Source organism: Rhipicephalus microplus, chromosome 3 (assembly GCF_043290135.1).
Source record: "Rhipicephalus microplus isolate Deutch F79 chromosome 3, USDA_Rmic, whole genome shotgun sequence".
Taxonomy (NCBI): Eukaryota; Metazoa; Arthropoda; class Arachnida; order Ixodida; family Ixodidae; genus Rhipicephalus; species Rhipicephalus microplus.
The window spans coordinates 292,552,790-292,624,878 of NC_134702.1; the positions used below are offsets into that span (position 1 = coordinate 292,552,790).

The 72,089-nt window shown below is 51.3% G+C and overlaps 1 protein-coding gene across 1 annotated transcript; it reads left to right on the top strand.

Annotated features, from left to right (window-relative positions):
• The first annotated feature begins 14,010 nt into the window (after positions 1 to 14,010).
• LOC142803220 (uncharacterized) lies at positions 14,011 to 39,544 on the top strand. Its single transcript, XM_075888320.1, has 2 exons — positions 14,011 to 15,011; positions 39,541 to 39,544. Exons 1-2 carry the CDS (start codon positions 14,011 to 14,013, stop codon positions 39,542 to 39,544), a joined length of 1,005 nt encoding a protein of 334 aa, XP_075744435.1.
• The last annotated feature ends 32,545 nt before the right edge of the window (positions 39,545 to 72,089 follow it).

The following is a 72,089-nucleotide window of genomic DNA, read 5'->3' on the forward strand; positions in this document are numbered from 1 at the left end:
AAAAAAAACACCGCACCACCACCGGGTGGGCTCGAACCTCCAACCTTTCGGTTAAAAGCCAATCGTGCTAGCCAATTGCGCCACGGAGACAGTCCTGCTGCACTCTCACCACCATCAGAACGTATCTTCAAAGCTATCAGCACAAAGAAAAAAAGCGCCGCACCATCTCCGGGTGGGCTCGAACCTCCAACTTTTCGGTTAACAGCCGATCGCGCTAGCCAACTGCGCCACGGAGACAGTCGTGCTCCACTCTCACCACCATCAGAACATATCTTCAAGGCTATCAGCCCAAAGAAAAAAAAGCGCCGCACCGCCACCGGGTGGGCTCGAACCTCCAACTTTCCGGTTAACAGCCGATCACGCTAGCCAATTGCGCCACGGAGACAGTCCTGCTCCACTCTCACCACCATCAGAACATATCTTCAAAGCTATCAGCTCACAGAAAAAAAAGCGCCGCACAACAACCGTGTAGGCTCGAACCTCCAACTTTTCGGTTAACAGCCGATCGCGCTAGCCAATTGCGCCACGGAGACAGACCTGCTCCACTCTCACCACCATAAGAACATATCATCAAAGCTATCAGCCCGAAGAAAAAAAGCGCCGCACCACCACTGGGTGGGCTCGAACCTCCGACCTTTTGGTTAACAGCCGATCGCGCTAGCCAATTGCGCCACGGAGACAGTCCTGCTCCACTCTCACCACCATCAGAACATATCTTCAAAGCTACAGCCCAAAGAAAAAAAAGCGCCGCACCACCACCGTGTGGGCAAAAACCTCCAACTTTTCGGTTAACAGCCGATCACGCTAGCCAATTGCGCCACGAAGACAGTCCTGCTCCACTCTCACCACCATCAGAACATATATTCAAAGCTATTCCCGCAAAGAAAAAAGCAAAACACCACTCCCGGGAGGGCTCGAACCTCCAACTTTCCGGTTAACAGCCGATCACGCTAGCCAATTGCGCCACGGAGACAGTCTTGCTCTACTCTCACAATCATCAGAACATAACTTCAAAGCTATCAGCCCACAGAAAAAAAAGCGCCGGACCACCACCATGAGAGCTCGAACCTCCAACTTTTCGGTTAACAGACAATCGCGCTAGCCAATCGCGCCACGCAGACAGTCCTGCTCCACTCTCACTACCGTCAGAACATTTCTTCAGAGCTATCAGCCCAAAGAAAAAAAAGCGCTGCAAAACCACCGGGTGGGCTCGAACCTCCAACCTTACGGTTAACAGCCGATCGCGCTAGCCAATTGCCCCATGGAGACAGTCGTGCTCCACTCTCACCATCGTCAGAACATTTCTTCAGAGCTATAACCCCAAAGAAAAAAAAAGTGCAGCACCACCACCGGTTGGGCTCGAACCTCCAACCTTTCGGTTAACAGCCGATCGCGCTAGCCAATTGCGCAACGAAGACTGTCCTGCTCCATTCTCACCACCATCAGAACATATCTTCAAAGCTATTACCGCAAAGAAAAAAGCAACACACCACTCCTTGGAGGGCTCGAGACTCCAACCTTTCGGTTAACAGCCGATCGCGCTAGCCCATTGCGCCACGTAGGCAGTCTTGCTCCACTCTCACCATCATCTGAACATATCTTCAAAGATATCAGCGCAAAGAAAAATAAAGCGCTGCACCACAACCAGGTGGGCTCGAACCTCCAACCTTTCGGTTAACAGCCGATCGCGCTAGCCCATTGCGCCACGGAGACAGTCTTGCTCCACTCTCACCACCATCAGAACATAACTTCAAAGCTATCAGCGCAAAGAAAAAAGCAACACATCACTCCCGGGAGGGCTCGGAACTCCAACCTTTCGGTCAACAGCCTATCGCGCAAGCCCATTGCGCCACGGAGACAGTCTTGCTCCCTTCTCACCACCATCAGAACATAACTTCAAAGCTAACAGCCCAAAAAAAGCACCGCACCACCACCGGGTGGGCTCGAACCTCATACCTTTCGGTTAACAGCCGATCGCGCTAGCCAATTGCGCCACGGAGACAGTCGTGCTCCACTCTCACCACCATCAGAACATATCTTCAAAGCTATCATCGCAAAGAAAAAAGCAACACACCACTTCCGGGTGGGCTCGAACCTCCGACCTTTTCGTTAACAGCCGATCGCTCTAGCAAATTGCACCACGGAGACAGTCCTGCTCCACTCTCACCACCATCAGAACATATCTTCAAAGCTATCAGCCCACAGAAAAAAAAGCGCCGCACAACCACCGGGTAGGCTCGAACCTCCAACTTTTCGGTTAACAGCCGATCGCGCTAGCCAATTGCGCCACGGAGACAGTCCTGCTCCACTCTCACCACCATAAGAACATATCTTCAAAGCTATCAGCCCAAAAAAAGCGCCGCACCCCCACCGGGTGGGCTCGAACCTCCAACCTTTCGGTTAACAGCCGATCGCGCTAGCCAATTGCGCCACGGAGACAGTCCTGCTCCATTCTCACCACCGTCAGAACATTTCTTCAGAGCTATCAGCCCAAAGAAAAAAAAGCGCTGCACCACCACCGGGTGGGCTCAAACCTCCAACCTTTCAGTTAACAGCCGATCGCGCTAGCCAATTGCCCCACGGAGACAGTCGTGCTCCACTCTCACCATCGTCAGAACATTTCTTCAGAGCTATCACCCCAAAGAAAAAAAAGTGCCGCACCACCACCGGTTGGGCTCGAACCTCTGACCTTTCGGTTAACAGCCGATCGCGCTAGCCAATTGCGCCACGAAGACAGTCCTGCTCCACTCTCACCACCATCAGAACATATATTCAAAGCTATTCCCGCAAAGGAAAAAGCAAAACACCACTCCCGGGAGGGCTCGAACCTCCAACTTTCCGGTTAACAGCCGATCGCGCTAGCCCATTGCGCCACGGAGACAGTCTTGCTCATCTCTCACCACCATCAGACCATATCATCAAAGCTATCAGCCCAAAGAAAAAAAAGCACCGCACCACCACCGGGTGGGCTCGAACCTCCAACTTTTTGGTTAACAGCCGATCGCGCTGCCAATTGCGCCACAGAGACAGTCCTGCTCCACTCTCACCACAATTAGAACATATCTTCAAAGCTATCAGCCCAAAGAAAAAAAAGCGCCGCACCACCACCGGGTGGGCTCGAACCTCCAACCTTTTGGTTAACAGCCGATCACGCTAGCCAATTGCGCCACAGAGACAGTCGTGCTCCACTCTCACCACCATCAGAACATATCTTCAAAGCCATTACCGCAAAGAACAAAGCACCACACCTCTCCCGGGAGGGCTCAAAACTCCAACCTTTCGGTTAACAGCCGATCGCGCTAGCCCATTGCGCCACGGAGACAGTCTTGCTCCACTCTCACCACCATCAGAACATATCTTCAAAGCTATCATCGCAAAGAAAAAAGCAACACACCACTTGCGGGAGGGCTCAAAACTCCAACCTTTCGGTCAACAGCCGATCGCGCTAGCCCATTGTGCCACGGAGACAGTCTTGCTCATCTCTCACCACCATCAGACTATATCATCAAAGCTATAAGCCCAAAGAAAAAAAAAGCACCGCACCACCACCGGGTGGGCTTGAACCTCCAACTTTTCGGTTAACAGCCGTTGGCGCTGGCCAATTGCGCCACGGAGACAGTCCTGCTCCACTCTCACCACAATTAGAACATATCTTCAAAGCTATCAGCCCAAAGAAAAAAAAGCGCCGCACCACCACCGGGTGGGCTCGAACCTCCAACCTTTCGGTTAACAGCCGATCGCGCTAGCCAATTGCGCCACGGAGACGGTCCTGCTCCACTCTCACCACCATCAGAACATATCTTCAAAGGTATCAGCCCAAAGAAAAAAAAGCGCCGCAACACCACCGGGTGGGCTCGAACCTCCGACCTTTTCGTTAACAGCCGATCGCTCTAGCAAATTGCACCACGGAGACAGTCCTGCTCCACTCTCACCACCATCAGAACATATCTTCAAAGCTATCAGCCCACAGAAAAAAAAGCGCCGCACAACCACCGGGTAGGCTCGAACCTCCAACTTTTCGGTTAACAGCCGATCGCGCTAGCCAATTGCGCCACGGAGACAGTCCTGCTCCACTCTCACCACCATAAGAACATATCTTCAAAGCTATCAGCCCAAAAAAAGCGCCGCACCCCCACCGGGTGGGCTCGAACCTCCAACCTTTCGGTTAACAGCCGATCGCGCTAGCCAATTGCGCCACGGAGACAGTCCTGCTCCACTCTCACCACCATCAGAACATATCTTCAAAGCTATCAGCCCAAAGAAAAAAAAGCGCCGCACCATCGCCGGGTGGGCTCGAAACTCCAACCTTTCGGTTAACAGCCGATCGCGCTAGCCAATTGCGACACGGAGACAGTCCTGCTTCACTCTCACCACCATCAGAACATATCTTCAAAGCTATCAGCCCAAAGAAAAAAAAGCGTCATACCACCACCGGGTGGGCTCGAACCTCCGACCTTTTGGTTAACAGCCGATCGCGCTAGCCAATTGCGCCATGGAGACAGTCCTGCTCCACTCTCACCACCATCAGAACATATCTTCAAAGCTATCAGCCCAAAGAAAAAAAAGCACCGCACCACCACCGGGTGGGCTCGAACCTCCAACTTTTCGGTTAACAGCCGATCACGCTAGCCAATTGCGCCACGGAGACAGTCCTGCCCCACTCTCACCACCATCAGAACATATCTTCAAAGCTATCAGCCCACAGAAAAAAAAACGCCGCACAACCACCGGGTAGGCTCGAACCTCCGACTTTTCGGTTAACAGCCGATCGCGCTAGCCAATTGCGCCACGGAGACAGTCTTGCTCCACTCTCACCATCATCAGAACATTTCTTCAGAGCTATCACCCCAAAGAAAAAAGCAAAACACCACTCTCGGAAGGCCTCGAACATCCAACTTTCCGGTTAACAGCCGATCACGCTAGCCAATTGCGCCACGGAGACAGTCTTGCTCTACTCTCACAACCATCAGAACATAACTTCAAAGCTATCAGCCCACAGAAAAAAAGCGCCGAACCACCACCGGGAGAGCTCGAACCTCCAACTTTTCGGTTAACAGCCGATCGCGCTAGCCAATTGCGCCACGCAGACAGTCCTGCTCCACTCTCACCACCGTCAGAACATTTCTTCAGAGCTATCAGCCCAAAGAAAAAAAAGCGCTGCAAAACCACCGGGTGGGCTCGAGCCTCTAACCTTACGGTTAACAGCCGATCGCGCTAGCCAATTGCCCCACGGAGACAGTCGTCCTCCACTCTCACCATCGTCAGAACATTTCTTCAGAGCTATCACCCCAAAGAAAAAAAAGCGCCGCAACACCACCGGTTTGGCTCGAACCTCCAACCTTTCGGTTAACAGCCGACCGCGCTAGCCAATTGCGCCAAGAAGACAGTCGTGCTCCACTCTCACCATCGTCAGAACATTTCTTCAGAGCTATCACCCCAAAGAAAAAAAGCGCCGCACCACCACCGGTTGGGCTCGAACCTCTGACCTTTCGGTTAACAGCCGATCGCGCTAGCCAATTGCGCCACGAAGACAGTCCTGCTCCACTCTCACCACCATCAGAACATATCTTCAAAGCTATTACCGCAAAGAAAAAAGCAAAACACCACCACCGGGTGGGCTCGAACCTCCAACCTGTTGGTTAACAGCCGATCGCGCAAGCCAATTTCCCCATAGAGACAGTCCTGCTCCACTCTCACTACCATCAGAACATATCTTCAAAGGTATCAGCCCAAAGAAAAAAAAGCGCCGCACCACCACTGGGTGGGCTCGAACCTCCGACTTTTCGGTTAACAGCCGATCGCGCTAGCCAATTGCGCCACGGAGACAGTCCTGCTCCACTCTCACCACCATCAGAACATATCTTCAAAGCTATCAGCCCAAAGAAAAAAAACCACCGCACCACCACCGGGTGGGCTCGAACCTCCAACCTTTCGGTTAAAAGCCAATCGTGCTAGCCAATTGCGCCACGGAGACAGTCCTGCTGCACTCTCACCACCATCAGAACATATCTTCAAAGCTATCAGCACAAAGAAAAAAAGCGCCGCACCATCTCCGGGTGGGCTCGAACCTCCAACTTTTCGGTTAACAGCCGATCGCGCTAGCCAACTGCGCCACGGAGACAGTCGTGCTCCACTCTCACCACCATCAGAACATATCTTCAAAGCTATCAGCCCAAAGAAAAAAAAGCGCCGCACCGCCACCGGGTGGGCTCGAACCTCCAACTTTCCGGTTAACAGCCGATCACGCTAGCCAATTGCGCCACGGAGACAGTCCTGCTCCACTCTCACCACCATCAGAACATATCTTCAAAGCTATCAGCTCACAGAAAAAAAAGCGCCGCACAACAACCGTGTAGGCTCGAACCTCCAACTTTTCGGTTAACAGCCGATCGCGCTAGCCAATTGCGCCACGGAGACAGACCTGCTCCACTCTCACCACCATAAGAACATATCATCAAAGCTATCAGCCCGAAGAAGAAAAGCGCCGCACCACCACTGGGTGGGCTCGAACCTCCGACCTTTTGGTTAACAGCCGATCGCGCTAGCCAATTGCGCCACGGAGACAGTCTTGCTCCACTCTCACCACCATCAGAACATATCTTCAAAGCTACAGCCCAAAGAAAAAAAAGCGCCGCACCACCACCGTGTGGGCAAAAACCTCCAACTTTTCGGTTAACAGCCGATCACGCTAGCCAATTGCGCCACGAAGACAGTCCTGCTCCACTCTCACCACCATCAGAACATATATTCAAAGCTATTCCCGCAAAGAAAAAAGCAAAACACCACTCCCGGGAGGGCTCGAACCTCCAACTTTCCGGTTAACAGCCGATCACGCTAGCCAATTGCGCCACGGAGACAGTCTTGCTCTACTCTCACAATCATCAGAACATAACTTCAAAGCTATCAGCCCACAGAAAAAAAAGCGCCGGACCACCACCATGAGAGCTCGAACCTCCAACTTTTCGGTTAACAGACAATCGCGCTAGCCAATCGCGCCACGCAGACAGTCCTGCTCCACTCTCACTACCGTCAGAACATTTCTTCAGAGCTATCAGCCCAAAGAAAAAAAAGCGCTGCAAAACCACCGGGTGGGCTCGAACCTCCAACCTTACGGTTAACAGCCGATCGCGCTAGCCAATTGCCCCATGGAGACAGTCGTGCTCCACTCTCACCATCGTCAGAACATTTCTTCAGAGCTATCACCCCAAAGAAAGAAAAAGTGCCGCACCACCACCGGTTGGGCTCGAACCTCCAACCTTTCGGTTAACAGCCGATCGCGCTAGCCAATTGCGCAACGAAGACTGTCCTGCTCCATTCTCACCACCATCAGAACATATCTTCAAAGCTATTACCGCAAAGAAAAAAGCAACACACCACTCCTTGGAGGGCTCGAGACTCCAACCTTTCGGTTAACAGCCGATCGCGCTAGCCCATTGCGCCACGTAGGCAGTCTTGCTCCACTCTCACCATCATCTGAACATATCTTCAAAGATATCAGCGCAAAGAAAAATAAAGCGCTGCACCACAACCAGGTGGGCTCGAACCTCCAACCTTTCGGTTAACAGCCGATCGCGCTAGCCCATTGCGCCACGGAGACAGTCTTGCTCCACTCTCACCACCATCAGAACATATCTTCAAAGCTATCATCGCAAAGAAAAAAGCAACACACCACTTCCGGGAGGGCTAAAAACTCCAACCTTTCGGTCAACAGCCGATCGCGCTAGCCCATTGTGCCACGGAGACAGTCTTGCTCATCTCTCACCACCATCAGACTATATCATCAAAGCTATAAGCCCAAAGAAAAAAAAAGCACCGCACCACCACCGGGTGGGCTTGAACCTCCAACTTTTCGGTTAACAGCCGTTGGCGCTGGCCAATTGCGCCACGGAGACAGTCCTGCTCCACTCTCACCACAATTAGAACATATCTTCAAAGCTATCAGCCCAAAGAAAAAAAAGCGCCGCACCACCACCGGGTGGGCTCGAACCTCCAACCTTTCGGTTAACAGCCGATCGCGCTAGCCAATTGCGCCACGGAGACGGTCCTGCTCCACTCTCACCACCATCAGAACATATCTTCAAAGGTATCAGCCCAAAGAAAAAAAAGCGCCGCAACACCACCGGGTGGGCTCGAACCTCCGACCTTTTCGTTAACAGCCGATCGCTCTAGCAAATTGCACCACGGAGACAGTCCTGCTCCACTCTCACCACCATCAGAACATATCTTCAAAGCTATCAGCCCACAGAAAAAAAAGCGCCGCACAACCACCGGGTAGGCTCGAACCTCCAACTTTTCGGTTAACAGCCGATCGCGCTAGCCAATTGCGCCACGGAGACAGTCCTGCTCCACTCTCACCACCATAAGAACATATCTTCAAAGCTATCAGCCCAAAAAAAGCGCCGCACCCCCACCGGGTGGGCTCGAACCTCCAACCTTTCGGTTAACAGCCGATCGCGCTAGCCAATTGCGCCACGTAGACAGTCCTGCTCCACTCTCAACACCATCAGAACATATCTTCAAAGCTATCAGCCCAAAGAAAAAAAAGCGCCGCACCACCACCGGGTGGGCAAGCTCCTCCAACTTTCCGGCTAACAGCCGATCACGCTAGCCAATTGCGCCACGGAGACAGCCCTGCTCCATTCTCACCACCGTCAGAACATTTCTTCAGAGCTATCAGCCCAAAGAAAAAAAAGCGCTGCACCACCACCGGGTGGGCTCAAACCTCCAACCTTTCAGTTAACAGCCGATCGCGCTAGCCAATTGCCCCACGGAGACAGTCGTGCTCCACTCTCACCATCGTCAGAACATTTCTTCAGAGCTATCACCCCAAAGAAAAAAAAGTGCCGCACCACCACCGGTTGGGCTCGAACCTCTGACCTTTCGGTTAACAGCCGATCGCGCTAGCCAATTGCGCCACGAAGACAGTCCTGCTCCACTCTCACCACCATCAGAACATATATTCAAAGCTATTCCCGCAAAGAAAAAAGCAAAACACCACTCCCGGGAGGGCTCGAACCTCCAACTTTCCGGTTAACAGCCGATCACGCTAGCCAATTGCGCCACGGAGACAGTCTTACTCTACTCTCACAACCATCAGAACATAACTTCAAAGCTATCAGCCCACAGAAAAAAAAAGCGCCGCACCACCACCGGGAGAGCTCGAACCTCCAACTTTTCGGTTAACAGACGATCGCGCTAGCCAATTGCGCCACGCAGACAGTCCTGCTCCACTCTCACCACCGTCAGAACATTTCTTCAGAGCTATCAGCCCAAAGAAAAAAAAGCGCTGCAAAACCACCGGGTGGGCTCGAACCTCCAACCTTACGGTTAACTGCCGATCGCGCTAGCCAATTGCCCCACGGAGACAGTCGTGCTCCACTCTCACCATCGTCAGAACATTTCTTCAGAGCTATCTCCCCAAAGAAAAAAAAGTGCCGCACCACCACCGGTTGGGCTCGAACCTCCAACCTTTCGGTTAACAGCCGATCGCGCTAGCCCATTGCGCCACGGAGACAGTCTTCCTCCACTCTCACCACCATCAGAACATAACTTCAAAGCTATCAGCGCAAAGAAAAAAGCAACACACCACTCCCGGGAGGGCTCGAAACTCCAACATTTCGGTCAACAGCCGATCGCGCAAGCCCATTGCGCCACGGAGACAGTCTTGCTCCCTTCTCACCACCATCAGAACATATCTTCAAAGCTATCAGCGCAAAGAAAAAAGCAACACACCAGTCCCGGGAGGGCTCAAAACTCCAACCTTTCGATTAACAGCCGATCGCGCTAGCCAATTGCGCCAAGGAGACAGTCGTTCTCCACTCTCACCACCATCAGAACATATCTTCAAAGCTATCCGCGCAAAGAAAAAAGCAAAACGCCACTCCCGGGAGGGCTCGAACCTCCAACTTTTCGGTTAACAGCCGATCGCGCTGGCCAATTGCGCCACGGAGAAAGTCCTGCTCAACTCTCACCACAATTAGAACATATCTTCAAAGCTATCAGCCCAAAGAAAAAAAAGCGCCGCAGCACCACCGGGTGGGCTCGAACCTCCAACTTTTCGGTTAACAGCCTAACGCGCTAGCCAATTGCGCCACGGGGACCGTCCTGCTCCACTCTCACCACAGTCAGACCATTTCTTCAGAGCTATCACCCCAAAAAAAAAAGCGCCGCTCCACCACCGGGTGGGCTCGAACCTCCCACCTTTCGGTTAACAGCCTATCGCGCTAGCCAATTGCCCCACGGAGACAGTCGTGCTCCACTCTCACCACCGTCAGAACATTTCTTCAGAGCTATCACCCCAAAGAAAAAAAAAAGCGCCGCACCACCACCGGTTGGGCTCGAACCTCCAACCTTTCGGTTAACAGCCGATCGCGCTAGCCAATAGCGCCACGAAGCCAGTCCTGCTCCACTCTCACCACCATCAGAACATATCTTCAAAGCCATTACCGCAAAGAAAAAAGCAACACACTACTCCCGGGAGGGCTCAAAACTCCAACCTTTCGGTTAACAGCCGATCGCGCTAGCCCATTAAGCCACGGAGACAGTCTTGCTCCACTCTCACCACCATCAGAACATATCTTCAGAGCTATCATCGCAAAGAATAAAGCAACACACCACTCCCGGGAGGGCTCAAAACTCCAACTTTTCGGTCAACAGCCGATCGCGCTAGCCCATTGTGCCACGGAGACAGTCTTGCTCATCTCTCACCACCATCAGAACATATCATCAAAGCTATAAGCCCAAAGAAAAAAAAGCACCGCACCACCACCGGGTGGGCTCGAACCTCCAACTTTTCGGTTAACAGCCGATGGCGCTGGCCAATTGCGCCACGGAGACAGTCCTGCTCCACTCTCACCACAATTAGAACATATCTTCAAAGCTATCAGCCAAAAGAAAAAAAAAGCGCCGCACCACCACCGGTTGGGCTCGAACCTCCAACCTTTGGGTTAACAGCCGATCGCGCTAGCCCATTGCGCCACGGAGGCAGTCATGCTCCACTCTCACCATCATCAGAACATATCTTCAAAGCTATCAGCGCAAAGAAATAAAGCGCTGCACCACCACCGCGTGGGCTCGAACCTCCAACTTTTCGGTTAACAGCCGATCGCGCTAGCCCAGTGCGCCACGGAGACAGTCTTGCTCCACTCTCACCACCATCAGAACATATCTTCAAAGCTATCAGCGCAAAGAAAAAAGCAACACACCACTCCCGGGAGGGCTCGAAACTCCAACCTTTCGGTCAACAGCTGATCGCGCTAGCCCATCGCGCCACGGAGACAGTCCTGCTCCACTCTCGCCACCATCAGAACATATCTTCAAAGCTATCAGCACAAAGAAAAAAAGGCGCCACACCATCACCGGGTGGGCTCGAACCTCCAACCTTTCGGTTAACAGCCGATCGCGCTAGCCAACTGCGCCACGGAGACAGTCGTGCTCTACTCTCACCACCATCCGAACATATCTTCAAAGCTATCAGCGCAAAGAAAAAAGCAACACACCACTCCCGGGAGGGATCGAAACTCCAACCTTTGGGTTAACAGCCGATCGCGCTAGCCAATTGCGCCATGGAGACAGTCCTGCTCTACTCTCACCACCATCAGAACATATCTTCAAAGCTATCAGCCCAAAGAAAAAAAAAGCGCCGCACCACCGCCGGGTGGGCTCGAAAGTCCTACCTTTCGGTTAACAGCCGATCGCGCTAGCCAATTGCGCCACGGAGACAGTCCTGCTCCACAATCTTCACCATCAGAACATATCTTCAAAGCTATCAGCCCACAGAAAAAAAAGCGCCGCACAACCACCGGGTAGGCTCGAACCTCCAACTTTTCGGTTAACAGCCGATCGCGCTAGCCAATTGCGCCACGGAGACAGTCCTGCTCCACTCTCACCACCATAAGAACATATCTTCAAAGCTATCAGCCCGAAGAAAAAAGCAACACACCACTTCCGGGAGGGCTCGAAACTCCAACCTTTCGGTCAACAGCTGATCCCGCTAGCCCATTGCGACACGGAGACAGTCTTGCTCATCTCTCACCACCATCAGATCATATCATCAAAGCTATCAGCCCAAAGAAAAAAGCACCGCACCACCACCGGGTGGGCTCGAACCTCCAACATTTCGGTTAACAGCCGATCGCGCTAGCCAATTGCGCCACGGAGACAGTCTTGCTCCCCTCTCACCACCATCAGAACATATCTTCAAAGCTATCATCGGAAAGAAAAAAGCAACACACCACCACTGGGTGGGCTCGAACCTTCGACTTTTCGGTTAACAGCCGATCGCGCTAGCCAATTGTGCCACGGAGACAGTCCTGCTCCACTCTCACCACCATCACAACATATCTTCAAAGCTATCAGCCCAAAGAAAAAAAAAACCACCGCACCACCACCGGGTGGGCTCGAACCTCCAAGCTTTCGGTTAACAGCCAATCGCGCTAGCCAATTGCGCCACGGAGACAGTCCTGCTCCACTCTCACCACCATCAGAACATATCTTCAAAGCTATCAGCACAAAGAAAAAAAGCGCCGCACCACCACCGGGTGGGCTCGAACCTCCAACCTTTCGGTTAACAGCCGATCGCGCTAGCCAACTGCGCCACGGAGACAGTCGTGCTCCACTCTCACCACCATCAGAACATATCTTCAAAGCTATCAGCCCAAAGAAAAAAAAGCGCCGCACCACCGCCGGGTGGGCTCGAAACTCCAACCTTTCGGTTAACAGCCGATCGCGCTAGCCAATTGCGCCACGAAGACAGTCCTGCTTCACTCTCACCACCATCAGAACATATCTTCAAAGCTATCAGCCCACAGAAAAAAAAGCGCCGCACAACCACCGGGTAGGCTCGAACCTCCGACTTTTCGGTTAACAGCCGATCGCGCTAGCCAGTTGCGCCAAGGAGACAGTCCTGCTCCACTCTCACCACCATAAGAACATATCTTCAAAGCTATCAGCCCAAAGAAAAAAAAGCGCCGCACCACCACTGGGTGGGCTCGAACCTCCGACCTTTTGGTTAACAGCCGATCGCGCTAGCCAATTGCGCCACGGAGACAGTCCTGCTCCACTCTCACCACCATCAGAACATATCTTCAAAGCTATCAGCCCAAAGAAAAAGAAGCGCCGCACCGCCACCGGGTGGGCTCGAACCTCCAACTTTCCGGTTAACAGCCGATCACGCTAGCCAATTGCGCCACGGAGACAGTCCTGCTCCACTCTCACCACCATCAGAACATATCTTCAAAGCTATCAGCCCACAGAAAAAAAGCGCCGCACAACCACCGGGTAGGCTCGAACCTCCATCTTTTCGGTTAACAGCCGATCGCGCTAGCCAATTGCGCCACGGAGACAGACCTGCTCCACTCTCACCACCATAAGAACATATCATCAAAGCTATCAGCCCGAAGAAAAAAAAGCGCCGCACCACCACTGGGTGGGCTTGAACCTCCGACCTTTTGGTTAACAGCCGATCGCGCTAGCCAATTGCGCCACGGAGACAGTCCTGCTCCACTCTCACCACCATCAGAAAATTTCTTCAGAGCTATCAGCGAAAAAAAAAGCGCTGCACCACCACCGGGTGGGCTCGAACCTCCAACCTTTCAGTTAACAGCCGATCGCGCTAGCCAATTGCCCCACGGACTCGGTGGTTGGCTCGGTGGGCTCGGTGGCTGTGCCACGACGCAGTCTAATCCACTTCTGTTCGTGATGCAGGATTTCGTACGCGCTATCAGCTGCGTGCTCGTACCCGTTCTTCTGGGCCCGGTATCACGCATCGATGCAAGCAACCCTTTCCCGTCAAGGTCCGTCAACGCAGATGACTGGCGCCTATTTCCAGCATTAGCCACCACTGCCCTATTGACGCTGCAGTCCGGAAACTGGACGCTCGAAAGAGCTCTCACAGCTTCACCGTCATCGACTTCAACAAGCGCACGGCGTATAAATCCCCCCCACCAGCCGGCCGCGCTCTGTGGGCTCGGTGGCTGTGCCACGACGCAGTCTAATCCACTTCTGTTCGTGATGCAGGATTTCGTACGCGCTATCAGCTGCGTGCTCGTACCCGTTCTTCTGGGCCCGGTATCACGCATCGATGCAAGCAACCCTTTCCCGTCAAGGTCCGTCAACGCAGATGACTGGCGCCTATTTCCAGCATTAGCCACCACTGCCCTATTGACGCTGCAGTCCCGAAACTGGACGCTCGAAAGAGCTCTCACAGCTTCACCGTCATCGACTTCAACAAGCGCACGGCGTATAAATCCCCCCCACCAGCCGGCCGCGCTTTGTGGGCTCGGTGGCTGTGCCACGACGCAGTCTAATCCACTTCTGTTCGTGATGCAGGTCAGTAATCATCACTGTATTTTTGCTAAAAAAACAAGCAACCGATGCCTTGTTCAGCTACCGAGCCCCCAGTGCTGTGTTTGCATTATTTCTGATTGTATGAACATTGTGTTTTCTCTGCTGTTACTGTTGGGTGGAGATATTGAAACTAACCCTGGTCCGACCACCCTTGAGCAAATAATGACTGAACTAAAAAGCTTGTCTTCCGGTCAATCCCAGCTCATTAGCGATGTACAAATCCTAAAAAGCCAGCTCTCTACCACTGATAAAGCCATTTCTGAACTTGGCAAGAGAATCGATAGTCTAGAATCCCACTACAGTAGTGTCGATACACTCCGATCCGATCTTGACGCCATGGCCACTGCCACCTACCAGACAGCTACCCAGGTCTCTGTACTGGAGGCTCGATTGGACGACGCGGAGAATCGTTCCAGACGAAACAACTTGTTGTTTTACGGCCTAGCGGACGACAAGCCATCCGAAACGTATGCGCAGTCTGAGGAGCGTATTACTGGGTTTTGTAGGGACCACCTAAAAATAACTGTCGAATCCAAGGATGTCGAGCGTGCCCACCGTCTTGGCCGCCACTCGCAAGGCCGGTGTCGGCCCATTATAGTGCAGTTTCATCATCATCAGCCTGACTACGTCCACTGCAGGACAAAGGCCTCTCCCATGTTCCGCCAGTTAACCCGGTCCTGTGCTTGCTGCTTCCAATTTATCCCCGCAAACTTCTTAATCTCATCTGCCCACCTAACCTTCTGTCTCCCGCTAACCCGCTTCCCTTCTCTGGGAATCCAGTCAGTTACCCTTAATGACCAGCGGTTATCCTGTCTACGCGCTACATGCCCTGCCCATGTCCATTTCTTCTTCTTGATTTCAGCTATGATATCCTTAACCCCCGTTCGTTCCCTAATCCACTCTGCTCTCTTCTTGTCTCTTAAGGTTACACCTACCATTTTTCTTTCCATTGCTCGCTGCGTCGTCCTCAATTTAAGCTGAACCCTCTTTGTAAGTCTCCAGGTTTCTGCTCCGTAGCTAAGTACCGGCAAGATACAGCTGTTATATACCTTCCTCTTGAGGGATAGTGGCAATCTACCTGTCATAATTTGAGAGTGCTTGCCGAATGTGCTCCACCCCATTCTTATTCTTCTAGTTACTTCAATCTCGTGGTTCGGCTCTGCGGTTATTACCTGCCCTAAGTAGACATAGTCTTTTACAACTTCAAGTGCACTATTACCTATCTCGAAGCGCTGCTCTTTGCCGAGGTTGTTGTACATTACTTTCGTTTTCTGCAGATTAATTTTAAGACCCACTTTTCTGCTCTCCTTGTCTAACTCCGTAATCATGAGTTGCAATTCGTCCCCCGAGTTACTCAGCAATGCAATGTCATCGGCGAAGCGCAGGTTACTAAGGTATTCTCCATTGACTCTTATCCCTAACTGTTCCCATTCTAGGCTTCTGAAAACCTCCTGTAAGCACGCGGTAAACAGCATTGGGGAAATTGTGTCCCCCTGCCTTACACCCTTCTTGATTGGTATTCTGTTGCTTTCTCTATGAAGCACTATGGTAGCAGTTGATCCCCTGTAGATTTCTTCCAGAATGTTTATATATACTTCATCTACGCCCTGATTCCGCAGTGTTTGCATGACGGCTGATATTTCTACTGAATCAAACGCCTTCTCGTAATCTATGAAGGCTATGTATAGTGGTTGGTTATACTCTGAGCATTTCTCTATTACTTGATTGATAGTATGAATGTGGTCAATTGTTGAGTAGCCTGTTCGAAATCCTGCTTGTTCCTTTGGTTGATTGAATTCTAATGTTTTCTTTACTCTGTTAGCAATTACCTTTGTAAATAGCTTGTATACTACAGAGAGCAAGCTGATCGGCCTGTAATTCTTCAAGTCCTTGTCATCTCCTTTCTTATGTATTAAGATGATGTTAGCGTTCTTCCAAGACTCTGGTACTCTTCCCGCCAGGAGACACCTCGTAAACAGGGTGGCTAGTTTTTCTAACACAATCTGTCCTCCATCTTTCAGCAGATCTGATGTTACCTGATCCTCACCAGCAGCTTTGCCCCTTTGCATGCTCTCCAAAGCTTTTCTGACTTCTTCTATCATTACTGGTGGGGTGTAATCTGGGTTACTGCTAGTTCTTATAGTATTAAGGTCGTGGTTGTCTCGGCTACTGTACAGATCCCTGTAAAACTCCTCCGCTATCTTAACTATCCTATCCATATTGGTAGTTATTTTGCCTTCTTTGTCCCTTAGTGCATACATCCGACTTTTGCCTATCCCAAGTTTCCTCTTCAATTCTTTGACACTTCCTCCGTTTTTCAGAGCATGTTCAATTCTCTCCATGTTATACCTTCTTACATCGCATACTTTACGTCTATTAATCAACTTCGAAAGCTCTGCCAGTTCTATTTTGTCTGTTGTACTTGACACTTTCATGATTTGACGCTTCTTAATTAGGTTCTTCGTTTCCTGTGAAAGCTTGCCAGTGTCCTGTCTAACTACCCTGCCTCCAACTTCCACTGCACACTCCATAATGATACTCGTCAGATTATCATTCATTGTATCTACGCTAAGGTTGGTTTCCTCACTGAGAGCCGAGTACCTGTTCTGCAGTGACACTCTGAATTCCTGTACTTTCCCTCTCAGTGCTAGCTGATTGATTGGCTTCTTGCAGTTTACATCCTTCAAAACCAAGGAAGCCGTCCTTGCTAAGGGCCCCCAGCTTAAACATACAGAATTTAGCATCGGGGAGGATTTCTCGCATCGGGTCCGGAACGCACGGAAGCACCTACTGGCTTTTGCTAAAGCAAAATCAGGTCCCTTCCTTTTACGGTATAAGACCCTTTTTATGGGCTCCAAACGATACGTATTTAACGAGGCAACTGAAAATGTAGAAGAAAGCTCGTAGCAGTTGCCTTCACGCCCCAGATCTTCTAATTGTCCCGTCTTTGGTCACAAAGCCAATCTTTCTTTTTCGGTCATTTTCACCAACATACGTAGCTATCTTTCCAAACGAGACCACGTGTCCGACCTTGTATCTTCATCTAACAGCAGCCTACTTGTACTAACTGAAACGTGGTTGACCTCTGACGTCACTGACAGCGAAATTTTGACCGACTTGCCTCACTTTAATCTTTTTCGAAAAGATCGTCCCGGCACCCGGGGCGGCGGCGTCCTGATTGCTACTAACGAACAACTTTCATGCTCCCTTATAAACATTGATTCCGACCTAGAAATATTGTGGTTGCTTTTTCGTTCCGTACCACATTCCGTACTATTAGGTGTTTGTTATAGGCCTCCCAAAAGTAGCCCGGATTTCGCGCGCCAGCTTAATGGTATTTTAGCCGAACTTACGACCAAATACCCAAATGCTCACGTCCTCCTCCTGGGGGACTTCAATTTTCCTAACATTGATTGGTGTAATCTAACTTCATCAGCACCCAATGCTAAGGAGGCCAACGATTTCCTTGATGTTTGCCTCAACTTTAATCTCACTCAGTTGATAACACAACCTACACGTGTTTCTCGAGATACTGCTAACATTCTTGACCTAATCTTAACAACTGATCCTGAGAGCCTTTCTTCTATAACATATCCTGATGAAATAAGTGACCATAAGGTCATTCACGCTAATTTTACCTTCGTTCCGCAAATGCGCCAAGCCTGCACTAAAACTATTAGGTTATATGACAAGGGTAACTACGCGGCCATCACCCGAGAACTTGAAGTTTTTCTTCCGACGTTCCGTGATGGCTTCTGGGAGCGACCCATCAACGATAACTGGTTAATCTTCAAAAACAAGTTAAACCAGCTAGCTGACCAATTTATCCCTAAAATAAGCTTTCGTCCCACCCGCCAAAAACCTTGGTTTACTAAAACATTAAAAAGGCTTGAAAATAAGAAGAAACGCCTCTTTCGGGCTGCGAAGAATAAAAACACTGATTCTGCATGGGAAAAATACAAGGTTGCCGAAAAAGCATATTTAAGTGAAGTGCGCAACGCCAAGTACTCATTTTTTCATACGGAACTTCCGAAAATTTTTGCTGATTCACCGAAGCGTTTCTGGCAAATAATAAACCCTCCTAACACGCCCCCCATCACCCTTACTAATGATACTGGTCAAGAATTAAATTGTTCAGAATGTGCCAATATATTCAATGCCGCCTTTTCGTCTGTGTTTACGAATGAATCTGACCCCGTTGAAACAGAATTAGTCTCTGTTAATCTGCCTGAAATGCCACCTTTTAACATAGGTTTCAATGGTATCCTGTCTTTAATAGAAAAAATGAAACTCTCATCCTCGGCGGGTACCGACGAAATTACATCCAAGCTGTTAAAGAACACAAAGCACATATCAGCCGAGTTTTTGTTTTTGCTGTTTTCCCAGACACTTTCCTCAGGTATTCTGCCTCTCGACTGGAAGTGTGGGAAGGTCATTCCGGTTCACAAGACAGGTAAAAGAGACTGCCCGTTAAATTATCGCCCCATATCATTAACCAGTGTATGTTGCAAACTCATGGAACATGTCATATACACTCATATCATGCATTTTCTTGATTCTAACAATTTTTTTCATTCCTCTCAACACGGATTTCGAAAAGGCCGCTCATGCGAAACCCAACTAGCCCTTTTCCTTCACGACCTGCATGCTAACCTCGATGGTAACCTCCAAACTGATGCTATTTTTCTTGACTTCACTAAAGCTTTCGACAAAGTTCCACAACAACGCCTACTAAAAAAACTTTCTCAAATAAATCTACCAGCTGAACTTCTTAATTGGATTGCTCAATTTCTGACTAACCGCTCTCAGTTTGTTTTCGTTAACAACGTCAAATCTAACTCTCTTCCTGTTAGGTCTGGAGTGCCACAGGGATCTGTCCTTGGCCCGCTTTTGTTCCTAATCTACATTAACGACTTACCTAACAATTTATCCTGCAACCTTCGTATGTTTGCAGATGATTGTGTCATCTACCGCAAAATAACCAACACCTTTGATCAAGCAGCACTACAGAATGACCTTAATGAAGTATTAAACTGGTGTCACCATTGGCTTATGACCCTTAATCCTAACAAATGCAAATTAGTTTCCTTCCACCGCCGCAAAAACCCACTCCAATTTTCCTATGAAATTTCTAACATACCAGTCGAAACAGCCGTATCCTATAAGTATCTCGGTGTAACATTAACCCCTGATCTTTCCTGGCGAACGCATATCACTAACATGATTTCATCAGCCAACCGATCATTAGGATTCCTAAAACGTCACCTACGTCACTCACCATATCACGTTCGTCTTCTGGCCTATCAGTCGCTAATCCGGTCCAAGCTTGAATACGCATCACCCATCTGGAGCCCTCACCAAGTTTATCTGATCAACGCTATCGAATAAGTTCAAAATCGTGCCGCTCGCTTCATTCATTCTTCTTATTCTTACGATGTCAGTGTTTCATCTCTTAAAAATGAATCCGGTCTATTAAGTCTTTCACTTCGCCGCAGAATTGCTACGTTGTCACTGTACCACAAGTTGTATCACAGCTCACTCCACCAACCACCTTACATCGCTCCCGCCGCACGCATTTCTCCCCGCACTGGCCATCCACTTCAAGTCTTCCGACCCCGATCTGGCACCTCAACATTTTCTGCATCATTTCTCTGCCGCGCCGCCAAAGAATGGAATGACCTTCCCCACGATGTTGTTTCAATCACCTGTTCATCACGTTTTATTCAAAGTGTGTCAATGCATCTGCAATGTTAACCTGTGGCTTTTGTATCATTGTTGTACAACCCACCCCTTATGTAACACCCCCCTGCGGGGTCTTTAAGGCAATAAAGTGAAGTGAAGTGAAGTGGAGACAGTCGTGCTCCACTCTCATCATCGTCAGAACATTTCTTCAGAGCTATCACCCCAAAGAAAAAAAAGCGCCGCACCACCACCGGTTGGGCTCGAACCTTTGACCTTTCGGTTAACAGCCGATCGCGCTAGCCAATTGCGCCACGAAGACAGTCCTGCTCCACTTTCACCACCATCAGAACAAATCTTCAAAGCTATTACCGCAAAGAAAAAAGCAAAACACCACTCCCGGGAGGGCTCGAACCTCCAACTTTCCGGTTAATAGCCGATCACGCTAGCCAATTGCGCCACGGAGACAGTCTTGCTGTACTCTCACAACCATCAGAACATAACTTCAAAGCTATCAGCCCACAGAAAAAAAAGCGCCGCACCACCACCGGGAGAGCTCGAACCTCCAACTTTTCGGTTAACAGCCGATTGCGCTAGCCAATTGCGCCACGCAGACTGTCCTGCTCCACTCTCACCACCGTCACAACATTTCTTCAGAGCTATCAGCCCAAAGAAAAAAAAGCGCTGCACCACCACATGGTGGGCTCGAACCTCCAACCTTACGGTTAACAGCCGATCGCGCTAGCCAATTGTCCCACGGAGACAGTCGTGCTCCACTCTCACCATCGTCAGAACATTTCTTCAGAGCTATCACCCCAAAGAAAAAAAAAGCGCCGCACCACCACCGGTTGGGCTCGGACCTCCAACCTTTCGGTTAACAGCAGATCGCGCTAGCCAATTGCGCCACGGAGACAGTCCTTCTCCACTCTCACCACCATAAGAATATATCTTCAAAGCTATCAGCCCAAAAAAAGCGCCGCACCACCACCGGGTGGGCTCGAACCTCCAACCTTTCGGTTAACAGCCGATCACGCTAGCCAATTGTCCCACGGAGACAGTCGTGCTCCACTCTAACCACCATCAGAACATACCTTCAAAGCTATCAGCGCAAAGAAAAAAAAGCGCCGCACCACAACCGGGTGGGCTCGAACCTCCAACTTTTCGGTTAACAGCCGATCGCGCTAGCCAATTGCGCCACGGAGACAGTCCTTCTCCACTCTCACCACCATAAGAATATATCTTCAAAGCTATCAGCCCAAAAAAAGCGCCGCACCACCACCGGGTGGGCTCGAACCTCCAACCTTTCGGTTAACAGCCGATCACGCTAGTCAATTGCCCCACGAAGACAGTCGTGCTCCACTCTCACCACCGTCAGAACATTTCTTCAGAGCTATCACCCCAAAGAAAAGAAAAGCGCCGCACCACCACCGGTTGGGCTCGAACCTCCAACCTTTCGGTTAACAGCCGATCGCGCTAGCCCATTGCGCCACAGAGGCAGTCACGCTCCACTCTCACCATCATCAGAACATATCTTCAAAGCTATCAGCGCAAAGAAAAAAAGCGCTGCACCACCACCGCGTGGGCTCGAATCTCCAACCTTTCGGTTAACAGCCCATCGCGCTTGCCCAGTGCGCCACGGAGACAGTCTTGCTCCACTCTCACCACAATTAGAACATATCTTCAAAGCTATCAGCCCAAAGAAAAAAAAGCGCCGCACCACCACCGGGTGGGCTCGAACCTCCAACCTTTCGGTTAACAGCCGATCGCGCTAGCCAATTGCGCCACGGAGACGGTCCTTCTCCACTCTCACCACCATCAGAACATATCTTCAAAGGTATCAGCCCAAAGAAAAAAAAGCGCCACAACACCACCGGGTGGGCTCGAACCTCCGACCTTTTCGTTAACAGCCGATCGCTCTAGCAAATTGCACCACGGAGACAGTCCTGCTCCACTCTCACCACCACCAGAACATATCTTCAAAGCTATCAGCCCAAAGAAAAAAAAAGCGCCGCACCACCACCGGTTAGGCTCGAACCTCCAAATTTCGGTTAACAGCTGATCGTGCTAGCCAATAGCGCCACGAAGACAGTCCTGCTCCACTCTCACCACCATCAGAACATATCTTCAAAGCCATTACCGCAAAGAAAAAAGCACCACACCACTCCCGGGAGGGCTCAAAACTCCAACCTTTCGGTTAACAGCCGATCGCGCTAGTCCATTGCGCCACGGAGACAGTCTTGCTCCACTCTCACCACCATCAGAACATATCTTCAAAGCTATCATCGCAAAGAAAAAAGCAACACACCACTTCCGGGAGGGCTCAAAACTCCAACCTTTTGGTCAACAGCCGATCGCGCTAGCCCATTGTGCCACGGAGACAGTCTTGCTCATCTCTCACCACCATCAGACTATATCATCAAAGCTATAAGCCCAAAGAAAAAAAAGCACCGCACCACCACCGGGTGGGCTTGAACCTCCAACTTTTCGGTTAACAGCCGATGGCGCTGGCCAATTGCGCCACGGAGACAGTCCTGCTCCACTCTCACCACAATTAGAACATATCTTCAAAGCTATCAGCCCAAAGAAAAAAAAGTGCCGCACCACCACCGGGTGGGCTCGAACCTCCAACCTTTCGGTTAACAGCCGATCGCGCTAGCCAATTGCGCCACGGAGACGGTCCTGCTCCACTCTCACCACCATCAGAACATATCTTCAAAGGTATCAGCCCAAAGAAAAAAAAGCGCCGCAACACCACCGGGTGGGCTCGAACCTCCGACCTTTTCGTTAACAGCCGATCGCTCTAGCAAATTGCACCACGGAGACAGTCCTGCTCCACTCTCACCACCATCAGAACATATCTTCAAAGCTATCAGCCCACAGAAAAAAAAGCGCCGCACAACCACCGGGTAGGCTCGAACCTCCAACTTTTCGGTTAACAGCCGATCGCGCTAGCCAATTGCGCCACGGAGACAGTCCTGCTCCACTCTCACCACCATAAGAACATATCTTCAAAGCTATCAGCCCAAAAAAAGCGCCGCACCACCACCGGGTGGGCTCGAACCTCCAACCTTTCGGTTAACAGCCGATCGCGCTAGCCAATTGTGCCACGGAGACAGTCCTGCTCCACTCTCACCACCATCAGAACATATCTTCAAAGCTATCAGCCCAAAGAAAAAAAAGCGCCGCACCACCACCGGGTGGGCAAGCTCCTCCAACTTTCCGGTTAACAGCCGATCACGCTAGCCAATTGCGCCACGGAGACAGTCCTGCTCCATTCTCACCACCGTCAGAACATTTCTTCAGAGCTATCAGCCCAAAGAAAAAAAAGCGCTGAACCACCACCGGGTGGGCTCAAACCTCCAACCTTTCAGTTAACAGCCTATCGCGCTAGCCAATTGTCCCACGGAGACAGTCGTGCTCCACTCTCACCATCGTCAGAACATTTCTTCAGAGCTTTCATCCCAAAGAAAAAAAAGTGCCGCACCACCACCGGTTGGGCTCGAACCTCTGACCTTTCGGTTAACAGCCGATCGCGCTAGCCAATTGCGCCACGAAGACAGTCCTGCTCCACTCTCACCACCATCAGAACATATATTCAAAGCTATTCCCGCAAAGAAAAAAGCAAAACACCACTCCCGGGAGGGCTCGAACCTCCAACTTTCCGGTTAACAGCCGATCACGCTAGCCAATTGCGCCACGGAGACAGTCTTGCTCTACTCTCACAACCATCAGAACATAACTTCAAAGCTATCAGCCCAATGAAAAAAAAAGCGCCGCACCACCACCGGGAGAGCTCGAACCTCCAACTTTTCGGTTAACAGACGATCGCGCTAGCCAATTGCGCCACGCAGACAGTCCTGCTCCACTCTCACCACCGTCAGAACATTTCTTCAGAGCTATCAGCCCAAAGAAAAAAAAGCGCTGCAAAACCACCGGGTGGGCTCGAACCTCCAACCTTACGGTTAACTGCCGATCGCGCTAGCCCATTGCGCCACGGAGACAGTCTTGCTCCACTCTCACCACCATCAGAACATAACTTCAAAGCTATCAGCGCAAAGAAAAAAAGCAACACACCACTCCCGGGGGGGGGGCTCGAAACTCCAACATTTCGGTCAACAGCCGATCGCGCAAGCCCATTGCGCCACGGAGACAGTCTTGCTCCCTTCTCACCACCATCAGAACATAACTTCAAAGCTAACAGCCCAAAAAAAGCACCGCACCACCACCGGGTGGGCTCGAACCTCCAACCTTTCGGTTAACAGCCGATCGCGCTAGCCAATTGCGCCACGGAGACAGTCGTGCTCCACTCTCACCACCATCAGAACATATCTTCAAAGCTATCAGCGCAAAGAAAAAAGCAACACACCACTCCCGGGAGGGCTCAAAACTCCAACCTTTCGATTAACAGCCGATCGCGCTAGCCAATTGCGCCAAGGAGACAGTCGTTCTCCACTCTCACCACCATCAGAACATATCTTCAAAGCTATCCGCGCAAAGAAAAAAGCAAAACGCCACTCCCGGGAGGGCTCGAACCTCCAACTTTTCGGTTAACAGCCGATCGCGCTGGCCAATTGCGCCACGGAGAAAGTCCTGCTCAACTCTCACCACAATTAGAACATATCTTCAAAGCTATCAGCCCAAAAAAAAAAAAGCGCCGCAGCACCACCGGGTGGGCTCGAACCTCCAACTTTTCGGATAACAGCCCAACGCGCTAGCCAATTGCGCCACGGGGACCGTCCTGCTCCACTCTCACCACCGTCAGACCATTTCTTCAGAGCTATCACCCCAAAGAAAAAAAGCGCCGCTCCACCACCGGGTGGGCTCGAACCTCCCACCTTTCGGTTAACAGCCGATCGCGCTAGCCAATTGCCCCACGGAGACAGTCGTGCTCCACTCTCACCACCGTCAGGACATTTCTTCAGAGCTATCACCCCAAAAAAAAGCGCCGCACCACCACCGGTTGGGCTCGAACCTCCAACCTTTCGGTTAACAGCCGATCGCGCTAGCCAATAGCGCCACGAAGCCAGTCCTGCTCCACTCTCACCACCATCAGAACATATCTTCAAAGCCATTACCGCAAAGAAAAAAGCAACACACTACTCCCGGGAGGGCTCAAAACTCCAACCTTTCGGTTAACAGCCGATCGCGCTAGCCCATTAAGCCATGGAGACAGTCTTGCTCCACTCTCACCACCATCAGAACATATCTTCGGAGCTATCATCGCAAAGAATAAAGCAACACACCACTCCCGGGAGGGCTCAAAACTCCAACCTTTCGGTCAACAGCCGATCGCGCTAGCCCATTGTGCCACGGAGACAGTCTTGCTCATCTCTCACCACCATCAGAACATATCATCAAAGCTATAAGCCCAAAGAAAAAAAAGCACCGCACCACCACCGGGTGGGCTCGAACCTCCAACTTTTCGGTTAACAGCCGATGGCGCTGGCCAATTGCGCCACGGAGACAGTCCTGCTCCACTCTCACCACAATTAGAACATATCTTCAAAGCTATCAGCCCAAAGAAAAAAAAACCGCCGCACCACCACCGGGTGGGCTCGAACCTCCAACCTTTTGGTTAACAGCAGATCGCGCTAGCCAATTGCGCCACGGAGACAATCGTGCTCCACTCTCACCACCATCAGAACATATCTTCAAAGCTATCAGCGCAAAGAAATAAAAGCGCCGCACCACCACCGGGTGGGCTCGAACCTCCAATTTTTCGGTTAACAGCCGATCGCGCTAGCCAATTGCGCCACGGAGACAGTCCTTCTCCACTCTCACCACCGTCAGAACATTTCTTCAGAGCTATCACCCCAAAGAAAAGAAAAGCGCCGCACCACCACCGGTTGGGCTCGAACCTCCAGTCTTTTGGTTAACAGCCGATCGCGCTAGCCCATTGCGCCACGGAGGCAGTCATGCTCCACTCTCACCATCATCAGAACATATCTTCAAAGCTATCAGCGCAAAGAAATAAAGCGCTGCACCACCACCGCGTGGGCTCGAACCTCCAACTTTTCGGTTAACAGCCGATCGCGCTAGCCCAGTGCGCCACGGAGACAGTCTTGCTCCACTCTCACCACCATCAGAACATATCTTCAAAGCTATCATCGGAAAGAAAAAAGCAACACACCACTCCCGGGAGGGCTCGAAACTCCAACCTTTCGGTCAACAGCCGATCGCGCTAGCCCATTGCGCCACGGAGACAGTCTTGCTCATCTCTCACCACCATCAGATCATATCATCAAAGCTATCAGCCCAAAAAAAAAGCACCGCACCACCACCGGGTGGGCTCGAACCTCCAACTTTCTGGTTAACAGCCGATCACGCTAGCCAATTGCGCCACGGAGATAGTCCTGCTCCACTCTCACCACCATCAGAACATATCTTCAAAGGTATCAGCCCAAAGAAAAAAAAGCGCCGCACCACCACTGGGTGGGCTCGAACCTTCGACTTTTCGGTTAACAGCCGATCGCGCTAGCCAATTGCGCCACGGAGACAGTCCTGCTCCACTCTCACCACCATCACAACATATCTTCAAAGCTATCAGCCCAAAGAAAAAAAAACCACCGCACCACCACCGGGTGGGCTCGAACCTCCAAGCTTTCGGTTAACAGCCAATCGCGCTAGCCAATTGCGCCACAGAGACAGTCCTGCTCCACTCTCACCACCATCAGAACATATCTTCAAAGCTATCAGCACAAAGAAAAAAAGCGCCGCACCACCACCGGGTGGGCTCGAACCTCCAACCTTTCGGTTAACAGCCGATCGCGCTAGCCAACTGCGCCACGGAGACAGTCGTGCTCCACTCTCACCACCATCATAACATATCTTCAAAGCTATCAGCCGAAAGAAGAAAAAGCGCCGCACCACCGCCGGGTGGGCTCGAACCTCCAACTTTCCGGTTAACAGCCGATCAATCTAGCCAATTGCGCCACGGAGACAGTCCTGCTTCACTCTCACCACCATCAGGAAATATCTTCAAAGCTATCAGCCCACAGAAAAAAAAGCGCCGCACAACCACCGGGTAGGCTCGAACCTCCATCTTTTCGGTTAACAGCCGATCGCGCTAGCCAATTGCGCCACGGAGACAGACCTGCTCCACTCTCACCACCATAAGAACATATCATCAAAACTATCAGCCCGAAGAAAAAAAAGTGCCGCACCACCACTGGGTGGGCTTGAACCTCCGACCTTTTGGTTAACAGCCGATCGCGCTAGCCAATTGCGCCACGGAGACAGTCCTGCTCCACTCTCACCACCATCAGAACATTTCTTCAGAGCTATCAGCCCAAAAAAAAAGCGCTGCACCACCACCGGGTGGGCTCGAACCTCCAACTTTTCAGTTAACAGCCGATCGCGCTAGCCAATTGCCCCACGGAGACAGTCGTGCTCCACTCTCACCATCGTCAGAACATTTCTTCAGAGCTATCACCCCAAAGAAAAAAAAGCGCCGCACCACCACCGGTTGGGCTCGAACCTTTGACCTTTCGGTTAACAGCCGATCGCGCTAGCCAATTGCGCCACGAAGACAGTCCTGCTCCACTTTCACCACCATCAGAACAAATCTTCAAAGCTATTACCGCAAAGAAAAAAGCAAAACACCACTCCCGGGAGGGCTCGAACCTCCAACTTTCCGGTTAATAGCCGATCACGCTAGCCAATTGCGCCACGGAGACAGTCTTGCTCTACTCTCACAACCATCAGAACATAACTTCAAAGCTATCAGCCCACAGAAGAAAAAGCGCCGCACCACCACCGGGAGAGCTCGAACCTCCAACTTTTCGGTTAACAGCCGATTGCGCTAGCCAATTGCGCCACGCAGACTGTCCTGCTGCACTCTCACCACCGTCAGAACATTTCTTCAGAGCTATCAGCCCAAAGAAAAAAAAGCGCTGCACCACCACCGGGTGGGCTCAGACCTCCAACCTTTCGGTTAACAGCAGATCGCGCTAGCCAATTGCGCCACGGAGACAATCGTGCTCCACTCTAACCACCATCAGAACATATCTTCAAAGCTATCAGCGCAAAGAAAAAAAAGCGCCGCACCACCACCGGGTGGGCTCGAACCTCCAACTTTTCGGTTAACAGCCGATCGCGCTAGCCAATTGCGCCACGGAGACAGTCCTTCTCCACTCTCACCACCATAAGAATATATCTTCAAAGCTATCAGCCCAAAAAAAGCGCCGCACCACCACCGGGTGGGCTCGAACCTCCAACCTTTCGGTTAACAGCCGATCACGCTAGTCAATTGCCCCACGAAGACAGTCGTGCTCCACTCTCACCACCGTCAGAACATTTCTTCAGAGCTATCACCCCAAAGAAAAGAAAAGCGCCGCACCACCACCGGTTGGGCTCGAACCTCCAACCTTTCGGTTAACAGCCGATCGCGCTAGCCCATTGCGCCACAGAGGCAGTCACGCTCCACTCTCACCATCATCAGAACATATCTTCAAATCTATCAGCGCAAAGAAAAAAAGCGCTGCACCACCACCGCGTGGGCTCGAATCTCCAACCTTTCGGTTAACAGCCCATCGCGCTTGCCCAGTGCGCCACGGAGACAGTCATTCTCCACTCTCACCACCTTCTGAACATATCTTCAAAGCTATCAGCGCAAAGAAAAAAGCAACACACCACTCCCGGGAGGGATCGAAACTCCAATCTTTCGGTTAACAGCCGATCGCGCTAGCCAATTGCGCCACGGAGACAGTCCTGCTCTACTCTCACCACCATCAGAACATATCTTCAAAGCTATCAGCACAAAGAAAAAAAGCGCCGCACCACCACCGGGTGGGCTCGAACCTCCAACCTCTCGGTTAACAGCCGATCGCGCTAGCCAACTGCGCCACGGAGACAGTCGTGCTCCACTCTCACCACCATCAGAACATATCTTCAAAGCTATCAGCCCAAAGAAAAAAAAGCGCCGCACCACCGCCGGGTGGGCTCGAAACTCCAACCTTTCGGTTAACAGCCGATCGCGCTAGCCAATTGCGCCACGGAGACAGTCGTGCTCCACTCTCACCACCATCAGAACATATCTTCAAAGCTATCAGCCCAAAGAAAAAAAAGCGCCGCACCACCGCCGGGTGGGCTCGAACCTCCAACTTTCCGGTTAACAGCCGATCACGCTAGCCAATTGCGCCACGGAGACAGTCCTGCTTCACTCTCACCACCATCAGAACATATCTTCAAAGCTATCAGCCCACAGAAAAAAAAGCGCCGCGCAACCACCGGGTAGGCTCGAACCTCCATCTTTTCGGTTAACAGCCGATCGCGCTAGCCAATTGCGCCACGGAGACAGACCTGCTCCACTCTCACCACCATAAGAACATATCATCAAAGCTATCAGCCCGAAGAAAAAAAAGCGCCGCACCACCACTGGGTGGGCTTGAACCTCCGACCTTTTGGTTAACAGCCGATCGCGCTAGCCAATTGCGCCACGGAGACAGTCCTGCTCCACTCTCACCACCATCAGAACATTTCTTCAGAGCTATCAGCCCAAAAAAAAGCGCTGCACCACCACCGGGTGGGCTCGAACCTCCAACCTTTCAGTTAACAGCCGATCGCGCTAGCCAATTGCCCCACGGAGACAGTCGTGCTCCACTCTCACCATCGTCAGAACATTTCTTCAGAGCTATCACCCCAAAGAAAAAAAAGCGCCGCACCACCACCGGTTGGGCTCGAACCTTTGACCTTTCGGTTAACAGCCGATCGCGCTAGCCAATTGCGCCACGAAGACAGCCCTGCTCCACTTTCACCACCATCAGAACAAATCTTCAGAGCTATTACCGCAAAGAAAAAAGCAAAACACCACTCCCGGGAGGGCTCGAACCTCCAACTTTCCGGTTAATAGCCGATCACGCTAGCCAATTGCGCCACGGAGACAGTCTTGCTCTACTCTCACAACCATCAGAACATAACTTCAAAGCTATCAGCCCACAGAAGAAAAAGCGCCGCACCACCACCGGGAGAGCTCGAACCTCCAACTTTTCGGTTAACAGCCGATTGCGCTAGCCAATTGCGCCACGCAGACTGTCCTGCTGCACTCTCACCACCGTCAGAACATTTCTTCAGAGCTATCAGCCCAAAGAAAAAAAAGCGCTGCACCACCACCGGGTGGGCTCGGACCTCCAACCTTTCGGTTAACAGCAGATCGCGCTAGCCAATTGCGCCACGGAGACAATCGTGCTCCACTCTAACCACTATCAGAACATATCTTCAAAGCTATCAGCGCAAAGAAAAAAAAGCGCCGCACCACCACCGGGTGGGCTCGAACCTCCAACTTTTCGGTTAACAGCCGATCGCGCTAGCCAATTGCGCCACGGAGACAGTCCTTCTCCACTCTCACCACCATAAGAATATATCTTCAAAGCTATCAGCCCAAAAAAAGCGCCGCACCACCACCGGGTGGGCTCGAACCTCCAACCTTACGGTTAACAGCCGATCACGCTAGTCAATTGCCCCGCGAAGACAGTCGTGCTCCACTCTCACCACCGTCAGAACATTTCTTCAGAGCTATCACCCCAAAGAAAAGAAAAGCGCCGCACCACCACCGGTTGGGCTCGAACCTCCAACCTTACGGTTAACAGCCGATCGCGCTAGCCCATTGCGCCACAGAGGCAGTCACGCTCCACTCTCACCATCATCAGAACATATCTTCAAATCTATCAGCGCAAAGAAAAAAAGCGCTGCACCACCACCGCGTGGGCTCGAATCTCCAACCTTTCGGTTAACAGCCCATCGCGCTTGCCCAGTGCGCCACGGAGACAGTCTTGCTCCACTCTCACCACCATCAGAACATATCTTCAAAGCTATCAGCGCAAAGAAAAAAGCAACACACCACTCCCGGGAGGGCTCGAAACTCCAACCTTTCGGTCAACAGCTGATCGCGCTAGCCCATCGCGCCACGGAGACAGTCCTGCTCCACTCTCACCACCATCAGAACATATCTTCAAAGCTATCAGCACAAAGAAAAAAAAGCGCCACACCATCACCGGGTGGGCTCGAACCTCCAACCTTTCGGTTAACAGCCGATCGCGCTAGCCAACTGCGCCACGAAGACAGTCATTCTCCACTCTCACCACCTTCTGAACATATCTTCAAAGCTATCAGCGCAAAGAAAAAAGCAACACACCACTCCCGGGAGGGATCGAAACTCCAATCTTTCGGTTAACAGCCGATCGCGCTAGCCAATTGCGCCACGGAGACAGTCCTGCTCTACTCTCACCACCATCAGAACATATCTTCAAAGCTATCAGCCCAAAGAAAAAAAAGCGCCGCACCACCGCCGGGTGGGCTCGAAACTCCTACATTTCGGTTAACAGCCGATCGCGCTAGCCAATGGCGCCACGGAGACAGTCCTGCTTCACTCTCACCACCATCAGAACATATTGCCACCTCTTTCTAGTAGTGGGTCGTATGCCAAGGTGAAGGCCCACACCTCAGAAAAGAAAGAAGTGCACGTGGGCCCTCGCTCTGGCAAACAAGCCCAACCGACGCGCTTGGTTAGAGCCCTGTTGCTCAGACGTCAGTAAATCTTGTCGACACCCCCTGGAGTGACGTGACAACTGGTGGAGGTGCTGGGTAGGCCCCTCACGGATGTTGCAGACCCCTCCTGGAAGCGGCACCACAAGCCCAGTTCGAGTCAACACTCCCGTTCATCGGACAAGCCGCAGGATCAGGGGATTGCCTCCCGAAGCTGACCCTATAGTTCACACCAGTATGATGAGCACGTCCGTTCAAACCACTCTAACAGGTACGGAAAACCCCCCGGTGACTCGGTACACCCTCGAAAGTCCGCAGGTTCCGACACCGTTTCATGGCACCGAGCTCGAAGACGTCGAGGACTGGTTGGTCGACTTCGAGCGCGTGGCTGCTTTGAACGACTGGAACGACGCGGCCAAACTACGACGTGTGTACTTCTATTTAGAGGATGGAGCACGTACCTGGTACATGAATCACGAGGAACAGATGACATCGTGGCCCGAATTCCGCCGCCGGCTGTTGGATACTTACAGAAGTGCTGATCGCCACGAACGAGCGGAACGAGCGATCCAGGCCCGCATCCAGATGCCCAATGAAACTGTCATGACCTATGTGGAAGATATGACGCGCCTGTTCCGACGAGCCGATCAGAGTATGACAGAAGAAAAGAAGGTGCGTCACCTGATGCGGGGAGTTAAAGAGCAGCTTTTCGCTGGTCTTGTACGGAGCCCTCCGAACACGGTCGCCGAGTTTTTGTCTGAAGCTGTCGCGATGGAAAAGATGCTTCAGCATCGATCCACCCTGTATGAGCGGCAAGTGAACACGTCCACTGCTCAAGTTCTAACGAATATTGGGAGCAACACCGAGTGTCTGCGCAACCTTATCCGCTCCATAGTACGCGAGGAGCTGCAAAAGGCTGCCACACCACCACTACCTACGGTGAGTTCCATTGCAAGCATCGTCAAGGACGAGCTGCATGATGCCCTTCGTGACCCTGTGAGTCTGAATAACGCCACACCCGCCCCGGCTGACTACCACCGTCCGACCTATGCAGAAGCCTTGAAACGCCCAGCTTCCTCTTTCCCGCTGTTTGTTCAGGCACCTCGTACGGTTTCAGTTCAGTCGGCGCAGCCTCTACGGTACTACGAGAACACATGCACACTGCCACCCCTCGTTTACGCCAGCCCTGTGCATCTTGCGGAACAACCAGCACACTACCTTGACGACAGACGTGCTTCGCCTCGGAAATCTGATGTTTGGCGCACTCCTGATCGCCGACCTTTGTGCTTCCACTGCGGTGAAGCGGACCATTTGTACCGCCAGTGTCCATACCGGCGCCTCGAGCTGCGCGGATTTTCAGTATATTCAGCGCCTCCTCGGTATGGCCAGCGACCCCGGGACATCGAGGACTACCTGGCTCAACAGCGCATGCCACCGCCTTCTGGACGGCAGTCGCGCTCACCGTCGCCAAGGCGCTTTTCATCTTCGCCACAGCGCCATGCTGGCGCACGGTTCTCCAGTCCCCGCCGGGAAAACTAACGCAAGCGACCCTTGGAGGCGAGGTCGCTGGCAGTCGACGTGCTGAAAACCTCCGATCGACGCTAACAGTAAAGGGTGTAGATTTGACTGAGCGATATGTGCGGCTTTCTCTGGATATACCGGTGCTGATAGATGGCTATGCAGTAGGTGCTTTAGTTGATACCGGGCTGACTATTCGATACTAAGCGGGAAAATGACCAGACAACTGAAGAAGGTAATCACGCCTTGGCATGGCTCCGTGATTCGAACGGCTGGTGGCCACACCGTCTCTCCGCTTGGAACCTGCACGAGTAGAGTTCGGGTCTGCGGTTATATTTTTGTAGGAAGTTTCCTTGTGCTCCGTGAATGTTCACGCGACGTTATCCTTGGTGTTGACTTCCTGCACGAATATGGAGCTGTCATTGATGTTCAAGAGAATCGCATCACCTTCTCAGCCGACCGAGCAATGGACAAGCAGGACGACCAACAACGTACCGACGTTCTTCGTGTTTCTGCTGAAAGTATAACGCTTCCTCCAAGAGCCAGTGTTATTGTCGACGTCACATGCTGTGGATTGCGAAATGGTGAAGCGATTGCAGAAAGTAATTTTGAACACCTGCTGACTCAAGGTGTTTGTGTGGCTAGGAGTATCATACAGCTACGTGATGGCCGATCTCAACTGCTCGTTACAAATTTCAGCAACGAACACCGACACCTTTTCCGTGGCACTTCGTTAGCGTTTGCAGATGAATTAGGAACCATTCCCATCTGCTTCTCGTCGGAAGCAGTGGAGGCCGCCGATACGTCTCTAAACAATATCGATATTAATTCTAACCTCACACCAGAAAACCAGACAGCACTGCGGAAACTCTTGCTTGAATTCAAGTCATGCTTCGCTGCTTCCTCTAAGGTGCGCCAGACTTCGATCACTAGGCACAGAATCATCACTTACGACGACGCCCGCCCAGTACACCAACAGCCTTACCGTGTGTCAGCGAAGGAACGAGAAGCCATTCGTACGCAAGTTCGAGAAATGCTTGACGACGGCATCATCGAGCCTTCCAACAGTGCGTGGTCCTCTCCGGTCGTCCTAGTCAAGAAGAAAGACAGAACGCTACGTTTTTGCGTCGATTACCGGAAGCTGAACAGCGTGACTAAAAAGGACGTGTACCCGCTGCCACGCATCGACGACTCGTTAGACAGATTACGCCACGCCCACTATTTTTCCTCTTTGGATTTAAAAAGCGGGTACTGGCAGATTGAGGTTGACGAGCGAGACCGCGAGAAAACGGCATTTGTGACCCCTGATGGCCTGTATGAATTTCGAGTCCTTCCTTTTGGTTTGTGCTCAGCGCCCGCAACCTTCCAGCGAATGATGGACACTGTGCTTACTGGTCTGAAGTGGCAAACTTGTCTCGTATACCTTGATGATGTTGTCGTTTTTTCTGAAACCTTCCAGCAACACCTTCACCGCCTCAGGAGTGTGCTACAGGCTATTCAATCAGCAGATCTTACACTCAAACCGCAGAAGTGTCACTTTGGTTATGAAGAGCTCAAATTCCTTGGCCATGTAGTCAATGCGAATGGAGTACGACCCGACCCCGACAAACTTGCCGCTGTAGCCGCGTTTCCGCATCCTACAGACAAAAAGACTGTTCGGCGCTTTCTGGGTTTGTGCGCCTACTATCGACAATTTATTAGAGGGTTTTCGAAGATAGCGGAACCCTTGACTCGCCTTACACGCGACGACACACCGTTTGTATGGGCTACCGAACAACAGGCTGCTTTTGCCGAGCTACGACAGCGGATGCAGTCAGCCCCTGTTCTTGCGCATTTTGACGAAGATGCTGAAACAGAGGTGCACACTGACGCCAGTAACATCGGCCTCGGCGCAGTGCCCGTCCAGCATCAACACGGCAAAGAAAGAGTCATAGCCTATGCCAGCCGCTCACTGTCCCGTACCGAGGTGAATTACACGACCACAGAGAAAGAGTGTCTCGCAGTAGTGTGGGCGATCACCAAGTTTCGCCCGTACCTCTATGGTCGTCCATTTAAAGTGATGACGGACCACCATGCCCTCTGCTGGTTGGTAAACATTCGTGATCCCTCTGGACGACTGGCCCGATGGAGCTTGCGTCTACAGGAATTTGATGTTACCATCGCATATAAGTCTGGACGGAAGCATGAAGACGCTGATACGCTGTCACGTGCACCCATACCTTTAGTCAATCAAGAAGAAGAGGACGATGACGGTTTCCTGGGCGCCCTTAGCTCATCTGACTTGAGCAGACGCCAGCGAGAGGATGAAGAGATTCGACCGCTCATCGACTATCTGGAGGGTCATAGCGCCGTTATACCTCGCCATCTATCTCGCGTCGTGACATCTTTCTGCCTCCGAGATAATGTCCTGTACAAAAAAAACGCCCGTCCTACGAGCCGCGCTTACCTCCTCGTCGTTCCGAAGGACATGCGGGATGAAGTCCTCTCTGCGTGTCATGACGAGCCCACATCTGGTCATCTAGGTTACTCGCGAACGCTCGCCAGAGTAAGTGAGGCGTACTACTGGCCCGGACTTTCTGCAAGCGTGAAGCAGTACGTTAAAAGCTGTCGCGAATGCCAGCGTCGAAAGTCGCCACCAAGCAAGCCGGCTGGATTACTTCAGCCAATTGATCCACCCCACAAGCCATTTGACCAAGTTGGCATGGACATTCTCGGCCCATTTCCTTTATCGTCTGACGGCAACAAATGGGTCATTGTTGCAACTGACTATTTGACCCGCTATGCTGAGACACAGGCGATACCACGAGCCACGGCTTCTGAGGTAGCACAGTTCTTCATGTGCCACATTGTTCTGCGCCACGGTGCTCCATCTACAGTGATAACCGACCGAGGAACAGCGTTCACTGCACAACTTATTGATGAAGTTTTTCGACTAAGTAACACTAGGCATCGAACGACGACTGCTTACCATCCGCAGAGCAATGGCTTAACCGAGCGACTAAATAAGACAGTCACAAACATGATCTCCATGTACATCGACGTCCAACACATGGGATCGCATTTTGCCTTATGTGACGTTCGCTTATAACACCGCCGTTCAAGAAACAACCCAATTTAGACCGTTTCGCCTTCTCTACGGCCGCGAAGTTCAGACGATGCTGGATGCGATGCTTCCTTGTGAAGGCGCCGATCAATTAACAACTGACGCAGAAGAATTTGCAGAGCGTGCCGAGGAAACTCGCCAGCTCGCCCGGCTACACATTGGTCAGCAGCAACAGGTTGATGCACGACGTTACAATATGCGTCACAATGACGTATCTTACAGACCGGGAGACCAAGTTTGGATTTGGACCCCTGTTCGACGCCGTGGCCTCTCCGAAAAGTTGCTCAGCAGATACTTCGGTCCGTATAAAGTATTACGCCGCGTGAGCGACGTAAACTACGAAGCGGTTCCGGACGCTACGTCGTCACGATGGGTACAACGAAAACAACCGACCTCTGACATAGTTCACGTGGTGCGCATGAAGCCCTATTTTGCGCGTTCCTAAAAGACCACTTTTCCTGTGTTTTTTTTTATTTGTGCTCCGACGATTGCCTTATCATTGGTGAACTTATCGCGTCTAACATTTCATTATTGGTGCCCTTTTTCATTGTTTAAACTACTTTGTTTTGTTTTTTTTTTCAATAACTTTGCAGCATCGGGACGATGCTCTTTTTTGTTGTTGAGGGGGAATATTGCCACCTCTTTCTAGTAGTGGGTCGTATGCCAAGGTGAAGGCCCAAACCTCAGAGAAGAAAGAAGTGCACGTGGGCCCTCGCTCTGGCAAACAAGCCCAACCGACGCGCTTGGTTAGAGCCCTGTTGCTCAGACGTCAGTAAATCTTGTCGACACCCCCTGGAGTGACGTGACAATATCTTCAAAGCTATCAGCCCAAAGAAAAAAAAGCGCCATACCACCACCGGGTGGGCTCGAACCTCCGACTTTTTGGTTAACACCGATCGCGCTCGCCAATTGCGCCATGAAGACAGTCCTGCTCCACTCTCACCACCATCAGAACATATCTTCAAAGCTATCAGCCCAAAGAAAAAAAGCACCGCACCACCACCGGGTGGGCTCGAACCTCCAACTTTTCAGTTAACAGCTGATCACGCTAGCCAATTGCGCCACGGAGACAGTCCTGCTCCCCTCTCACCCCCATCAGAACATATCTTCAAAGCTATCAGCCCACAGAAAAAAAAGCGCCGCAAAATCACCGGGTAGGCTCGAACCTCCGATTTTTCGGTTAACAGCCGATCGCGCTAGCCAATTGCGTCACGGAGACAGTCCTGCTCCACTCTCACCACCATAAGAACATATCTTCAAAGCTATCAGCCCAAAGAAAAAAAAGCGCCGCACCACCACTGGGTGGGCTCGAACCTCCGACCTTTTGGTTAACAGCCGATCGCGCTAGCCAATTGCGCCACGGAGACAATCCTGCTACACTCTCACCACCATCAGAACGTATCTTCAAAGCTATCAGCCCAAATTAAAAAAAGCGTGGCACCAACACCGGGTGGGCTCGAACCTCCAACTTTCCGGTTAACAGCCGATCGCGCTAGCCAATTGCGCCACGGAGACAGTCTTGCTCCCCTCTCACCACCATCAGGACAGTGGGCACGGCGAGACGACAGCGACCATGTTGCTGACCACGAAGTTCTTCTTCGTTGTACAGGTTTCGCTGCTGACGGTCACAGGATTACCGAGCACGAATCACACGTGCGCGCCGCCGGTTGACACCATCTACCTTTCCGTGGCAGATCTGCATGTGCGGACGCCGATACTGACCTTCTGTATGGACGCTCCGACGCAGCGACAGTTGCGCATGTCCGTGACATCAGCGACCGAGGCTATAAAGCATCCACTGCAGCATTTCTTCGACAGTGGGCACGGCGAGACGACAGCGACCATGTTGCTGACCACGAAGTTCTTCTTCGTTGTACAGGTTTCGCTGCTGACGGTCACAGGATTACCGAGCACGAATGACACGTGCGCGCCGCCGGTTGACACCATCTACCTTTCCGTGGCAGATCTGCATGTGCGGACGCCGATACTGACCTTCTGTATGGACGCTCCGACGCAGCGACAGTTGCGCATGTCCGTGACATCAGCGACCGAGGCTATAAAGCATCCACTGCAGCATTTCTTCGACAGTGGGCACGGCGAGACGACAGCGACCATGTTGCTGACCACGAAGTTCTTCTTCGTTGTACAGGTTAGCTACTCTGCTTCCAACATAAAAACTAGTGATGAAGTCATGTTAGTAGTTGTGCCGTGCCCAAGCACCTGTTTAAGTATTGCATATGAGTGCTATTGTGCATGCAAAATGTTACTCTGTGGTGACGTTGAGACAAACCCAGGACCCACGAACGCTGATTTATTACACAGTATTCTTCAGGGCCAAGCAGATATGAAGGCTGAAATACTGCTCTTAAAATCGATGAACGAACAATTGATGTGCGACATGGACTTGCGATTTCAAGCAATTGAAGCCAAACTACAGGAATTTAAAGATAAATCACCGGAAGTTGCAGCTCTTGAATCCACTGGAGCTTCCTTTAAAACTGTGCTGTCATGGCAGAGCTCTAAGTTAACTGATCTCGAAGACCGAAGCCGTCGGGCAAACGTTATCATTCATGGTGTTCTCGAAAACACAAATGAAAATGACACCTGTCTTCGAACTGCTGTTGTAACCGATATATTTGAGAAAACATTGGGAGTAAAATGCAAGTCCATAGCCCGCATTCACCGTCTTGGCCGCCAAGGTAGTCGTAGGCCTGTCATAGCTTACTTTCAAGATTATCAGGAGAAACAAGAAGTCTTAAAAAATTCAAATAAATTAAAGGGCTCCAATATTTATGTGCAAAATGATTATAGCCAGTGCACGCTGCGCAAGCGCCGCCTGCTTTGGGAAAGTGCAAAAGCTGAACGCGACAGCAGGAAACGGGTTACACTTATTCACGACAAAATCAAAATTGATGGCAAACTTTTTGTCTGGGATGAAGCCAAAAATGTGCGTGTAGCCCTTAACCCGCAAGCTACAGGTTCTGATTGACCCGCTCGACAGTGTGCGTCCAAAAGTTTGAGAGTGCTTAACGTAAACGCGCAAAGCCTATCAAATAAAGTTGACAAGCTCGAGTACCTTCTACTCACCTACGACCCTCACATTACAATAATCACAGAAACCTGGCTGCACGAAGGTATAAATGATTCAGTACTAATTCCTCCGAGATATCAAATCTTCAGACGTGACCGGCCATCAAGAGGTGGTGGTGTAGCAATAGTCCTCAAAGATTGTATTAGTGCTCGGCCCCTTCAACAAATTCATGAGCACGAAAGTTTATTCCTTAAGGTAAGCTGCTGGGGCCATTACTTCACCGTATGTGCCATCTACAGACCACCCTCTTCAACACACGAATATCTGTCTAGACTATATGACCACATGTTCACGTTTAAAAATGATCGTCTGATTCTCGCAGGTGATTTTAACTTGCCCAATGTTGACTGGCACGTTCCATACTCTGGCTCTGATGTAACAACGTTAAACCCTCTCGCTGACATTGCCTTGATGTGCGATCTTGTGCAGATTGTTAATGAGTGCACCAGAGAGGCTGGAAACACCCGTTCTACACTCGACCTAGTCTTTTTAAATTCCAATGTATGCAAATACACGGTCTCTATTGAAGATGGCATTTCCGACCATAAAGCAGTATTTTTATCCTTCGGTATTGGTGAAAACAAAGCACACCGACAAGAGACCAGACATGTCATTAAGGATTACTCGAAGGCGGATGACCAAGCCATTTTGGATTATCTGTGGTTCTTATGTGATAATCTTTCTGATGATGTGTTGATAGCCTGGAACCAAATAAAAACTGCGATACATTACTGCACTGATAAGTTTGTGCCAAGCAAACGGGTTAGGAAAAACCGCAATAACCCATGGATAACTAGAGATATTATACATTTGCACCGCAAGCTAAAACGAGCTAGAAAAAAGAAAACAATACCCTGCAGACTTATCTCGTTGAAGGCCCAGCTTGCAACTCGGCTAAGCGAAGCTAAGGCAAGATACTTCAACCACTCGCTTCCTAACTTTTTGAAAACTAACCCGGATAGATTCTGGCGGTACTTGAGCGATGCGCACAAAACACCAACCGAGATATCAGTAAATGGTTGTATTGTTAACGATCCAGTCAAAATTGCAAACCAATTTAATCAGTATTTTCACTCAGTATTCACTCAGGGAGATCATGCTGACACAAACATTATTTCTCTGTCTACTATATCTGCCGATTTCATAACTGTCGAAGGTGTCCTTTCACTGTTACTGAATGTTAAGACTAAATCTTCCGATGGTCCCGACGGCATACCTAATGCATTTTTGCAACGTTACGCCGAACCTATCGCGCATGTCTTCACCCATATTTTTCGTCTTTCGCTTCATAATTCAATTCTTCCCGATGATTGGCGAACGGCACGTGTTATTCCCGTATTTAAAAAAGGTGATCGCCTAAATGTTGAAAACTACCGGCCAATTTCATTAACTTCCTGTCCTTGTAAACTTCTTGAGCATATCATCGCGCATTACATAATGTCATTTCTTGAAGAAAACAGTATTTTGACTCCTTTCCAGCATGGTTTTAGGAAGGGCCTCTCGACTAACACTCAACTTGTCACCACAATTCACGACTTCGCTATGGCAATTGATAAGGGCGACCAAATAGACGCCATCTTCTTAGATTTTAGAAAAGCTTTCGACTGTGTTTGCCACAGTAAATTACTCACCAAACTTTCAAACATTGGCCTACCCATTACTGTAATTAATTGGATCCGCTCCTACCTTACCAGCCGCAAACAGTTTGTCCAGGTCGAGGGCTGCTGCTCTGGGGTTCTACCTGTAACCTCGGGAGTTCCACAAGGCAGTGTCCTTGGCCCTGTCTTGTTTCTCATCTTTATCAATGACATCGTTTCATCAGTTGACACCTCCGCCATAAGCTTAAAGCTTTTTGCAGATGACTGCATTCTTTACAAGCCAATTAAAAGTGAAAGAGACCAAGAGTGCTTGCAGAACAACCTAAATTCTCTCTCCGATTGGTGCCACGCCTGGTCGATGGAGTTAAACATTAGTAAATCGGTCTATATGCGTATCTCAAATAAAATTACCCCTTTTGCATCACGCTACACCTTAAATAATAATCCGTTGATCGAAGTGAGCAATTTTAAATACTTGGGAGTCAATATTACCAATCGACTGTCGTGGAGTAACCACATTGACGACGCTTGGTCCTCCGCCTCTAGAAAACTAGGGTTTCTTAGACACAAACTAAAAAACGCGCCAACTCAGATAAAACTTCTTGCATATAATACATTTATTCGACCCCGTCTAGAGTACGCATGCGTAGCCTGGGACCCGTACTTTAAAAAGGACGTTTATAAACTTGAAATGGTCCAGAGGAGAGCGGTAAGATTCATCTATAATGCCTATCACAATCTTGATTCTCCTTCATCACTTAGGACTACTAACAACATTCCGCTCTTGAAACAGCGTAGAACTATCGCCAGACTCAAGTTTCTTTTCCTGCTTCGTAATCATCAGTTTAATATTGATCCCAGTAAATACATCTCTCCCTCTTCTTCCAGGAAAACCAGGCATGCTCACAATCATGATCTGACACCTTACTTTGCACGTACTAACCTTTTCAAACATTCCTTCTTTCCTAGAACCATTAGCGAATGGAATGCACTGCCTTCAAATGTTTTTCCTGAACGTGGCATTCCCGACTTTGAAAACTACATGCATCTTTTGTGTAATCAACACTGTTGATATTTCAATGCTAGATTAGCTCATCTTATTATTTCAACTGTGTAGCTTTACTTTTTGTGCTTGAAACTGTTTCTAGAAGTTTGTTCGCTTTTTTTTCTAGATATGTATAACTAAGCATCCTATTTAGTATGACTTGTTTTTCAGTAGCTTTGTGTATTCTAACTTCCTGTAAAACTTGTTCGCTTTTTTCGCTATGCTCCCTTTTTGTGCCCCTCCTGCTTGGTCTACGGACTGCAGTATGTAATAAATAAATAAATAAAATATCTTCAAAGCTATCATCGGAAAGAAAAAATCAACACACCACTCCCGGGAGGGCTCGAAACTCCAACCTTTCGGTCAACAGCCGATCGCGCTAGCCCATTGCGCCACGGAGACAGTCTTGCTCATCTCTCACCACCATCAGATCATATCATTAAAGCTATCAGCCCAAAGAAAAAAATCACCGCACCACCACCGGGTGGGCTCGAACCTCCAACTTTTTGGTTAACAGCCGATCGCGCTAGCCAATTGCGCCACGGAGACAGTCTTGCTCCCCTCTCACCACCATCAGAACATATCTTCAAAGCTATCATCGGAAAGAAAAAAGCAACACACCACTCCCGGGAGGGCTCGAAACTCCAACCTTTCGGTCAACAGCCGATCGCGCTAGCCCATTGCGCCACGGAGACAGTCTTGCTCATCTCTCACCACCATCAGATCATATCATCAAAGCTATCAGCCCAAAGAAAAAAAAGCACCGCACCACCACCGTGTGGGCTCGAACCTCCAACTTTCCGGTTAACAGCCGATCACGCTAGCCAATTGCGCCATGGAGACAGTCCTGCTCCACTCTCACCACCATCAGAACATATCTTCAAAGCTATCAGGCCAAAGAAAAAAAAGCGCTGCACCACCACCAGGTGGGCTCGAACCTCCAACCTTTCGGTCAACAGCCGATCGCGCTAGCCCATTGCGCCACGGAGACAGTCTTGCTCCCTTCTCACCACCATCAGATCATATCTTCAAAGCTATTACCGCAAAGAAAAAAGCAACACACCACTCCCGGGAGGCCTCAAAACTCCAACCTTTCGGTTTACAGCCGATCGCGCTAGCCCATTGCGCCACGGAGACAGTCTTGCTCCACTCTCACCACCATCAGACCATATCTTCAAAGCTATCAGCGCAAAGAAAAAAAGCGCTGCACCACCACCGAGTGGGCTCGAACCTCCAACCTTTCGGTTAACAGCCGATCGCGCTAGCCCATTGCGCCACGGAGACAGTCTTGCTCCACTCTCACCACCATCAGAACATATCTTCAAAGCTATCAGCGCAAAAAAAAGCAACACACCACTCCCGGGAGGGCTCGAAACTCCAACCTTTCGGTTAACAGCCGATCGCGCTAGCCAATTGCGCCAAGGAGACAGTCGTGCTCCACTCTCACCACCATCGGAACGTATCTTCAAAGCTATCCGCGCAAAGAAAAAAGCAAAACACCACTCCCGGGAGGGCTCGAACCTCCAACTTTTCGGTTAACAGCCGATCGCGCTGGCCAATTGCGCCACGGAGAAAGTCCTACTCAACTCTCACCACCATCAAAACATATCTTCAAAGCTATCATCGCAAAGGAAAAAGCAACACACCACTCCCGGGAGGGCTCAAAACTCCAACCTTTCGGTCAACAGCCAATCGCGCAAGCCCATTGCGCCACGGAGACAGTCTTGCTCATCTCTCACCACCATCAGAACATATCATCAAAGCTATCAGCCCAAAGAAAAAAAGCACCGCACCACCACCGGGTGTTCTCGAACCTCCAGCTTTTCGGTTAACAGCAGATCGCGCTAGCCAATTGCGCCACGGAGACAATCGTGCTCCACTCTCACCACCATCAGAACATATCTTCAAAGCTATCAGCCCAAAGAAAAAAAAGCGCCGCACCACCACCGGGTGGGCTCGAACCTCCAACTTTTCGGTTAACAGCCGATCGCGCTAGCCAATTGCGCCACGGGGACCGTCCTGCTCCACTCTCACCACCGTCAGACCATTTCTTCAGAGCTATCACCCCAAAGAAAAAAGCAACACACCACTCCCGGGAGGGCTCAAAACTCCAACCTTTCGGTTAACAGCCGATCGCGCTAGCCCAATGCGCCACGGAGACAGTCTTGCTCCACTCTCACCACCATCAAAACATATCTTCAAAGCTATCATCGCAAAGGAAAAAGCAACACACCACTCCCGGGAGGGCTCAAAACTCCAACCTTTCGGTCAACAGCCAATCGCGCTAGCCCATTGCGCCACGGAGACAGTCTTGCTCATCTCTCACCACCATCAGAACATATCATCAAAGCTATCAGCCCAAAGAAAAAAAGCACCGCACCACCACCGGGTGTTCTCGAACCTCCAACTTTTCGGTTAACAGCAGATCGCGCTAGCCAATTGCGCCACGGAGACAATCGTGCTCCACTCTCACCACCATCAGAACATATCTTCAAAGCTATCAGCGCAAAGAAAAAAAAGCGCCGCACCACCACCGGGTGGGCTCGAACCTCCAACCTTTCGGTTAACAGCCGATCGCGCAAGCCAATTTCGCCATAGAGACAGTCCTGCTCCACTCTCACCACCATCAGAACATATCTTCAAAGCTATCAGCCCGAAGAAAAAAAAGCACCGCACCACCACCGGGTGGGCTCGAACCTCCAACTTTTCGGTTAACAGCCGATCACGTTAGCCAATTGCGCCACGGAGACAGTCCTGCTCCACTCTCACCACCATCAGAACATATCTTCAAAGCTATCAGCCCACAGAAAAAAAAGCGCCGCACAACCACCGGGTAGGCTCGAACCTCCGACTTTTCGGTTAACAGCCGATCGCGCTAGCCAATTGCGCCACGGAGACAGTCCTGCTCCACTCTCACCACCATAAGAACATATCTTCAAAGCTATCAGCCCAAAAAAAAAGCGCCGCACCACCACTGGGTGGGCTCGAACCTCCGACCTTTTGGTTAACAGCCGATCGCGCTAGCCAATTGCGCCACGGAGACAGTCCTGCTCCCCTCTCACCACCATCAGAACATATCTTCAAAGCTATCAGCCCAAAGAAAAAAAAGCGCCGCAGCACCACCGGGTGGGCTCGAACCTCCAACTTTCCGGTTAACAGCCGATCACGCTAGCAAATTCCGCCACGGAGACAGTCCTGCTCCACTCTCACCACCATCAGAACATATCTTCAAAGCTATCAGCCCACAGAAAAAACAGCGCCGCACAACCACCGGGTAGGCTCGAACCTCCAACTTTTCGGTTAACAGCCGATCGCGCTAGCCAATTGCGCCACAGAGACAGACCTGCTCCACTCTCACCACCATAAGAACATATCATCAAAGCTATCAGCCCGAAGAAAAAAAAGCGCCACACCACCACTGGGTGGGCTCGAACCTCCGACGTTTTGGTTAACAGCCGATCGCGCTAGCCAATCGCGCCACGAAGACAGTCCTGCTCCACTCTCACCACCATCAGAACATATCTTCAAAGCTATCAGCCCAAAGAAAAAAAAGCGCCGCACTACCACCGGGTGAGCAAGAACCTCCAACTTTCCGGTTAACAGCCGATCACGCTAGCCAATTGCGCCACGGAGACAGTCCTGCTCCACTCTCACCACCGTCAGAACATTTCTTCAGAGCTATCAGCCCAAAGAAAAAAAAAGCGCCGCACCACCACCGGGTGGGCTTGAACCTCCAACCTTTCAGTTAACAGCCGATCGCGCTAGCAAATTGCCCCACGGAGACAGTCGTGCTCCACTCTCACCATCGTCAGAACATTTCTTCAGAGCTATCACCCCAAAGAAAAAAAAAGCGCCGCACCCCCACCGGTTGGGCTCGAACCTCTGACCTTTCGGTTAACAGCCGATCGCGCTAGCCAATTGCGCCACGAAGACTGTCCTGCTGCAATCTCACCACAATCAGAACATATCTTCAAAGCTATTACCGCAAAGAAAAAAGCAACACACCACTCCTGGGAGGGCTCGAGACTCCAACCTTTCGGTTAACAGCCGATCGCGCTAGCCCATTGCGCCACGGAGGCAGTCTTGCTCCACTCTCACCATCATCAGAACATATCTTCAAAGCTATCAGCGCAAAGAAAAAAAAGCGCTGCACCACCACCAGGTGGGCTCGAACCTCCACCCTTTCGGTTAACAGCCGATCGCGCTAGCCAATTGCGCCACGGGGACCGTCCTGCTCCACTCTCACCACCATCAAAACATATCTTCAAAGCTATCATCGCAAAGGAAAAAGCAACACACCACTCCCGGGAGGGCTCAAAACTCCAAGCTTTCGGTCAACAGCCAATCGCGCTAGCCCATTGCGCCACGGAGACAGTCTTGCTCATCTCTCACCACCATCAGAACATATCATCAAAGCTATCAGCCCAAAGAAAAAAAGCACCGCACCACCACCGGGTGGGCTCGAACCTCCAACTTTTCGGTTAACAGCAGATCGCGCTAGCCAATTGCGCCACGGAGACAATCGTGCTCCACTCTCACCACCATCAGAACATATCTTCAAAGCTATCAGCGCAAAGAAAAAAAAGCGCCGCACCACCACCGGGTGGGCTCGAACCTCCAACCTTTCGGTTAACAGCCGATCGCGCAAGCCAATTTCGCCATAGAGACAGTCCTGCTCCACTCTCACCACCATCAGAACATATCTTCAAAGCTATCAGCCCAAAGAAAAAAAAGCACCGCACCACCACCGGGTGGGCTCGAACCTCCAACTTTTCGGTTAACAGCCGATCACGCTAGCCAATTGCGCCACGGAGACAGTCCTGCTCCACTCTCACCACCATCAGAACATATCTTCAAAGCTATCAGCCCACAGAAAAAAAAGCGCCGCACAACCACCGGGTAGGCTCGAACCTCCGACTTTTCGGTTAACAGCCGATCGCGCTAGCCAATTGCGCCACGGAGACAGTCCTGCTCCACTCTCACCATCATCAGAACATATCTTCAAAGCTATTACCGCAATAAAAAAAGCAACACACCACTCCCGGGAGGGCTCAAAACTCCAACCTTTCGGTTTACAGCCGATCGCGCTAGCCCATTGCGCCACGGAGACAGTCTTGCTCCACTCTCACCACCATCAGAACATATCTTCAAAGCTATCAGCGCAAAGAAAAAAAGCGCTGCACCACCACCGGGTGGGCTCGAACCTCCAAACTTTCGGTTAACAGCCGATCGCGCTAGCCCATTGCGCCACGGAGACAGTCTTGCTCCACTCTCACCACCATCAGAACATATCTTCAAAGCTATCCGTGCAAAGAAAAAAGCAAAACACCACTCCCGGGAGGGCTCGAACCTCCAACTTTTCGGTTAACAGCCGATCGCGCTGGCCAATTGCGCCACGGAGAAAGTCCTGCTCAACTCTCACCACAATTAGAACATATCTTCAAAGCTATCAGCCCAAAGAAAAAAAAGCGCCGCACCACCACCGGGTGGGCTCGAACCTCAAACTTTTCGGTTAACAGCCGATTGCGCTAGCCAATTGCGCCACGGGGACCGTCCTGCTCCAGTCTCAACACCGTCAGACCATTTCTTCAGGGCTATCACCCCAAAGAAAAAAAAGCGCCGCACCACCACCGGGTGGGCTCGAACCCCCCACCTTTCGGTTAACAGGCGATCGTGCTAGCCAATTGCCCCACGGAGACAGTCGTGCTCCACTCTCACCACCGTCAGAACATTTCTTCAGAGCCATCACCCCAAAGAAAAAAAGCGCCGCACCACCACCAGTTGGGCTCGAACCTCTGACCTTTCGGTTAACAGCCGATCGCGCTAGCCAATTGCGCCACGAAGACAGTCCTGCTCCACTTTCACCACCATCAGAACATATCTTCAAAGCTATTACCGCAAAGAAAAAAGCAAAACACCACTCCCGGGAGGGCTCGAACCTCCAACTTTCCGGTTAACAGCCGATCACGCTAGCCAATTGCGCCACGGAGAAAGTCTTGCTCTACTCTCACAACCATCAGAACATAACTTCAAAGCTATCAGCCCACAGAAAAAAAAGCGCCGCACCACCACCGGGAGAGCTCGAACCTCCAACTTTTCAGTTAACAGCCGATCGCGCTAGCCAATTTCGCCACGCAGACTGTCCTGCTCTACTCTCACCACCGTCAGAACATTTCTTCAGAGCTATCAGCCCAAAGAAAAAAAAGCGCTGCACCACCACCGCGTGGGCTCGAACCTCCAATCTTACGGTTAACAGCCGATCGCGCTAGCCAATATCCCCACGGAGACAGTCGTGCTCCACTCTCACCATCGTCAGAACATTTCTTCAGAGCTATCACCCCAAAGAAAAAAAAGCGCCGCACCACCACCGGTTGGGCTCGAACCTCCAACCTTTTGGTTAACAGCCGATCGCGCTAGCCAATTGCGCCACGAAGACAGTCCTGCTCCAATCTCACCACCATCAGAACATATCTTCAAAGCTATTACCGCAAAGAAAAAAGCAACACACCACTCCTGGGAGGGCTCGAGACTCCAACCTTTCGGTTAACAGCCGATCGCGCTAGCCCATTGCGCCATGGAGGCAGTCTTTCTCCACTCTCACCATCATCAGAACATATCTTTAAAGCTATCAGCGCAAAGAAAAAAAAAGCGCTGCACCACCACCAGGTGGGCTCGAACCTCCAACCTTTCGGTTAAAAGCCGATCGCGCTAGCCCATTGCGCCACGCAGACAGTCTTGCTCCACTCTCACCACCATCAGAACATAACTTCAAAGCTATCAGCGCAAAGAAAAAAGCAACACACCAGTCCCGGGAAGGCTCGAAACTCCAACCTTTCGGTCAACTGCCGATCGCGCTATCCCATTGCGCCACGGAGACAGTCTTGCTCCCTTCTCACCACCATCAGAACATAACTTCAAAGCTATCAGCCCAAAAAAAAAAGCACCGCACCACCACCGGGTGGGCTCGAACCTCCAACCTTTCGGTTAACAGCCGATCGCGCTAGCCAATTGCGCCACGGAGACAGTCGTGCTCCACTCTCACCACCATCAGAACATATCTTAAAAAGCTATCAGCGCAAAGAAAAAAGCAAAACACCACTCCCGGGAGGGCTCGAACCTCCAACTTTTCGGTTAACAGCCGATCGCGCTGGCCAATTGCGCCACAGAGAAAGTCCTGCTCAACTCTCACCACAATTAGAACATATCTTCAAAGCTATCAGCCCAAAGAAAAAAAAAAGCGCCGCACCACCACCGGGTGGGCTCGAACCTCCAACTTTTCGGTTAACAGCCGATCGCGCTAGCCAATTGCGCCACGGGGACCGTCCTGCTCCACTCTCACCACCGCCAGACCATTTCTTCAGAGCTATCACCCCAAAGAAAAAAAAGCGCCGCACCACCTCCTGGTGGGCTCGAACCTCCAACCTTTCGATTAACAGCCGATCGCGCTAGCCAATTGCCCCACGGAGACAGTCGTGCTCCACTCTCACCACCGTCAGAACATTTCTTCAGAGCTATCACCCCAAAGAAAAAAAAGCGCCGCACCACCACCGGTTGGGCTCGAACTTCCAACCGTTCGGTTAACAGCCGATCGCGCTAGCCAATTGCGCCACGGGGACCGTCCTGCTCCACTCTCACCACCGTCAGACCATTTCTTCAGAGCTATCACCCCAAAGAAAAAAGCAACACACCACTCCCGGGAGGGCTCAAAACTCCAACCTTTCGGTTAACAGCCAATCGCGCTAGCCCATTGCGCCACGGAGACAGTCTTGCTCATCTCTCACCACCATCAGAACATATCATCAAAGCTATCAGCCCAAGGAAAAAAAGCACCGCACCACCACCGGGTGTTCTCGAACCTCCAACTTTTCGGTTAACAGCAGATCGCGCTAGCCAATTGCGCCACGGAGACAATCGTGCTCCACTCTCACCACCATCAGAACATATCTTCAAAGCTATCAGCGCAAAGAAAAAAAAGCGCCGCACCACCACCGGGTGGGCTCGAACCTCCAACCTTTCGGTTAACAGCCGATCGCGCAAGCCAATTTCGCCATAGAGACAGTCCTGCTCCACTCTCACCACCATCAGAACATATCTTCAAAGCTATCAGCCCGAAGAAAAAAAAGCACCGCACCACCACCGGGTGGGCTCGAACCTCCAACTTTTCGGTTAACAGCCGATCACGTTAGCCAATTGCGCCACGGAGACAGTCCTGCTCCACTCTCACCACCATCAGAACATATCTTCAAAGCTATCAGCCCACAGAAAAAAAAGCGCCGCACAACCACCGGGTAGGCTCGAACCTCCGACTTTTCGGTTAACAGCCGATCGCGCTAGCCAATTGCGCCACGGAGACAGTCCTGCTCCACTCTCACCACCATAAGAACATATCTTCAAAGCTATCAGCCCAAAAAAAAAGCGCCGCACCACCACTGGGTGGGCTCGAACCTCCGACCTTTTGGTTAACAGCCGATCGCGCTAGCCAATTGCGCCACGGAGACAGTCCTGCTCCCCTCTCACCACCATCAGAACATATCTTCAAAGCTATCAGCCCAAAGAAAAAAAAGCGCCGCAGCACCACCGGGTGGGCTCGAACCTCCAACTTTCCGGTTAACAGCCGATCACGCTAGCAAATTCCGCCACGGAGACAGTCCTGCTCCACTCTCACCACCATCAGAACATATCTTCAAAGCTATCAGCCCACAGAAAAAACAGCGCCGCACAACCACCGGGTAGGCTCGAACCTCCAACTTTTCGGTTAACAGCCGATCGCGCTAGCCAATTGCGCCACAGAGACAGACCTGCTCCACTCTCACCACCATAAGAACATATCATCAAAGCTATCAGCCCGAAGAAAAAAAAGCGCCACACCACCACTGGGTGGGCTCGAACCTCCGACGTTTTGGTTAACAGCCGATCGCGCTAGCCAATCGCGCCACGAAGACAGTCCTGCTCCACTCTCACCACCATCAGAACATATCTTCAAAGCTATCAGCCCAAAGAAAAAAAAGCGCCGCACTACCACCGGGTGAGCAAGAACCTCCAACTTTCCGGTTAACAGCCGATCACGCTAGCCAATTGCGCCACGGAGACAGTCCTGCTCCACTCTCACCACCGTCAGAACATTTCTTCAGAGCTATCAGCCCAAAGAAAAAAAAAGCGCCGCACCACCACCGGGTGGGCTTGAACCTCCAACCTTTCAGTTAACAGCCGATCGCGCTAGCAAATTGCCCCACGGAGACAGTCGTGCTCCACTCTCACCATCGTCAGAACATTTCTTCAGAGCTATCACCCCAAAGAAAAAAAAAGCGCCGCACCCCCACCGGTTGGGCTCGAACCTCTGACCTTTCGGTTAACAGCCGATCGCGCTAGCCAATTGCGCCACGAAGACTGTCCTGCTGCAATCTCACCACAATCAGAACATATCTTCAAAGCTATTACCGCAAAGAAAAAAGCAACACACCACTCCTGGGAGGGCTCGAGACTCCAACCTTTCGGTTAACAGCCGATCGCGCTAGCCCATTGCGCCACGGAGGCAGTCTTGCTCCACTCTCACCATCATCAGAACATATCTTCAAAGCTATCAGCGCAAAGAAAAAAAAGCGCTGCACCACCACCAGGTGGGCTCGAACCTCCACCCTTTCGGTTAACAGCCGATCGCGCTAGCCAATTGCGCCACGGGGACCGTCCTGCTCCACTCTCACCACCATCAGAACATATCTTCAAAGCTATCAGCGCAAAGAAAAAAAAAGCGCCGCACCACCACCGGGTGGGCTCGAACCTCCAACCTTTCGGTTAACAGCCGATCGCGCAAGCTAATTTCGCCATAGAGACAGTCCTGCTCCACTCTCACCACCATCAGAACATATCTTCAAAGCTATCAGCCCAAAGAAAAAAAAGCACCGCACCACCACCGGGTGGGCTCGAACCTCCAACTTTTCGGTTAACAGCCGATCACGCTAGCCAATTGCGCCACGGAGACAGTCCTGCTCCACTCTCACCACCATCAGAACATATCTTCAAAGCTATCAGCCCACAGAAAAAAAAGCGCCGCACAACCACCGGGTAGGCTCGAACCTCCGACTTTTCGGTTAACAGCCGATCGCGCTAGCCAATTGCGCCACGGAGACAGTCCTGCTCCACTCTCACCACCATGAGAACATATCTTCAAAGCTATCAGCCCAAAAAAAAGCGCCGCACCACCACTGGGTGGGCTCGAACCTCCGACCTTTTGGTTAACAGCCGATCGCGCTAGCCAATTGCGCCACGGAGACAGTCCTGCTCCCCTCTCACCACCATCAGAACATATCTTCAAAGCTATCAGCCCAAAGAAAAAAAAGCGCCGCAGCACCACCGGGTGGGCTCGAACCTCCAACTTTCCGGTTAACAGCCGATCACGCTAGCAAAATCCGCCACGGAGACAGTCCTGCTCCACTCTCACCACCATCAGAACATATCTTCAAAGCTATCAGCCCACAGAAAAAAAAGCGCCGCACAACCACCGGGTAGGCTCGAACCTCCAACTTTTCGGTTAACAGCCGATCGCGCTAGCCAATTGCGCCACAGAGACAGACCTGCTCCACTCTCACCACCATAAGAACATATCATCAAAGCTATCAGCCCGAAGAAAAAAAAGCGCCGCACCACCACTGGGTGGGCTCGAACCTCCGACCGTTTGGTTAACAGCCGATCGCGCTAGCCAATTGCGCCACGAAGACAGTCCTGCTCCACTCTCACCACCATCAGAACATATCTTCAAAGCTATCAGCCCAAAGAAAAAAAAGCGCCGCACCACCACCGGGTGGGCAAGAACCTCCAACTTTCCGGTTAACAGCCGATCACGCTAGCCAATTGCGCCACGGAGACAGTCCTGCTCCACTCTCACCACCGTCAGAACATTTCTTCAGAGCTATCAGCCCAAAGAAAAAAAAAAGCGCCGCACCACCACCGGGTGGGCTTGAACCTCCAACCTTTCAGTTAACAGCCGATCGCGCTAGCCAATTGCCCCACGGAGACAGTCGTGCTCCACTCTCACCATCGTCAGAACATTTCTTCAGAGCTATCACCCCAAAGAAAAAAAAAGCGCCGCACCCCCACCGGTTGGGCTCGAACCTCTGACCTTTCGGTTAACAGCCGATCGCGCTAGCCAATTGCGCCACGAAGACTGTCCTGCTGCAATCTCACCACAATCAGAACATATCTTCAAAGCTATTACCGCAAAGAAAAAAGCAACACACCACTCCTGGGAGGGCTCGAGACTCCAACCTTTCGGTTAACAGCTGATCGCGCTAGCCCATTGCGCCACGGAGGCAGTCTTGCTCCACTCTCACCATCATCAGAACATATCTTCAAAGCTATCAGCGCAAAGAAAAAAAAGCGCTGCACCACCACCAGGTGGGCTCGAACCTCCAACCTTTCGGTTAACAGCCGATCGCGCTAGCCCATTGCGCCACGGAGACAGTCTTGCTCCACTCTCACCACCATCAGAACATAACTTCAAAGCTATCACCGCAAAGAAAAAAGCAACACACCACTCCCGGGAGGGCTCGAAACTCCAACCTTTCGGTCAACAGCCGATCGCGCTATCCCATTGCGCCACGGAGACAGTCTTGCTCCCTTCTCACCCCCATCAGAACATAACTTCAAAGCTATCAGCCCAAAGAAAAAAAAGCACCGCACCTCCACCGGGTGGGCTCGAACCTCCAACCTTTCGGTTAACAGCCGATCGCGCTAGCCAATTGCGCCACGGAGACAGTCGTGCTCCACTATCACCACCATCAGAACATATCTTCAAAGCTATCAGCGCAAAGAAAAAAGCAAAACACCACTCCTGGGAGGGCTCGAACCTCCAGCTTTTCGGTTAACAGCCGATCGCGCTGGCCAATTGCGCCACAGAGAAAGTCCTGCTCAACTCTCACCACAATTAGAAGATATCTTCAAAGCTATCAGCCCAAAGAAAAAAAAAGCGCCGCACCACCACCGGGTGGGCTCGAACCTCCAACTTTTCGGTTAACAGCCGATCGCGCTAGCCAATTGCGCCACTTTTTTTTCTTTATTGCCTGTTTTCGGCTCACATAAACAATACACATATTAACTGATAATTACACAACACAATCCAAAACATTGTAAAAACCATGGCTCAAACGATGTGGCCACGCATCTGTTAAAATGTTTTTATCGTCGATAGTAATTCGACGCGCGGCAACCATTCTGGGGGGAGTTCCTGCAACTTTTGTTCATCCACAAAATTTCTTATATACTCTTTGAAGTACTGGGTGGGTGCTCGTGCATCTACATCAAAGTGCATGGCTGCCATCCTGGATTTCCAAATGCTATGAAGAGCCATAAGCATTATCATATCATATGGGGTACCATCGTCACTTTGTATATGCAAATAGCGGATGCCATATGCATTTATGGGGAAGTCTTTTTTGATCGTGCGCTGGAGCACGTCCCAAAGAAAGACAGCATCCCAGCAGTCAATGAATACATGCTCAATTGTCTCCTCCTTTCTGCATATTATGCAATGCGTGCCCCAAGGAACGTAGAACCCCTTTGCAGCCATCAAGGTTTTGACGGTCAGCGTACCGGTATGTAATTTAAAAAAGAAATTCTTAGCACCTGGCGATATTTTCATCGCCTTGACGCGCTTTAGTACAGTGTGGCCACGGCATACATTGTAAAGGGACCGATACATAGGCACTGGTAAAAACACATCACATAAGTCCTTGTACAACTTTCTTCGTCGGACTTGACTCAAATATTCAAGTGAAAACCGCACTGACAGAAACCTACAAGAAAGCACAACTTCGCGGAGAAAGCCATAAACACCACCAGGTACGCTGCAGGTTGATACAACCATGTTAGGCAAGTGTTGCCCCAGGCGAAGTTGACAGACAGTGCGAAGGAATGGGTTGTCGACGTCTCTAAAGAAACAAAATCGATTGACTACCTGTCTTTAAAACAAATGCGACAAGCCGAGTCCTCCATTTCGCACTCGAAGAAATAAATTGGCCCGACTCGATCTTTCCCAAGACGATTCCCACACAAAGACAGCGAACACACGGTGAAATTTTTGGATGTTTACCCTTGAACAATGTAAGACTTGTAAGATATACCAAATTTTACTCACTAAGAATATGTTGTAAATTGTGGCTTTAGAAAACATAGACCAATTCCAGCCATTCCACTTGTTCACTCTTTCCCGCAGGTTATCCACTTGGCTCCTCCAGTACGATTCGCTGTCTTTGTAGCATTCGAGGGGGGCACCCAAGTATTTCACCGGTGTCGTAACAAACCTTATGCTGGCAAAACTGTCTGGGGTTTCTGCCCAGTCACCGTGCCAAAAGCCAAGGCATTTTCCCCAGTTAACAGCGCTGCCACTTGCAGCACAGAAGTTAGTAACGCATTTGACAGCATCTGCTATGCTGTCAGAGTCCGCGCAAAAAATGGCAATATCGTCCGCATAAGCCAACAGTCGGACTTCAACCTCGTGCAGCTTAAACCCACGGACACAGTCATTCTCTATGACACTCAAACAAAAGGACTCTATGTACAAACAAAACAATAGTGGTGAGAGAGGACAACCCTGACGGACCGAACGCTTGACTGGGATGCGCTTCCCCACCACCTTGTTAACGATTAGCCGCGTTGAGCAGTCTCGGTACGCCATGACAACCACCTCTTTGATTATTTTCCCTAAATTCACATAATCTAGGATGCACAGCAGAATTTCATGAGGCACCCTGTCGAAAGCTTTCTCGAGGTCGATTTGCAGCATTGCGACTCGCGCATCAATAGCGTCGCAACATTCGAGGATGCTCCGGGCTGCGTGTATATTCGTGAGGATAGTTCGACCTTTAATGCCGCACGTCTGATGTGGCCCCACGAGCTCCGTAATGACTGTTTGCAACCTTTTAGCTAGGATTTTCATGAATATCTTGTAATCTCCATTAGTGAGGCAGTTTGGGCGGTAAGAATTTACTTTGCGCAGTGCAACGGGGTCTTCCGATTTTGGTATAAGAACAGTGTGAAATGATGAAAAGGACGGGGGTAATATTTTCAGCTCGAATGCCTCATTAAAAACGTCAGCTAAGACTGGTGTTATTTCAAACTTGAAACACTTATAAAAGGCGGAAGTCAGACCATCAGGGCCAGGCGATTTCCCGGGATGCATACTTTCAATAGCACTGTTAACTTCCTCTTCCGAAATGGGTTCTTCCAATAATTCTTTTGCATTATTGTCAAGCTTTGGCATCAGCGGTAAAAAATCTTTTTTAAAACGATCGACATCAACTGAGCTGGCGGTGAATAAACCATGGAAGTGCTCAAAGAAAGCACGCTCGATAACATCTGCGACATCGCTGACTTCACCCTCGTGTTCAATTTCTGTTATCTGATTACGACGCGCATGCCACTTTTCTGAGCCCAACGCCCTTTTTGACGGTGCTTCTGCCGTTATCAGTCGCTCGGCTCTTGCCCGCACCATAGCACCGCGGTATCTTTCGACACCGAACCGCTCAATTTTACTTTTCAACGCGCGAATATCTTCAAGAAACATGCCGGGCATTCTACATTCTTCGAGGAGCAATTTTTCCAGGTTTCTGCGCATGAGCTTTTCTTCTGCTCCTTTTTCTCTGCTTATAGCGCTCGAGCGTTCCAAAGCCTTTAATTTAACGACCTGCTTGAAGTTCTCCCATTTTTCTCTAAACGTCTTTTTACTGCGAACTTTCATTTTTCAACTTGCGTCATTACTTCCTCCATAAATTTTTCATCACTCAGCAGATTCGAATTCAATTTCCATAGTTGCCACTCGAAGGCCCTTTTCGTTTCTTTCGTGCTAGCTACTACAAAGCTAACCAAGCAGTGGTCACTAAATGAAACGGCGTTAACACGGTATGCCTTGCAAAGCGGTACCAATTCTACACTCACGTACGCCCTATCTAGTCGGGCGTGGCTGGCTGCCTGAAAGTGGGTGTACTGCATAGTCCGGCCACCACCGAGACATTCAGCCACATCCTCCAAACCATGTTCTCTTACTATATCGCTTAAGACAGCCGTACTTGCATCCCTGTAATGTCGTTCGCTAGTTTTGTCTTTGGCTGAAAGGACGCAGTTGAAATCGCCAATAATGATTAGGAGCCTATTACAATTGGTATACTGCTTTAGTTGTTCGAAAAATATGCGTCTTTCGTCAGTGACAGTCGGTGCGTACAAGCATATTACGCGCCATTCCAATCCCGAAAACAAAAGATCACAAACAATGAGCCGACCAGACGGACATGACGTTGAGGCTTCTACTTAAGCACCCAGACTCTGTCTGACGAACAAAACGCAACCGTAAGAAGTCTCTATGGCATGGCTAACTATAACAGAATACCGCGGCAAGAATTGGCGCACCATGCCCCCAGTTTCATCGTCGCCATGGACTTTAGTCTCTTGGACTGCCAGTATGTCAAGGTCAAGGTCGCTTACTAACCGATAAAGTTGACATTGTTTTCTCCGTGAGGCCAGGCCACGCAAATTTAAAGTGGCCACACGGATTGAATTTTCTATTTGCACCATTGTAAGGCTACGAAAAAACCAGGGGCATGGCGCTTACCTTACAACTGCAATTCCTTCCTGAACGCCTTGTCTCAGTACAGTCCTTAAGTTGGCGAAGGCGGCGTTTCCGCCGTCTTGCGCTCCGACAAAATGTTTGGCCGTGGCCGGATGAGAGGCCGCCGAGCGGGAGTCGTTTTGGCGGGTGGTTCGTCCGGCGAGGCAGCAGTGGTGCCCTTGTCTTTTTTCCCTTCGTCACGGGGACGCTTCCCCGTCACAGTGCCACTGTCGCTTTCAATCCCAGTCATCGGTTCAGCCTCCGAGGGGGTCTCGTCTGCTGAGCCAAGACACGTGTCGCCGGTGCTGCTTGCATCCACCTTTTCACTACTTTCACCTACGCCTTCATATGGAAGCCCGGTGTCGGGCTTACCTGGTGCTTCACACACTCCCTCTTCTTGACGCCATGACGACCCATCTTCCACAGCAGAGCTCGGGTTAACTCCTGCTGTTTCTTCCGAGTCTGCTTCGTCTATGAGGTGCTCCAGTGCATCACTTTCCTGCGCTGGTCCAGTCACACTGGCATATGTCTTCGCGCAGTCGGCGTCTTCGTGGCCGAAGCGGTTACAACGACTGCAGCGGGGTACTCGGCAGTCGCGACGTATGTGACCGGTACTCTTGCACCGTAGGCACAACGGTGCACGGCCCGGAACGACAACGAGAGTCAGCTCTCCGGCAATCTTGAGCTGGTGCGGAATGACATCCACCTTGACGTCGGAGTGCAGCTTTAGTCCCACAGACCGCGTCGTTGAGCCCTTTTCTGTGATGCCCGGTGCTCGCCACTTCTCCCGTTTCACTTCGAACACTTTCCCATAGGGAGTCAAGGCAACACGCACGTCTTCGTCGGTCACGCCGTGCAGCAACCAGTGAAGCTTCAAGCGAACCTCGCGGTTATTTGGGTCAATGAGCAAACATGGGCGATCCTTTACCTTCACATCGATGGCGGAGAGCAACTTCCGAGCAGCCTCAGCACTAGTCAGTGTCACAGCCCATACGTGGTTCATTTGATACGCCCCCAACGCCAAAACGTCGTCGAGCGCACCAAGCTTGGCCAAAGTGTCCCTGTAGTCTTCGACGCGGTAAGGCCGGGCTCTCGGATCACCATGCATGAAAACGGTATTCGCAGCGATGCGTCCGGAAGGCAGATTGGGCAAAATCACCTGATAATCGTCGGCGCTAGGCGCAAAAACCCTGTCACCGCGGCCCGGTCGGGCCGCTGATACCGCTCCGTCGGAGCCGAACATTCCGCGACCGTATCGCTCGAAAGCTGGAAGTGGAATGGCCAATTGCGCCACGGTGCCGTCCTGCTCCACTCTCACCACCGCCAGACCATTTCTTCAGAGCTATCACCCCAAAGAAAAAAAAGCACCGCACCACCACCAGGTGGGCTCGAACCTCCAACCTTTCGGTTAACAGCCGATCGCGCTAGCCAATTGCGCCACGGAGACAGTCGTGCTCCACTCTCACCACCATCAGAACATATCTTCAAAGCTATCAGCGCAAAGAAAAAAGCAAAACACCACTCCCGGGAGGGCTCGAACCTCCAACTTTTCGGTTAACAGCCGATCGCGCTGGCCAATTGCGCCACAGAGAAAGTCCTGCTCAACTCTCACCACAATTAGAACATATCTTCAAAGCTATCAGCCCAAAGAAAAAAAAAGCGCCGCACCACCACCGGGTGGGCTCGAACCTCCAACTTTTCGGTTAACAGCCGATCGCGCTAGCCAATTGCGCCACGGGGACCGTCCTGCTCCACTCTCACCACCGCCAGACCATTTCTTCAGAGCTATCAGCGCAAAGAAAAAAGCAAAACACCACTCCCGGGAGGGCTCGAACCTCCAACTTTTCGGTTAACAGCCGATCGCGCTGGCCAATTGCGCCACAGAGAAAGTCCTGCTCAACTCTCACCACAATTAGAACATATCTTCAAAGCTATCAGCCCAAAGAAAAAAAAGCGCCGCACCACCACCGGGTGGGCTCGAACCTCCAACTTTTCGGTTAACAGCCGATCGCGCCAAGCCAATTGCGCCACGGGGACCGTCCTGCTCCACTCTCACCACCGCCAGACCATTTCTTCAGAGCTATCACCCCAAAGAAAAAAAAGCGGCGCACCACCTCCTGGTGGGCTCGAACCTCCAACCTTTCGGTTAACAGCCGATCGCGCTAGCCAATTGCCCCACGGAGACAGTCGTGCTCCACTCTCACCACCGTCAGAACATTTCTTCAGAGCTATCACCCCAAAGAAAAAAAAGCGCCGCACCACCACCGGTTGGGCTCGAACTTCCAACCGTTCGGTTAACAGCCGATCGCGCCAGCCCATCGCGCCACGCAGACAGTCTTGCTCCACTCTCCCCACCATCAGAACATAACTTCAAAGCTATCAGCGCAAAGAAAAAAGCAAAACACCACTCCCGGGAATGCTCGAAACTCCAACCTTTCGGTCAACTGCCGATCGCGCTAGCCAATTGCGCCATGGAGACAGTCGTGCTCCACTCTCACCACCATCAGAACATATCTTCAAAGCTATCAGCGCAAAGAAAAAAGCAAAACACCACTCCCGGGAGGGCTCGAACCTCCAACTTTTCGGTTAACAGCCGATCGCGCTGGCTAATTGCGCCACAGAGAAAGTCCTGCTGAACTCTCACCACAATTAGAACATATCTTCAAAGCTATCAGCCCAAAGAAAAAAAAGCGCCGCACCACCACCGGGTGGGCTCGAACCTCCAACTTTTCGGTTAACAGCCGATCGCGCTAGCCAATTGCGCCACGGGGACCGTCCTGCTCCACTCTCACCACCGCCAGACCATTTCTTCAGAGCTATCACCCCAAAGAAAAAAAAGCGGCGCACCACCTCCTGGTGGGCTCGAACCTCCAACCTTTCGGTTAACAGCCGATCGCGCTAGCCAATTGCCCCACGGAGACAGTCGTGCTCCACTCTCACCTCCGTCAGAACATTTCTTCAGAGCTATCACCCCAAAGAAAAAAAAGCGCCGCACCACCACCGGTTAGGCTCGAACTTCCATCCGTTCGGTTAACAGCCGATCGCGCTAGCCAATTGCGCCACGAATACAGTCCTGCTCCACTCTCACCATCATCAGAACATATCTTCAAAGCTATTACCGCAATAAAAAAAGCAACACACCACTCCCGGGAGGGCTCAAAACTCCAACCTTTCGGTTTACAGCCGATCGCGCTAGCCCATTGCGCCACGGAGACAGTCTTGCTCCACTCTCACCACCATCAGAACATATCTTCAAAGCTATCAGCGCAAAGAAAAAAAGCGCTGCACCACCACCGGGTGGGCTCGAACCTCCAACCTTTCGGTTAACAGCCGATCGCGCTAGCCCATTGCGCCACGGAGACAGTCTTGCTCCACTCTCACCACCATCAGAACATATCTTCAAAGCTATCCGTGCAAAGAAAAAAGCAAAACACCACTCCCGGGAGGGCTCGAACCTCCAACTTTTCGGTTAACAGCCGATCGCGCTGGCCAATTGCGCCACGGAGAAAGTCCTGCTCAACTCTCACCACAATTAGAACATATCTTCAAAGCTATCAGCCCAAAGAAAAAAAAGCGCCGCACCACCACCGGGTGGGCTCGAACCTCAAACTTTTCGGTTAACAGCCGATTGCGCTAGCCAATTGCGCCACGGGGACCGTCCTGCTCCAGTCTCAACACCGTCAGACCATTTCTTCAGGGCTATCACCCCAAAGAAAAAAAAGCGCCGCACCACCACCGGGTGGGCTCGAACCCCCCACCTTTCGGTTAACAGGCGATCGTGCTAGCCAATTGCCCCACGGAGACAGTCGTGCTCCACTCTCACCACCGTCAGAACATTTCTTCAGAGCCATCACCCCAAAGAAAAAAAGCGCCGCACCACCACCAGTTGGGCTCGAACCTCTGACCTTTCGGTTAACAACCGATCGCGCTAGCCAATTGCGCCACGAAGACAGTCCTGCTCCACTTTCACCACCATCAGAACATATCTTCAAAGCTATTGCCGCAAAGAAAAAAGCAAAACACCACTCCCGGGAGGGCTCGAACCTCCAACTTTCCGGTTAACAGCCGATCACGCTAGCCAATTGCGCCACGGAGAAAGTCTTGCTCTACTCTCACAACCATCAGAACATAACTTCAAAGCTATCAGCCCACAGAAAAAAAAGCGCCGCACCACCACCGGGAGAGCTCGAACCTCCAACTTTTCAGTTAACAGCCGATCGCGCTAGCCAATTTCGCCACGCAGACTGTCCTGCTCTACTCTCACCACCGTCAGAACATTTCTTCAGAGCTATCAGCCCAAAGAAAAAAAAGCGCTGCACCACCACCGCGTGGGCTCGAACCTCCAATCTTACGGTTAACAGCCGATCGCGCTAGCCAATATCCCCACGGAGACAGTCGTGCTCCACTCTCACCATCGTCAGAACATTTCTTCAGAGCTATCACCCCAAAGAAAAAAAAGCGCCGCACCACCACCGGTTGGGCTCGAACCTCCAACCTTTTGGTTAACAGCCGATCGCGCTAGCCAATTGCGCCACGAAGACTGTCCTGCTCCAATCTCACCACCATCAGAACATATCTTCAAAGCTATTACCGCAAAGAAAAAAGCAACACACCACTCCTGGGAGGGCTCGAGACTCCAACCTTTCGGTTAACAGCCGATCGCGCTAGCCCATTGCGCCATGGAGGCAGTCTTTCTCCACTCTCACCATCATCAGAACATATCTTTAAAGCTATCAGCGCAAAGAAAAAAAAGCGCTGCACCACCACCAGGTGGGCTCGAACCTCCAACCTTTCGGTTAAAAGCCGATCGCGCTAGCCCATTGCGCCACGCAGACAGTCTTGCTCCACTCTCACCACCATCAGAGCATAACTTCAAAGCTATCAGCGCAAAGAAAAAAGCAACACACCAGTCCCGGGAAGGCTCGAAACTCCAACCTTTCGGTCAACTGCCGATCGCGCTATCCCATTGCGCCACGGAGACAGTCTTGCTCCCTTCTCACCACCATCAGAACATAACTTCAAAGCTATCAGCCCAAAAAAAAAGCACCGCACCACCACCGGGTGGGCTCGAACCTCCAACCTTTCGGTTAACAGCCGATCGCGCTAGCCAATTGCGCCACGGAGACAGTCGTGCTCCACTCTCACCACCATCAGAACATATCTTAAAAAGCTATCAGCGCAAAGAAAAAAGCAAAACACCACTCCCGGGAGGGCTCGAACCTCCACCTTTTCGGTTAACAGCCGATCGCGCTGGCCAATTGCGCCACAGAGAAAGTCCTGCTCAACTCTCACCACAATTAGAACATATCTTCAAATCTATCAGCCCAAAGAAAAAAAAAAGCGCCGCACCACCACCGGGTGGGCTCGAACCTCCAACTTTTCGGTTAACAGCCGATCGCGCTAGCCAATTGCGCCACGGGGACCGTCCTGCTCCACTCTCACCACCGCCAGACCATTTCTTCAGAGCTATCACCCCAAAGAAAAAAAAGCGCCGCACCACCTCCTGGTGGGCTCGAACCTCCAACCTTTCGATTAACAGCCGATCGCGCTAGCCAATTGCCCCACGGAGACAGTCGTGCTCCACTCTCACCACCGTCAGAACATTTCTTCAGAGCTATCACCCCAAAGAAAAAAAAGCGCCGCACCACCACCGGTTGGGCTCGAACTTCCAACCGTTCGGTTAACAGCCGATCGCGCTAGCCAATTGCGCCACGAAGACAGTCCTGCTCCACTCTCACCACCATCAGAACATATCTTCAAACCTATTACCGCAAATAAAAAAGCAACACACCACTCCCGGGAGGGCTCAAAACTCCAACCTTTCGGTTTACAGCCGATCGCGCTAGCCCATTGCGCCACGGAGACAGTCTTGCTCCACTCTCACCACCATCAGAACATATCTTCAAAGCTATCAGCGCAAAGAAAAAAAGCGCTGCACCACCACCGGGTGGGCTCGAACCTCCAACCTTTCGGTTAACAGCCGATCGCGCTAGCCCATTGCGCCACGGAGACAGTCTTGCTCCACTCTCACCACCATCAGAACATATCTTCAAAGCTATCCGTGCAAAGAAAAAAGCAAAACACCACTCCCGGGAGGGCTCGAACCTCCAACTTTTCGGTTAACAGCCGATCGCGCTGGCCAATTGCGCCACGGGGACCGTCCTGCTCCAGTCTCACCACCGTCAGACCATTTCTTCAGAGCTATCACCCCAAAGAAAAAAAAGCGCCGCACCACCACCAGGTGGGCTCGAACCCCCACCTTTCGGTTAACAGGCGATCGTGCTAGCCAATTGCCCCACGGAGACAGTCGTGCTCCACTCTCACCACCGTCAGAACATTTCTTCAGAGCTATCACCCCAAAGAAAAAAAAGCGCCGCACCACCACCGGGTGGGCTCGAACCTCCAACCTTTCGGTTAACAGCCGATCGCGCTAGCCAATAGCGCCACGAAGACAGTCCTGCTCCACTCTCACCACCATCAGAACATATCTTCAAAGCCATTACCGCAAAGAAAAACGCAACACAACACTCCCGGGAGGTTCAAAACTTCAACCTTTCGATTAACAGCCGATCGCGCTAGCCCAATACGCCACGGAGACAGTCTTGCTCCACTCTCACCACCATCAGAACATATCTTCAAAGCTATCATCGCAAAGAAAAAAAAGCGCCGCACCACCGCCGGGTGGGCTCGAAACTCCAACTTTTCGGTTAACAGCCGATCGCGCTAGCCAATTGCGCCACGGAGACAGTCCTGCTTCACTCTCACCACCATCAGAACATATCTTCAAAGCTATCAGCCCAAAGAAAAAAAAGCGCCATTCCACCACAGGGTGGGCTCGAACCTCCGACCTTTTTGTTAACAGCCGATCGCGCTAGCCAATTGCGCCATGGAGACAGTCCTGCTCCACTCTCACCACCATCAGAACATATCTTCAAAGCTATCAGCCCAAAGAAAAAAAAGCACTGCACCACCACCGGGTGGGCTCGAACCTCCAACTTTTCGGTTAACAGCCGATCACGCTAGCCAATTGCGCCACGGAGACAGTCCTGCTCCACTCTCACCACCATCAGAACATATCTTCAAAGCTATCAGCCCACAGAAAAAAAAGCGCCGCACAACCACCGGGTAGGCTCGAACCTCCGACTTTTCGGTTAACAGCCGATCGCGCTAGCCAATTGCGCCACGGAGACAGTCCTGCTCCTCTCTCACCACCATAAGAACATATCTTCAAAGCTGTCAGCCCAAAGAAAAAAAAAGCGCCGCACCACCACTGGGTGGGCTCGAACCTCCGACCTTTTGGTTAACAGCCGATCGCGCTAGCAAATTGCGCCACGGAGACAGTCCTGCTCCACTCTCACCACCATCAGAACATATCTTCAAAGCTATCAGCCCAAAGAAAAATAAGCGCCGCACCACCACCGGGTGGGCACGAACCTCCAACTTTCCGGTTAACAGCCGATCACGCTAGCCAATTGCGCCACGGAGACAGTCCTGCTCCACTCTCACCACCATCAGAACATATCTTCAAAGCTATCAGCCCACAGAAAAAAAAGCGCCGCACAACCACCGGGTAGGCTCGAACCTCCAACTTTTCGGTTAACAGCCGATCGCGCTAGCCAATTGCGCCACGGAGACAGACCTGCTCCGCTCTCACCACCATAAGAACATATCATCAAAGCTATCAGCCCGAAGAAAAAAAAGCGCCGCACCACCACTGGGTGGGCTCGAACCTCCGACCTTTCGGTTAACAGCCGATCGCGCTGGCCAATTGCGCCACGGAGAAAGTCCTGCTCAACTCTCACCACAATTAGAACATATCTTCAAAGCTATCAGCCCAAAGAAAAAAAAGCGCCGCACCACCACCGGGTGGGCTCGAACCTCAAACTTTTCGGTTAACAGCCGATTGCGCTAGCCAATTGCGCCACGGGGACCGTCCTGCTCCAGTCTCAACACCGTCAGACCATTTCTTCAGGGCTATCACCCCAAAGAAAAAAAAGCGCCGCACCACCACCGGGTGGGCTCGAACCCCCCACCTTTCGGTTAACAGGCGATCGTGCTAGCCAATTGCCCCACGGAGACAGTCGTGCTCCACTCTCACCACCGTCAGAACATTTCTTCAGAGCCATCACCCCAAAGAAAAAAAGCGCCGCACCACCACCAGTTGGGCTCGAACCTCTGACCTTTCGGTTAACAGCCGATCGCGCTAGCCAATTGCGCCACGAAGACAGTCCTGCTCCACTTTCACCACCATCAGAACATATCTTCAAAGCTATTACCGCAAAGAAAAAAGCAAAACACCACTCCCGGGAGGGCTCGAACCTCCAACTTTCCGGTTAACAGCCGATCACGCTAGCCAATTGCGCCACGGAGAAAGTCTTGCTCTACTCTCACAACCATCAGAACATAACTTCAAAGCTATCAGCCCACAGAAAAAAAAGCGCCGCACCACCACCGGGAGAGCTCGAACCTCCAACTTTTCAGTTAACAGCCGATCGCGCTAGCCAATTTCGCCACGCAGACTGTCCTGCTCTACTCTCACCACCGTCAGAACATTTCTTCAGAGCTATCAGCCCAAAGAAAAAAAAGCGCTGCACCACCACCGCGTGGGCTCGAACCTCCAATCTTACGGTTAACAGCCGATCGCGCTAGCCAATATCCCCACGGAGACAGTCGTGCTCCACTCTCACCATCGTCAGAACATTTCTTCAGAGCTATCACCCCAAAGAAAAAAAAGCGCCGCACCACCACCGGTTGGGCTCGAACCTCCAACCTTTTGGTTAACAGCCGATCGCGCTAGCCAATTGCGCCACGAAGACTGTCCTGCTCCAATCTCACCACCATCAGAACATATCTTCAAAGCTATTACCGCAAAGAAAAAAGCAACACACCACTCCTGGGAGGGCTCGAGACTCCAACCTTTCGGTTAACAGCCGATCGCGCTAGCCCATTGCGCCATGGAGGCAGTCTTTCTCCACTCTCACCATCATCAGAACATATCTTTAAAGCTATCAGCGCAAAGAAAAAAAAAGCGCTGCACCACCACCAGGTGGGCTCGAACCTCCAACCTTTCGGTTAAAAGCCGATCGCGCTAGCCCATTGCGCCACGCAGACAGTCTTGCTCCACTCCCACCACCATCAGAACATAACTTCAAAGCTATCAGCGCAAAGAAAAAAGCAACACACCAGTCCCGGGAAGGCTCGAAACTCCAACCTTTCGGTCAACTGCCGATCGCGCTATCCCATTGCGCCACGGAGACAGTCTTGCTCCCTTCTCACCACCATCAGAACATAACTTCAAAGCTATCAGCCCAAAAAAAAAAGCACCGCACCACCACCGGGTGGGCTCGAACCTCCAACCTTTCGGTTAACAGCCGATCGCGCTAGCCAATTGCGCCACGGAGACAGTCGTGCTCCACTCTCACCACCATCAGAACATATCTTAAAAAGCTATCAGCGCAAAGAAAAAAGCAAAACACCACTCCCGGGAGGGCTCGAACCTCCAACTTTTCGGTTAACAGCCGATCGCGCTGGCCAATTGCGCCACAGAGAAAGTCCTGCTCAACTCTCACCACAATTAGAACATATCTTCAAAGCTATCAGCCCAAAGAAAAAAAAAAGCGCCGCACCACCACCGGGTGGGCTCGAACCTCCAACTTTTCGGTTAACAGCCGATCGCGCTAGCCAATTGCGCCACGGGGACCGTCCTGCTCCACTCTCACCACCGCCAGACCATTTCTTCAGAGCTATCACCCCAAAGAAAAAAAAGCGCCGCACCACCTCCTGGTGGGCTCGAACCTCCAACCTTTCGATTAACAGCCGATCGCGCTAGCCAATTGCCCCACGGAGACAGTCGTGCTCCACTCTCACCACCGTCAGAACATTTCTTCAGAGCTATCACCCCAAAGAAAAAAAAGCGCCGCACCACCACCGGTTGGGCTCGAACTTCCAACCGTTCGGTTAACAGCCGATCGCGCTAGCCAATTGCGCCACGAAGACAGTCCTGCTCCACTCTCACCACCATCAGAACATATCTTCAAACCTATTACCGCAAATAAAAAAGCAACACACCACTCCCGGGAGGGCTCAAAACTCCAACCTTTCGGTTTACAGCCGATCGCGCTAGCCCATTGCGCCACGGAGACAGTCTTGCTCCACTCTCACCACCATCAGAACATATCTTCAAAGCTATCAGCGCAAAGAAAAAAAGCGCTGCACCACCACCGGGTGGGCTCGAACCTCCAACCTTTCGGTTAACAGCCGATCGCGCTAGCCCATTGCGCCACGGAGACAGTCTTGCTCCACTCTCACCACCATCAGAACATATCTTCAAAGCTATCCGTGCAAAGAAAAAAGCAAAACACCACTCCCGGGAGGGCTCGAACCTCCAACTTTTCGGTTAACAGCCGATCGCGCTGGCCAATTGCGCCACGGGGACCGTCCTGCTCCAGTCTCACCACCGTCAGACCATTTCTTCAGAGCTATCACCCCAAAGAAAAAAAAGCGCCGCACCACCACCGGGTGGGCTCGAACCCCCCCCTTTCGGTTAACAGGCGATCGTGCTAGCCAATTGCCCCACAGAGAAAGTCCTGCTCAACTCTCACCACAATTAGAACATATCTTCAAATCTATCAGCCCAAAGAAAAAAAAAGCGCCGCACCACCACCGGGTGGGCTCGAACCTCCAACTTTTCGGTTAACAGCCGATCGCGCTAGCCAATTGCGCCACGGGGACCGTCCTGCTCCACTCTCACCACCGCCAGACCATTTCTTCAGAGCTATCACCCCAAAGAAAAAAAAGCGCCGCACCACCTCCTGGTGGGCTCGAACCTCCAACCTTTCGATTAACAGCCGATCGCGCTAGCCAATTGCCCCACGGAGACAGTCGTGCTCCACTCTCACCACCGTCAGAACATTTCTTCAGAGCTATCACCCCAAAGAAAAAAAAGCGCCGCACCACCACCGGTTGGGCTCGAACTTCCAACCGTTCGGTTAACAGCCGATCGCGCTAGCCAATAGCGCCACGAAGACAGTCCTGCTCCACTCTCACCACCATCAGAACATATCTTCAAAGCCATTACCGCAAAGAAAAACGCAACACAACACTCCCGGGAGGTTCAAAACTTCAACCTTTCGATTAACAGCCGATCGCGCTAGCCCAATACGCCACGGAGACAGTCTTGCTCCACTCTCACCACCATCAGAACATATCTTCAAAGCTATCATCGCAAAGAAAAAAAAGCGCCGCACCACCGCCGGGTGGGCTCGAAACTCCAACTTTTCGGTTAACAGCCGATCGCGCTAGCCAATTGCGCCACGGAGACAGTCCTGCTTCACTCTCACCACCATCAGAACATATCTTCAAAGCTATCAGCCCAAAGAAAAAAAAGCGCCATTCCACCACAGGGTGGGCTCGAACCTCCGACCTTTTTGTTAACAGCCGATCGCGCTAGCCAATTGCGCCATGGAGACAGTCCTGCTCCACTCTCACCACCATCAGAACATATCTTCAAAGCTATCAGCCCAAAGAAAAAAAAGCACTGCACCACCACCGGGTGGGCTCGAACCTCCAACTTTTCGGTTAACAGCCGATCACGCTAGCCAATTGCGCCACGGAGACAGTCCTGCTCCACTCTCACCACCATCAGAACATATCTTCAAAGCTATCAGCCCACAGAAAAAAAAGCGCCGCACAACCACCGGGTAGGCTCGAACCTCCGACTTTTCGGTTAACAGCCGATCGCGCTAGCCAATTGCGCCACGGAGACAGTCCTGCTCCTCTCTCACCACCATAAGAACATATCTTCAAAGCTGTCAGCCCAAAGAAAAAAAAAGCGCCGCACCACCACTGGGTGGGCTCGAACCTCCGACCTTTTGGTTAACAGCCGATCGCGCTAGCCAATTGCGCCACGGAGACAGTCCTGCTCCACTCTCACCACCATCAGAACATATCTTCAAAGCTATCAGCCCAAAGAAAAATAAGCGCCGCACCACCACCGGGTGGGCACGAACCTCCAACTTTCCGGTTAACAGCCGATCACGCTAGCCAATTGCGCCACGGAGACAGTCCTGCTCCACTCTCACCACCATCAGAACATATCTTCAAAGCTATCAGCCCACAGAAAAAAAAGCGCCGCACAACCACCGGGTAGGCTCGAACCTCCAACTTTTCGGTTAACAGCCGATCGCGCTAGCCAATTGCGCCACGGAGACAGACCTGCTCCCGTCTCACCACCATAAGAACATATCATCAAAGCTATCAGCCCGAAGAAAAAAAAGCGCCGCACCACCACTGGGTGGGCTCGAACCTCCGACCTTTTGGTTAACAGCCGATCGCGCTAGCCAATTGCGCCACGGAGACAGTCCTGCTCCACTCTCACCACCATCAGAACATATCTTCAAAGCTATCAGCCCAAAGAAAAAAAAGCGCCGCACCACCACCGGGTGGGCAAGAACCTCCAACTTTCCGGTTAACAGCCGATCACGCTAGCCAATTGCGCCACGGAGACAGTCCTGCTCCACTCTCACCACCGTCAGAACATTTCTTCAGAGCTATCAGCCCAAAGAAAAAAAAAAGCGCTGCACCACCACCGGGTGGGCTCGAACCTCCATCCTTTCAGTTAACAGCCGATCGCGCTAGCCAATTGCCCCACGGAGACAGTCGTGCTCCACTCTCACCATCGTCAGAACATTTCTTCAGAGCTATCACCCCAAAGAAAAAAAAGGCGCCGCACCACCACCGGTTGGGCTCGAACCTCTGACCTTTCGGTTAACAGCCGATCGCGCTAGCCAATTGCGCCACGAAGACAGTCGTGCTCCACTTTCACCACCATCAGAACATATCTTCAAAGCTATTACCGCAAAGAAAAAAGCAAAACACCACTCCCGGGAGGGCTCGAACCTCCAACTTTCCGGTTAACAGCCGATCACGCTAGCCAATTGCGCCACGGAGACAGTCTTGCTCTACTCTCACAACCATCAGAACATAACTTCAAAGCTATCAGCCCACAGAAAAAAAAAGCGCTGCACCACCACCGGGTGGGCTCGAAGCTCCAATCTTACGGTTAACAACCGATCGCGCTAGCCAATATCTCCACGGAGACAGTCGTGCTCCACTCTCACAATCGTCAGAACATTTCTTCAGAGCTATCACCCCAAAGAAAAAAAAGCGCCGCACCACCACCGGTTGGGCTCGAACCTCCAACCTTTCGGTTAACAGCCGATCGCGCTAGCCAATTGCGCCACGAAGAATGTCCTGCTCCAATCTCACCACCATCAGAACATATCTTCAAAGCTATTACCGCAAAGAAAAAAGCAACACACCACTCCTGGGAGGGCTCGAGACTCCAACCTTTCGGTTAACAGCCGATCGCGCTATCCCATTGCGCCACGGAGACATTCTTGCTCCCTTCTCACCACCATCAGAACATAACTTCAAAGCTATCAGCCCAAAGAAAAAAAAGCACCGCACCACCACCGGGTGGGCTCGAACCTCCAACCTTTCGGTTAACAGCCGATCGCGCTAGCCAATTGCGCCACGGAGACAGTCGTGCTCCACTCTCACCACCATCAGAACATATCTTCAAAGCTAACAGCGCAAAGAAAAAAGCAAAACACCACTCCCGGGAGGGCTCGAACCTCCAACTTTTCGGTTAACAGCCGATCGCGCTGGCCAATTGCGCCACGGAGAAAGTCCTGCTCAACTCTCACCACAATTAGAACATATCTTCAAAGCTATCAGCACAAAGAAAAAAAAAGCGCCGCACCACCACCGGGTGGGCTCGAACCTGCAACTTTTCGGTTAACAGCCGATCGCGCTAGCCAATTGCGCCACGGGGACCGTCCTGCTCCACTCTCACCACCGCCAGACCATTTCTTCAGAGCTATCACCCCAAAGAAAAAAAAGCGCCGCACCACCTCCGGGTGGGTTCGAACCTCCAACCTTTCGGTTAACAGCCGATCGCGCTAGCCAATTGCCCCACGGAGACAGTCGTGCTCCACTCTCACCACCGTCAGAACATTTCTTCAGTGCTATCACCCCAAAGAAAAAAAAGCGCCGCACCATCACCGGTTGGGCTCGAACCTCCAGCCTTTCGGTTAACAGCCAATCGCGCTAGCCAATTGCGCCACGAAGACAGTCCTGCTCCACTCTCACCACCATCAGAACATATCTTCAAAGCTATTACCGCAAAGAAAAAAGCAACACACCACTCCCGGGAGGGCTCAAAACTCCAAACTTTCGGTTTACCGCCGATCGCACTAGCCCATTGCTCCACGGAGACAGTCTTGCTCCACTCTCACCACCATCAGAAGATATCTTCAAAGCTATCAGCGCAAAGAAAAAAAGCGCTGTACCACCACCGGGTGGGCTCGAACCTCCAACCTTTCGGTTAACATCCGATCGCGCTAGCCAATAGCGCCACGAAGACAGTCCTGTTCCACTCTCACCACCATCAGAACATATCTTCAAAGCCAATACCGCAAAGAAAAAAGCAACACACCACTCCCGGGAGGCTCAAAACTCCAACCTTTCGGTTAACAGCTGATCGCGCTAGCCCAATGCGCCACGGAGACAGTCTTGCTCCACTCTCACCACCATCAGAACATATCTTCAAAGCTATCATCGCAAAGAAAAAA

Coding starts and splice junctions, on each gene's coding strand:
- LOC142803220 (XM_075888320.1), top strand. CDS start 14,011: ATGCAGGATTTCGTACGCGCTATCAGCTGCGTGCTCGTACCCGTTCTT.